The sequence below is a fragment of the Marmota flaviventris genome, chromosome 15 (genome assembly GCF_047511675.1).
Source record: "Marmota flaviventris isolate mMarFla1 chromosome 15, mMarFla1.hap1, whole genome shotgun sequence".
Classification (NCBI taxonomy): domain Eukaryota; kingdom Metazoa; phylum Chordata; class Mammalia; order Rodentia; family Sciuridae; genus Marmota; species Marmota flaviventris.
In genome coordinates this window covers 50,444,773-50,516,861 of record NC_092512.1, presented here as the reverse complement: position 1 = coordinate 50,516,861, position 72,089 = coordinate 50,444,773, and positions in this window count along the sequence as shown.

The window sequence follows — 72,089 nt, the reverse complement described above, 5'->3', positions numbered from 1 at the left end:
CTATATGCCTCCTACTATTTTAGATCCAATTATATTAAAAAATAACCCTTTTCAACATCTTGAGATTCTTGTTAAATGTCAACTATCTGCTGATTGAATTTTCTGTTACCTGGATGGAAGTGTGAGGGAACATTTTACCAGGAACTGCCTTACCACCACTCACAGTGGATATTCCTATGACAGAATCTATGCTTTTATTGCATTCCACTTGGATACATCGTGAACTATGAGCACTAGGAAAATAACAGCACTTGTGTCTTATGCAAATATGTACATTTTCTAAACTTGACCTGTTTGTTAGTTAGATTTTTCATCACTGTGACCAAAATACCTGACACAAATAACTTAAAGGGGTGTAGATTTATTTTGTCTCATGGCTTCAGAGGCTTCAGTCCAAGGTTGGCTGGTCCATTGTTTGGAGTCTTAAATGAGGCAGAACATCATGAAATATGGATATATTAGAGGAAATCTACTTATTTAGTACCAGCTAGGAATTGGGAAGAGAGAAAGAGAGGCAGGCAAAGACCAGGGACAGATATAGTCTTCCAAGACATGCCTCCAGTGACCATCTTCCTCTAACTAATCCCTACATCCTAAAATTTCCACTACCTTCCCATAATGCCCTCAATTTTTTAATGCATCTGTCAGAGTCCTCATGACCTAATCACTTCACAAAAGTTCTGCATCTAAATATTGCTGCATTGGAAAATAAGGCTTCATACAGGAATCTTTGATCCAAACCATAACAATCTAAAAAAGAAAACCTTAGAAAAAGACACTAGTAAAATTTTTAGCGAATGATAAGAACAAATAATTGACATGAAGGAAAATAACTTTAGTCATGAATATTGTCAATGATAAATGATTATTCTCATTCTGTGATTCATTAATTTATTCTGTATTGCCTAAGGTCTAGCCTGAAGCCTTATCTCACCAAATCTGTTTCTCAAAACCATATTGCATAACCTAAGGCTTAAATTATGTTTTCTTATAAAAAGCCCTTTATATAACAAAGAAAGAAGGGGTAATTTTCATATTGAGGGAATATGTATTTCTCAGAGTATTATTGTTTTATCTCTATTACTATTTTACTGAGAATAGTGTGGTAAACTGCCTTTTCCCTGCTTACCAACCTCTTACTATTCAGTCTTCTCTTCCTTCTGCTTATAGCTTATCCAAGTGTTTGAAATCATTACTGCATTTTTATAAAAAAGAGTTCCGAAGAACTCTAGTTCTTCCTATATGTGATTCAGCAACTTAAATCTCAGACCTGGGGTTTCTTACATTTTTTCCTTACATACCCCCAACATTGTATTTTGTGATTGATGTTTGTATTTTTTCCCTGAAGGGTCTCCTAACTCAGCTTTCTTATTCCCTTTGAATCCAGAGCTATGTTTCTGAGCTAGTTTCACAGATACATCTCCACACTTTGCATTAAATTTTCTTGATACCATTTTTTAGTAAACTGACAAAGCATACACCAAGAATATACTATGTAGCCCGATGATAGCAATAACATTCTCATGGTCATCATCTATTGTGTAGTTAAAATATAAGCAGATTGACCAAAATTATCAATGATAAGATGCAGATTAAATCCAAATTAGTGTGAAAGTGGAAAATAAGGAAATGATCAAGTTAATCTGAAGAAGGAGAGGGTGATTACACATTAGAAAGAAAAAAATTTAGAATAAATTAAAATATATATATATATGTATATATATATATATATATATATATATATATATATATATATATATATAATACTCTAATCATTATCTCTATATTCTAAAAGTCATTATACACAATAATTCTTGCACTTCATTGTTCAGGATTGAAATTTATGTTCTCACCTAACTGCGTCTAAAGTAGTTACAAATTTTGATAAATATATGTTATAAATAAAAAAGAAGTTTATGACAAACTTTATCAATGTATTTCTTAAAATGTTTTTGCAATCTCAATTCCATTTGATGCATTGACAATATCATCATATCCTCAAATTAATATTTTAGGTTTTTTAAACTTAAGTGTATAGTTAAGTTGTAGACAACATTTGTGCTACTCTTGAACCTCTGTAGATATTTCAGTTTTAGTTCCTCCTTGACGTGTATCTGCTTTGGTCTTTAGCAATATTGTCCAAGTAGATGATTTGGCCTTTCCTAAGTGGAAAAGAGTGACATTTTCCTTCCTAAGTGAGTCAAGTCTTCTTTCTCTGGTATGTAATTTTGTGAAAGTCCTGCAAATAGTTAGAGCTACAATGATTTCTCCACCAATGGTTTAACCCTTACATTCTTAATCAAGTCTCTAGATACCAAGAGGAAGCCTCACTTGCCACAGGCTTTAATCCTTAAAGGCAGGGGAAACTTCAAGGAATCTATTTTGCTTCTTCTCAGCTACCTATGATTCATGCAGATTCACTTAGGAGAGAAAATGTCTGTTTTTTTTTTTGTTTATTTTTTTTTTAGTGAAGCACAAGAACTTTTGAACCAAGCATTTCCCAGTCTCCTCAGTGTTCTTATGCTGCTTCAGATTATTATATAGTCCAGAGATTAAAAAAAAAGAAAAAGAAAATCTTATAGTCAGGACTTCACTAAGCCAATGGCCATATTTTCATACTTCAAATCCCAAAAGGCTGAGAGAACTATCAGCTATTCACTGGAGGGAGCAATATAGTTGGAGTTGAGAGTAGATACAAGTAAGGAGACATTACAGCCACCATCTTCTAAGAATTTTGAAGATAACTTCAAGTTATTTAATTGTTTTCATTAGTAGAATTCTCTCTTTAACTGGGCCTTAAATAGGATTCTACATTAGAGCTGTACTTTACAATGAAAATAAGGAACAAGACCTTAAATACAATACATCACTCTGCTCTTTGTGCTCCCCTTGTGTTCCACCATTGCTACCTAGCTCTTGACTGTTACCTATGCAGAAAGCATAGTTTTAAAGCAGTGACATAATCTGTGTGTGGTTGCATGTTCCAGTAATCCAGGTACTCTAAGGCCCAGGCAGAGCAATTACAAATATGAGGCCATGAGGAAAAAGCATAGAAGAAAATATTTTTAAAATTTACACTTTGGCTGAAAATGTATTTATAAATTTAGGGCCAAGGAAGACGTAATTGTTAAAATTATTATTGTCAGTCAGGAGAAGCTAAGTACTTTGCAAGAGTCAATAAGAAAGATGCCTTAATGGCATCTCAGGAATCAGCACGACACACTCATGGAAGGCTCAAGGGTGTAAAAGTAAAAACAAATACACTGTTTGCACTGAAATATCTAGAAAGTTGTTTCACCAGGATTCATTTCACTGTGCTCAGCCACCAGGCACTCAGCAGCCATTGGCTCCATGGTCCAAGGGGTCCTGGCTATGGCTCAAGCTGGCAGCAGACCTTGGTGTTGACCACCTGGTGTTGACTGTGTACAAATGCAGAATGTTGGAGTTAAGAGATCATGGAAGACTCCACTGAGAATTCCAAAGAAAGCCTGGGAGACCCCGCAAGTGTGGCGGGGTCATAATGCCTGAAAGCAGCCCTTGAAATGGCAATGTGTGAAGCTGTGAGAGTGAAGCTAAAGCTTGGTTTAAGACCCCAAGAATTAAGAGATGCCAGTAATGTGGAAAGTCTGCCAAGCTAGAAGTTTCTAACTGTGGAGAAGCCAGCCTAAGGGGGAGCCATTTGAGGGGCAACAAGCAAGGCCAAAAGGCTGGGGATCCCCAAGTCCTTTGGAGATCACTTCTTGTTACTGTGTACCCAGATGCTGCATGTGGATACAACATACAGGACTTATTTGCCCAGCCAGTATATAACCTGCTTCTGATTTTTACAAGGCTTCACAGCCAAGTTTGCCCTGCATCTCAGAAGAGACTTTAGATTTAAAGTTTTGAGCAATGCTGGAATTGTAAAACTTATGGTAATTCTGGAACATGAACTAAACAAATTTTGGAGTTTGAGGTAAACATGAACTTTTGATGGCCAAGGGTGGAATATTTTGATTTGGTTATGAGATAGTCATCCAAAAAAGTTCTTGCTAGAGGATGCAGTGATGTTCCAAGGTGAAATGAGTAGATCATGAGAGCTGCAACATCATTGGTGGATTCATTGATTTGATGGATTAATAATTTGAATGATAACTGGGCGGTAACTATAGGTAAGTGAGGCATCCCTGGAGGATGGAGGTCACTGAAGAAATTCCCTTGTGTGTTTGAGCTTGTTCTGCACACCCCCTACTCACCACCTGCTTCCTGGCTACCAAGACCTGGACAACTTTCCTCCACCAAGCCCTTCCATCATGATGTTCTGCTTCACCTCAGGAGCAGAGGGATGAAGTGGGTGAACCATGAAATAAAGCTCTGAAACCCGGAACCCCAAATAAACTTTTCTTCCTTTAAGTTACTCCTGTTGGATATCTTGGTCAAAGTGACAAAAAGCTAACTAATATATTCACATATATTAAAATATATTGATAACTCTTTTTCCAAGTAAATATTAATATTGAGTAGATACTTCTAATTCTTCTTGTACAGAGATGGAATACCATCTATTCTGGAATCAGTGTGTGTGTGCGTGCGTGCGTGTGTGTGTGTGTGTTATAAAAGGAGGAAGCAAAAAAACTCCCTTCTTCTATGATAAATATCAAAGAAAACAGGTTGCTCTATCTTTAATGGCATGAACAACAAAAAAAGATGCCCTTTTTAAAAAATTTTTATTTATATATGACAGCGGAATGCATTATAATTCTTATTACACATATAGAGCACAATTTTTCATATCCCTGGTTATATACACAGTATATTCATGTTAGAGTCTATAAACAAGTCAGGATGGTGCCTGGAAAATGTTAGAGAATGTAAATAAGTCTGGATGGCGCCTGGCAAAATACCAGAGGGAGTGGTTTGTGAAGTAACACCAGCGAGCCATTAAGTGTGGAGATTCCTTATTGGTTGACTGATGTATCTAGTTTATGCTAATTAAGATAAGCTGTGTGGAATGTATAAATATCACTCCTGTCCTGCAATAAACGGCTCCCATTCCTGCTGTATCAACGTACACAAGTTGTTTGTCACCCCCCGGTTATTTTGCCCAGCCAGCCGGACTCTGGCCGGACTCCGGCATATTCACATCAAATTGTGTCTTCATATCTGTACTTTGGATAATAATGATCATCACATTCCACCATCATTAATAACCCCATGCCCTCTCCTTTCCCCTCCAACCCCTCTGCCCTATCTAGAGTTCCTCTATTCCTCCCATACTCCCACTCCCTATCCCACTATGAATCAGCCTCCTTATATCAAAGAAAACATTCAGCATTTGGTTTTTTGGGATTGGCTAACTTCACTTAACATTACCTTCTCTAACTCTATTCATTTACCTGCAAATGCCATGATTTTATTCTCTTTTATTGCTGAGTAATATTCCATTATGTATATATGCCACATTTTTTTATCCATTCATCTATTGAAGGGCACCTAGTTTGGATTCAAGTTTAGCTATTGTGAATTGTTCTGCTATAAACATTAATGTAGGAAAATTGGAAATGGAACCACCATTTGACCCAGATTTCCCTCTCCTCGGTCTGTGACCAAAGGACTGAAAAAAGATTTTATTTTTAGTAATGATGGGCAATGCTTCTGAGACCAACATTACAAATGGGTAAAAATATTTCAAAATTGATCCCATAATATCCAACAACTGAGCCAATGCCAATTTTTGAGATATTAGTCACAAAGTGAGTTTGTGTCATCACTGTTTTAAAATTCTCCTTGTGAATAAAATCTATAATTGTTTAGTAATTTTGGTCTTATTTTCTCTTTAGAAATATTTGGATGCTGTTGTCTGCTTTTATATCCCATCTGATATTGTGTTAGCTGGGGGAGAATAAGCCAACATATACATTCTCTGAGCCTTAGTTTCTAGCTATGTAAAGTGTTCATTATAATGTTACTTGCCTCATAGAGATTGATGTTGTTAGTGAATTTATTCACATAAAGAACTCAGCATGACTTTTAAGCATTTGGTAAATGTTCCCTGTGTTTTTACTATTAATCCATTCTGGGATAACTCTTGTATTATAGATTTTTAAACACTAACTCAAATTGTTTCAGAATGGGACAGGGAATAAATACATATCAATGTCCATGCATGTTTGCATGCCAAGATGAATGAAATACTTTCTTTAAAATTTATACCATGTCAGAAACTCCCCAGGTTCCTGAGTCTATATTGTCCAGAATCTATAGAGATGGAGTCTATTTATCTAGAACTGAGACTCCATAGGTCTTAATCTCACTGTTTATGTAATTCTCACACATTACCTTTAATGTAGAAGAGGGGGGCAATTGTTTTCATGTTCTCTCTGCCAAACACTCTCAGAATTAATTAAAAGTAACTATTGTATAGCATATACAATAAACAATTTTTACATTAAATGGAAAAAGCATACAAATGGAACTAATAAGAAACCAAAAAATTACTTTCAAAAATTCTAGCTTATAGAGTCATCTTATTGTTTTTATTTAGCCCTTTTCAGTGGATTTTCTGACTTTAGAGCATGGTATTTATACGATAAAAATAAACTCAAACAAAAAAAACAGTATTGTAAATGTCTGCCTGCTTTTTTATTTGATACAATTGATTGCACGTGGTACTATTTAAGAACTCTAGAATAAGAAACACATGAAAACAAGAGAGCTCTGCTGTTAAACGGGTTGGCTTTGATTTAGTGTTACATTTCTACCTTGTTTTATGAGTTCTGTAATATCAGCCTATTTGGTTCATAATGAATAAGTGATGAATAATTCATGACATGTAAAAATTAATCAGGGAAGTCTGATTTTAGAAACCTTATTCTGAAAAAAAATGAAAGCCTCCCCATAGATCATAAGGTATATTTTATAAATAACACATATTTTTTATACTGTGATTAGTTTAAAATATAAAATATTCTATAAGATCAAAAGCAACCTCTTAAGTAAAAGCATTTATCTGAGTGGATATGTTATAAGTATGTGTAGATTTATGCATGGAATTTAATATAATCATGGACAGGCAAACAATCTTGCCCTGCTTCTTTTTCCATCTAATTTTAAATCACATTGAATAATAAATCAGTTGAGCTGATGTCTTGTATAAGGTACTGAGTTCTTTGGAGAAATAATACTATTTCTTATGAATTCCATAACCTTGGAAAAATGAATTGTGATTTGTAATGTGGGTAATGCTTTTTAGAGTTCTATGAAAGTACTTCAAGTTTCCAAATATGAAAGGTAGGGAAATATGCCTACTTCAAATGTTATCTAGTTCTAATATCCTTTCTAAGGTTTCATCCGCATAGGGGCCTGCAATTATTTGAATGTCCCCACCAAAATTCATCTTGAAATTTAACCCCATTATGAGGTACAAAGAGGGCAGAAACTTAATTTGACTATGGTATTACAATGTGAGACATCTGGAATATTAATCCAATGGGACTGTGGCTTTACCAGAAATGATGACCCCTGAACTAGGATACTGTCTCATCAGGGGATACCCTGCAACACTCTGGGACACTAGAAAGCCTCTACCAGCAAGAAGGACTTCAGTAGATGTGTCTACTTGAAGCTCTTTTCAGATTTTGGAATGTGAATGGGTAAACCTTCATGTTTAAAAAATTATTCTGTCTGTGGCATTCAGTTAGAACCACAGAAAACTAAACCTAACTTGATACCTGGAACGACAGTACTTTTGTTCCTGCTCCCTCTTTTCTCTTAACACTATTACACTCTAACCTCACTTAACAATGGCCTTCAAAGGCGCAGGTCCATTAATTAGATGTGAAAAAGGTTGAATTAGTGTTCTTATTCAGCAAAGGGATTTTTTAATGTGGTGTATGTAGATCTCTCATATTAATAGGGTTAATCTGCAAAGCTCTTCATTTATATCTTGAAATGCTCCTTTAGTGCTGGATATAAACAAATGCACTGCCTATGTCAATCTTTTCTCTGTCTTTGATGAGATAAGAAGGAAGAAGGAGTGACAAAGAAATACAGATATATAAACAGGTAATGAACCTGAAAGGGTGTGACAGGTGATGAACCTTGAAGGGTGTGACAGGTGATGAACCTGGAAGGAAATAACCAGACCTAGGAAACTGCCCAGGAAAATGACTCCTGAGTCCTTTTATTCTGCAAATGCAACATTTGATGAAGTGTCTTCTGTAGTTTTTTTTTTTTTCTTAGTTTAATAATGTTTTTCTCATTTGCATTCTCTGAGACTTCAGATAAGAATTGCTCTTTTTTTGTTGTTTCTTAAATACTATTGGAAAGGACTAAAATTCAGTATATTTCAAATAAATATACATCTTAACTGTTTTTAAATAATTGATATCCAAATCAAAACTTGTGTTATGCCAGAGTGATAGGAAAACTCAGCGTAGGTACTATGAGGACCTGGGCAAGCTCTCTACAGACCTGGAAAGATATTGGTTTACATTTCTCCTTGGAAAATGAAGGAGTGGTTTCCAAAATCTGACTTAATAGAGTCAATGGGAATTTTCTTTTGTCTAAGGACCCTTGATCTCTGGTCCTGTGGCTGTTGAATGTTCCTGAATCTTTAGTGGAAATCATAAACTATTAATAAAGATGAAGAACTGATACTTGAGGTCCAGCCTGCCTAGTATTACCACACAATTGTGTCTTCTGAGGTTTATCTTATTCAATTGGTTCAAGACAACATCCAACATCCCTCATGGGCCTAAGAGAGTCATGTATTAAGTTCACATTCAGGAAGATAAATTTCTTTCATCTTTCAGCCATTACAAACTTGGGCATTATTATCATTTTGACAATCAAAAATATGATTTGCCAAGCAAGGATAGTCAGAGCTGTCTCTGATTGCAACAAGTAGATGGAATCACTGATCTTCCAATTCTCTGATGAGACATCAGTTAACCAATAAAAGTCACATCCATACTAAGTGGCATAGACTCAAACTCAGTACAAATCTTGAGCCAATCATTGGTCTGTTACTCTAGTTTGTATATTTACAACATTAATAACCATGGAAATAATAGCCAAATTTTAATAACCTCTAATCTGAATACATTACCTAGAAATTAAATCTTTATATCAGAATAACACCACATAAATAAACTTTTATTTTTACAGTTGATCCAATAGGAAAAATTCACAGACTAAAATACAGTGGACGGAGGCCACATGGAGAACAGAGTGAGCAAGAAAGTCCAGGTCATTCAAGAAAAAGTCTTATGAATGATTGCATAAAGCAGTCTTTTGTTTTTCATTATATTTTTCCTGTGCAATTTGCTCTTTATAAGCCAAACATTAATATCTTAAGTGTTACCTAAAAATCATATAAGATATGGAGTTTGGTTCACCATGCCATGACAGCACAGTTAAGTCTTTTCTTTCCCTCATGCTACCCTATTTCCCAATTCAATTATTTACTATATTATATAGCCTTTATATTTCCAAGCTTTAATTATGTTTTATATCCTTTATATTTAGCACATTGGAGCTGTTATGACTAATTTATACCATACAGATGCCACCAAAAGAGATGAAATATTGTTTTCTTTGTCTTTTAGCAAGGTTTTCTTCTGTAGGTTAACACTTATGCTTAGTATAATAGAAAACCATTTACATTTACATTCATAAATAATTTTATATAGTGATCTTGCTTATAGTGAAATGTAGAGCACTAACTTAACATATTGATGATTGTTTTTTATCTATGGATTATCCATGAGCAGTTGTGAGGTAACCTAATTTTAAATACCAGTGGCTCTGTTGACAATTGACAAAAGGGGATAGATACCTCATTGAGAAAAAGTACTGAGTCAAAACTGACTTTCATTATTTTCTAAGTTTACTAAATGCTACATTAAGCATAGTGAATGCTGAATTAAGACTTTTAATTTTATTATTTATTTGTAATTTTATTATAAAATAAAATGGAGACCAGGCTTAATAATCCCCAGAGTAGACAAAGACAATTAGGATGCATAAGCACGACTTGGTTTAGGTTGCATTTTGTAAATGTCTTTGAATATCATAACTGAAATTTATGTCCCTTCCAGAAAATAAAATAAGATTATTATTTTGAAACAATTGCCCACATCCTGTAAACTGTCACTCTACTCACTCATCTTTGTAGAGGTTAAACAAGGTTATGGTTTGGATGTGAGGTGCTCCCCAAAAGCTCATGTGTGAGACCATGAAAGAAGGTGTAAAGGAGAAATGATTGGGTTATGAGAGCCTTAACTCAATCAGTGAATTCATCTCCTGATAGGAATTAACTGAGTGATAACTGAAGACAGATTGTCTGTAACTGGAGGAGGTAGGTCATTGAGAGCATGAGTTTGAGGTATATAGTTTGTATCTCTTTCTTTGCTTCCTGCTCATCATGTGAGCTGTTTCCCTCTGCCACTCTCACTCTCACTTTCTTCCACCATGATGTTCTGTCTCACTTTGAGCCCTAAGGAAAGAAGGCAGCCTTCTATATACTAAGATCTCAAAAACCATAAGCACCAAAGTAAAATTTTCCTTCTTAAAATTATTCTTCTCAGGTCACTTGGTCAAAGCAGCAAAAAAAAAAAAAAAAAAAAAAAAAAAAAAAGCCAACAAAAACAAATAGTTTCTTAATTTTTGCTCTATAAGCTAACCTAACACAAAGGACAATTACCCTATGTTCTCTTTCAGATGTAGAAGCTGAAAATGTGATTTCAAAGCAGAAGAGCCTGGGACAGTGATCACTATAGCCCAGGGCAAATGGAAGAAGCTAGATAATAGGGAACACATTGAAATGAGAATGAACTTCAGTATTCTACTGAGGACAGTTTACAACAACTCATTATTTGGTGAAGACCTAGAAGACAGGGGCAAAAGCTTCAAACATGAAGAAATGATAGGAGATGGGAATGCTAATTACCCCAATTTGATCAGTAAACATGTATCAAAATATCATACTGTTTCCCCAAAATATGTACTTATTATATGTTAATTTAAAAATATATTAGCAGTCTATGAAACCATGCCTATATGTTTCCTTTTATAATTTTATTTGAGGTCTTCTGCCTATGAATTCTTTTTTCTGCAAGATAAACTTGATCTTTCCTTTTAAATTGACATATAAACTTATATCTATTTATTCTGCACAAAATGATGCTTTGAAATATATGTAGATTGTAAGATGGTTAAATCAAGATAATTAACATATGCTGTAGAGAGCATACACCTAGCACGGAGCGGCCGAGTTCCGGCTCCCGGAACTGCTCTGGCCCTGGGCTAAGGAGCCCGCGGAAACTGCTTCTCGGTCCGGGTCCTGCTGAGGGCCGGTCAGGACTCACCCGTTGCTTTGGTTACCCGGCAAAGGGAACAAAATGCTGCCATTCGCATAGGATACCAACATGGCAGGCGGAGGAGAGAACTTCATCAATACCAGCGGCGACAGAAACAGTTGGTCTCCTGGTAGGGAGGGTGAGGCACAGACACCCGAGACTCTCTCGATTTGTCCTCAAGCCAGAGGGGAGGAGCCCGGCCGCCGCCCGCGCCCGGAGCAGGCCCAGCGGCTCGCAGGCGTGGTGATCGCATGACCCCAATTGGAGAGGGGGCGGAGCGGAGCCGCCACCCGCGCCCGCAAGGTGGGCAGACCCGCGACCCAGTGGTACACGAGCGTGGTAGGAGGGGCAGGGCAGAGCCGCCGCCCGCACCTGGGAGGTAAGCAGACCTCTGACAGACTGGCGGGTCAGGCCCAGTGGCCTGCCAGCGTGGTACACACGTCACCCCAATTGGAGTAGGGGCAGAGCAGAGCCTTCGCCCACGCCTGGATCAGGCCCCGCTGGTGTGGTGGTCACATGACCCCAATTGGAGTGGGGGCGGAGCGGAACTGCCACCCATGCCCGCAGGGTGAGCAGACCTGAGAACAACCTGCAGATCAGGCCCAGCGGTCCGCAGGCGTGGTAGGAGGGGCAGGGCAGAGCCGCCGCCCGCGCCTGCAAGGTAGGCAGACCAGCGATAGACCGGCGGATCAGGCCCAGGAGCCTGCCGGCGTGGTACACACGTCACCCCAATTGGAGTAGGGGCAGAGGAGAGTCGCCACCCGGGCCCGAAAGGTGGGCAGACCTGCGACCGACCAGCGGGACAGGCCCAGTGGCCTGCCGGCGTGGTACACACGTCACCCCATTTGGAGTAGGGGCAGAGCAGAGCCGCCGCCCACGCCTGCAGGGTAGGCAGACCTGCAACCGTCCGGCGGATCAGGCCCGGTGGCCTGCCGGCGTGGTACACTCGTCACCCCAATTGGAGTAGGGGCAGAACAGAGCCGCCGCCCGCGCCTGGAACAGGCCCAGTGACCTGCCGGCGTGGTAGTCACGACACCCCAATTGGAGTAAGGAGAGAGCAGAGCCGCCGCCCGCACCTGCAAGGTAGGCAGACCGCCGCCCGACCCTGCAAGGGAGACTTTTCAACTATACAAGAGCAATACAAATATATAGGAGAAAAAAACATTTGAAAAACACAACAGTTTCACCAAGCAGAAAGAAACGCAAGCAGTATGAAAAGACAAGGAAAGAAAGGACCACAAGCAATGCAGGTCAACTCAACTTTAGAAGAGGTAACAGCTGCAGCAGATGGAATGTTGGATAAAGAATTCAGGGTATACATGCTTCAGATGATCTGGAATATCAAGGAAGACATTAGACAGCAAAATCAGACAATGAAAGATCACTTCGACAATGAATTACACAAACAAATCCAGGAAGCAAAGGATCAACTATACAGGGAGATAGAGGTTATAAAAAACAAACAGAAATCCTATAAATGCAGGAAGCAATAAACCAACTTAGAAACTCAATGGAGAATACTACCAGCAGAGTAGAACACTTAGAAGATAGAACATCAGACAACGAAGACAAAGTATTTCAACTTGAAAAGAACATAGACAGCTCAGCAAGACTGTTAAGAAACCATGAGCAGAACATCCAAGAAATATGGGATAACATTAAGAGACCAAACTTAAGAGTCATTGGGATACAGGAAGGTACAGAACTCCAAACCAAAGGAATGAGCAATATATTCAATGAAATAATATGAGAAAACTTCCCAGACTTGAAAAATGAGACAGAATCCCAAATCCTAGAAGCCTACAGGACGCCTAATGTGCAAAATCATAAGAGATCCACACCTAGACACATTATAATGAAGATGCCCAACATACAGAATAAGGAGAGAATTTTAAAAGCTACAAGAGAAAGGAAGCAGATTACATTTAGGGGTAAGCCAATCAGAATAACAGCTGATCTTTCAACACAGACTCTGAAAGCTAGAAGATCCTGGAATAACATATTTCAAACACTGAAAGAAAATGGGTTCCAACCAAGAATTGTGTATCCAGCGAAATTAAGCTTCAGGATGGAAGATGAAATTAAAACCTTCCACAATAAACAAAAATTAAAAGAATGTGCAGCTAGAAAACCATCTCTTCAAAACATCCTCGGCAAAACATTACAGGAAGAGGAAATGGAAAATAACAATGAAAACCAACAGTGGGAGGTAGGATAGTAAAGGGGGGCGGGAAATAATCAAAGAGGCAAACAAACCATGTTTAGTAACAGAAATAAACAAATATGGCTGGAAGAACAACCCATATCTCAATAATAACCCTAAATGTTAATGGGTTAAACTCACCAATTAAGAGACACAGGCTAGTAGAATGGATCACAAAACAAGACCCAACAATATGCTGCCTACAGGAGACACATTTGATAGGAAAAGACATACATAGGCTGAAGGTGAAAGGTTGGGAAAAATCATATCACTCATATGGACTTCGGAAACAAGCAGGAGTGTCCATACTCATATCAAATAAAATAGATTTCAAGCCAAAGTTAATCAAAAGGGATAAAGAGGGACACTACATACTGCTTAAGGGAACCATACACCAACAAGACATAACAATCATAAATATATATGCCCCAAACAATGGTGCAGCTATGTTCATCAAACAAACTCTTCTCAAGTTCAAGAGTCTAATAGACCACCATACAATAATCATGGGAGACTTCAACACACCTCTCTCACCACTGGACAGATCTTCCAAACAAAAGTTGAATAAGGAAACTATAGAACTCAATAACACAATTAATAACCTAGACTTAATTGACATATATAGAATATATCACCCAACATCAAGCAGTTACACTTTTTTCTCAGCAGCACATGGATCCTTCTCAAAAATAGATCATATATTATGTCACAGGGCAACTCTTAGAAAATATAAAGGAGTAGAGATAATACCATGCATCCTATCTGATCATAATGGAATGAAACTGAAAATCAACGATAAAAGAAGGAAGGAAAAAGCATACATAACTTGGAGAATGAACAATAGGTTACTGAATGATCAATGGGTTATAGAAGACATCAAGGAGGAAATTAAAAAATTCTTAGAGATTAATGAAAACACAGACACAACATATCGGAATCTATGGGACACATTGAAAGCAGTTCTAAGAGGAAAATTCATTGCTTGGAGTTCATTCCTTAAAAAAAGAAAAAACCAACAAATAAATGATCTCATACTTCATCTCAAAATCCTTGAAAAAGAAGAGCAAAACAACAGCAAAAGAATTAGAAGGCAAGAAATTATTAAAATCAGAGCTGAAATTAATGAAATCGAAACAAAAGAAACAATTGAAAAAATTGACAAAACTAAAAGTTGGTTCTTTGAAAAAATAAACAAAATCGACAGACCCTTAGCCATGCTAGCGAAGAGAAGAAGAGAGAGAACTCAAATCACTAACATACGGGATGAAAGAGGCAATATCACAACAGACACTTCAGAAATACAGAAGATAATCAAAAATTATTTTGAATCCTTATACTCCAATAAATTAGAAGATAGTGAAGGCATAGATAAATTTCTTAAGTCATATGATCTGCCCAGATTGAGTCAGGAGGATATAGACAACCTAAACAGACCAATATCAATTGAGGAAATAGAAGAAACCATCAAAAGACTACCAACTAAGAAAAGCCCAGGACCGGATGGGTATACAGCAGAGTTTTACAAAACCTTTAAAGAGGAACTAATACCAATACTTTTCAAGCTACTTCGGGAAATAGAAAAAGAGGGAGAACTTCCAAATTCATTCTACGAGGCCAACATCACCCTGATACCTAAACCAGACAAAGACACTTCAAAGAAAGAAAACTACAGACCAATATCTCTAATGAACCTAGATGCAAAAATCCTCAATAAAATTCTGGCCACTCGGATACAAAGGCACATCAAAAAAATTGTGCACCATGATCAAGTAGGATTCATCCCTGGGATGCAAGGCTGGTTCAATATAAGGAAATCAATAAATGTTATTCACCACATCAATAGACTTAAAAATAAGAACCATATGATCATCTCGATAGATGCGGAAAAAGCATTCGACAAAGTACAGCATCCCTTTATGTTCAAAACTCTAGAAAAACTAGGGATAACAGGAACATACCTCAATATTGTAAAAGCAATCTATGCTAAGCCTCAGGCTAGCATTATTCTGAATGGAGAAAAACTGAAGGCATTCCCTCTAAAATCTGGAACAAGACAGGGATGCCCTCTCTCACCATTTCTGTTCAACATAGTTCTCGAAACACTGGCCAGAGCAATTAGACAGACAAAAGAAATTAAAGGCATAAAAATAGGAAAAGAAGAACTTAAATTATCACTATTTGCAGAAGACATGATTCTATACCTAGCAGACCCAAAAGGGTCTACAAAGAAACTATTAGAGCTAATAAATGAATTCAGCAAAGTGGCAGGATATAAAATCAACACGCATAAATCAAAGGCATTCCTGTATATCAGCGACAAATCCTCTGAAATGGAAATGAGGACAACCACTCCATCCACAATATCTTCAAAAAAAATAAAATACTTGGGAATCAACCTAACAAAAGAGGTGAAAGACTTATACAATGAAAACTACAGAACCCTAAAGAGAGAAATAGAAGAAGATCTTAGAAGATGGAAAAATATACCCTGTTCATGGATAGGCAGAACTAACATTATCAAAATGGCGATATTACCAAAAGTTCTCTATAGGTTTAATGCAATGCCAATCAAAATCCCAACGGCATTTCTTGTAGAAATAGAGAAAGCAATCATGAAATTCATATGGAAAAATAAAAGACCCAGAATAGCAAAAACAATGCTAAGCAGGAAATGTGAATCAGGCGGTATAGCGATACCAGACTTCAAACTATACTACAGAGCAATAGTAAGAAAAACAGCATGGTACTGGTACCAAAACAGGCGGGTGGACCAATGGTACAGAATAGAGGACACAGAAACCAATCCACAAAACTACAACTATCTTATATTTGATAAAGGGTCTAAAAGCATGCAATGGAGGAAGGATAGCATCTTCAACAAATGGTGCTGGGAAAACTGGAAATCCATATGCAACAAAATGAAACTGAATCCCTTTCTCTCGCCATGCACAAAAGTGAATTCAAAATGGATCAAGGAGCTTGATATCAAATCAGAGACACGCCGTCTGATAGAAGAAAAAGTTGGCTACAATCTACATTCGGTGGGGTCGGGCTCCAAATTCCTCAATAGGACACCCATAGCACAAAAGTTAATTACTAGAATCAACAAATGGGACTTACTCAAACTAAAAAGTTTTTTCTCAGCAAAAGAAACAATAAGAGAGGTAAATAGGGAGCCTACATCCTGGGAACAAATCTTTACTCCTCACACTTCACATAGAGCCCTAATATCCAGAGTATACAAAGAACTCAAAAAATTAGACAATAAGAGAACAAACAACCCAATCAACAAATGGGCCAAGGACCTGAACAGACACTTCTCACAGGAGGACATACAGTCAATCAACAAGTACATGAAAAAATGCTCACCATCTCTAGCTGTCAGAGAAATGCAAATCAAAACCACCCTAAGATACCATCTCACTCCAGTAAGATTGGCAGCCATTATGAAGTCAAACAACAACAAGTGCTGGCGAGGATGGGGGGAAAAGGGTACACTTGTACATTGCTGGTGGGACTGCAAATTGGTGCAGCCAATTTGGAAAGCAGTATGGAGATTTCTTGGAAAGCTGGGAATGGAGCCACCATTTGACCCAGCTATTCCCCTTCTCGGTCTATTCCCTAAAGACCTAAAAAGAGCATGCTACAGGGACACTGCTACATCGATGTTCATAGCAGCACAATTCACAATAGCAAGACTGTGGAACCAACCTAGATGCCCTTCAATAGACGAATGGATAAAAAAAATGTGGCATTTATACACAATGGAATATTTCTCTGCATTAAAAAATGACAAAATCATAGAATTTGCAGGGAAATGGATGGCATTAGAGCAGATTATGCTAAGTGAAGCTAGCCAAATCCCTAAAAAACAAATGCCAAATGTCTTCTTTGATATAAGGAGAGTAACTAAGAACAGAGTAGGGACGAAGAGCATGAGAAGAAGATTAACATTAAACAGGGATGAGAGGTGGGAGGGAAAGGGAGAGAGAAGGGAAATTGCATGGAAATGGAAGGAGACCCTCAGGGTTATACAAAAGTACATACAAGAGGAAGTGAGGGGAAATGGAAAAATAATACAAGGGGGAGAAATGAATGACAGTAGAGGGGGTAGAGAAAGAAGAGGGGAGGGGAGGGGAGGGGGGATAGTAGAGGATAGGAAAGGCAGCAGAACACAACAGACACTAGTATGGCAATATGTAAATCAATGGATGTGTAACTGATGTAATTCTGCAATCTGTATATGGGATAAAAATGGGAGTTCATAACCCACTTGAATCAAAGTGTGAAATATGGTATATCAAGAAATTTGTAATGTTTTGAACAACCAACAATAAAAATTTAAAAAAAAAAAAAACATATGCAGTACCTCACATCCTTGTCATTTTTGTGGTGAGAGTGATTAAAATCTATTCTCTTTCAATTTGTCAAGAATACAATATGTTGTTATTAACTATACTTACCATGATGTTCTTAAAAATTTTTTTAATTTGGTCTGATTTTATCTTTGAAAATGGTAATTAATCATAATAATTTAAGTAAAATTAAGGTACTATAATTATAAAAGAATTTTACAGTCTTAAAGTGAATAGATTTTTAAAAAGAGATGGAATAATAGATCCAATATATCTAAATTCAGAGGATAATTTATTGACTCCACTTAAGGTGGAAGTCAAACTGACATTATCCTTGAAAATGGTCTGTACAGATAAACTTCAATAAGTACATCTTTTTGAAGGGAAGACAATGAAATTTCTCAGAAACAGAGCTGATCCTTTAACCTATGAAGCAATTAGCATTTTTTGAATGGAAAATTACATTAGGGGAAAATGTAGGAAAGGAAAGTGTATCTAAATAGTTTTATAATTAACAACAAATACAATCTCATCTGACAACAAATACTGAAAAAAATAACAGACTTGTGAACTATTTTGTGATGGATAAGGACATGGTTCCAACACAAATTTCAAGATATTAAGAATGGAAAATATCTGCTCTTTCTTCAAGAAGTGGAACTAGGAAAGATGAATGTGGACCCAGATGATATGGGGTGATGTACAAAGAAGTTGGGGACCAGAAGAATACAAAACTTTTGACCTGTGAACAAGATAGAAACATGAGTATTATGAATGCAATAGGGACAAATGAGAATGATTCAGTCCAGGTACATCATCAACCCCTTATCATGGCCTGTCCTAATGTAAATTTCTGAATATTGGAAGCAAACCAAGAAAAAAAGAGGATGAGGGACATCCAGAACTGAAAGATATTTGCTATGATTGACTACAATACGTTGTACCTATGGATGGTGACAGAATGGAGACTAAGGATGGAAATCATACCTTAAAGTAAGGAATAAATCTTGCCCCAAGGAAAAAAATATATACTCAAATAATAGACAATAAACAATGAATCAACAGAAATTATCAAACATCTGCAGATAAAAATAAGATAAATTAAAAATTTCAATGTGAAACAGGAAATTATAAAAGAAATTCTAAGTACTATATCAAATAATATATGTCATATTTTCAAATGGTAATAATTCTAAGAAATAAAAAGTCACTAAAATAAAATGCAGAAATGTGTTTAAATGGTAAGAAAAATCATATAATTTGAGAAACATAATATGAAATATTTTAGAGCAATTAGAGTTCAATATTTGCAAAGGCAATCAAGATAATTAGATGAAATAAAAACAAAAGGCATGTGAGATGAGAATAAAAAACTCAATACATCATTGAAATAAAAGTAACTCACAGAATAGAAAATGTGGATGTCTAAATAATGTAGCCATTTGGATTATTGTTCACATTTTATCATTCACTCTAGGACATCACTATGTATTCAAACCTTTGCCATTGTGTACAGCAGCAATGCTACAGAAGTTTGAGTGTATATCTTCACCCCAATGATTGAACTGAGGCTATCGTGGAGGAAACATTAACTAAAGTATTATCAGCAGAGGCCAAATGTGCTGGCATGAGTTTGCTATGTTTCTTGAACTTCTGTCTTTTAATTACAAAAAGAATACGTTTCTACGAGTAATTGGTTCAAAGTACAGGAGGTGAAACAGAACCTATCGCACAGTCTGGAGCTACTTCCAGTTTATTCCAGCTTCAATGAGCATGGTTATAGCCTAGGCTTAGAACCACAGAGAAAAATGAATGCTTTTCCTTCTACTAAATTAGTGACTAGCCTTTTGTACAGCATTTCCAAAGAAATGGAAGAAAAGTTTGAATCTTCTCATCATTAGAAAAGATAAACTGAGATATTGGCCCAAGGAAACAATGAGGGAATGACTATGTTCACTATTTTGATCATTTTGATAGCTTTGTAGGTGTATAACCATGCCAAAATCTATCAGATTTTTAAATGTGGGCAGGGAGTTATATGAAAATTATTCCTAAATAAAGCCATGAAAAATAAAAATAAAGAAAATTATAAATGTTTGAGGTGAGGAATATCTAATTACTCAAATTTGAACATTCTACATTATGTGCATGTATCAAAATCCTACACTGTACCCCATAAAGATGTACAATTATCATTTATCACTTAAAAATATAAATTGAAAAGAGGAAAATTTTTAAATTTACTGTTTAACTATTATTAATAATAGTAGAAAATAATGACATGTTGTTGCAAAGACAGAGATTATCAGAACCAGAAACACAAGAAATATTAATTTTAAAAAATAATGTAAAATTATATTTTGATTCAGCAAGCTCACTAATAAGAACTTAAACTAAAGGACTAATTAGTATTAAAAATAAATAATTAGATAATAATGAATATTAAAATTATTAGACTAGCCAGCAATAGAAATATTCCATAAATACACATCTGTGAGTATATATTATTTAATCATTAAAGATCATGCTAATAATCAATATCTAGTGACTTGTTTGAAATATATTTTAAATTATTAGTATATGAATTTCATCCAGAATTTAAGTTTAAATAGTATATATAAAAAATAAACAACAGAAAAGATAGTTTAAATTACAATGGCTAATCTCTAAATGTTGTGATTGAAATATATATTTTTGCTCTTCTTAGTTTTTAAAAAGCACTTTATAAGGTAATTATTTAAAAATAATTGAAGCAAGCATTTTTAGAGTTGTATTAGGCACTAACTAGTTTTGGTAAATAGTAAGCACATGACAAAAATCTTTGCATAGGAAAGACTCATTAGATATAAGTTTTGTACCAAGTAGCAGAAAAAAAATAGTACTTGAAATACTGAAGAAATTGGAGGGACATGTAATACTTAAATTATAAATTACATAATAAAATGTAACAGAAGTTAGGGAGCAGATATATATTTAATATATATTGAACTTTGAATGGAGACTTCAAACTGGAAAATCATGAACAATACTCTCAGAGAATTTGTGAACAGGTTCATACATAGAGGCATCTATTAAGTTATCCCAGATTCTCATTAGAGTATGTTTGAATATTAATTACTCCACAAACTTAGGTCAGCCTGAAAATCATATCTTTGAATATCTTTAAATCTTTTCTTAAACTAATAAATATTTATCATGCCTATATGAACAAGATTATATAATTTTACTGAATATATTAATGTATACCTGAGCAAAAAGACATGCACTCTATTTATATACGAGATTTGTTTTGATAAAGATGTTAGTACACTCCTAAATAATAAATAGATATAAGGCAACCTCACCTAAAATAATAGTAAGATTTTATATAGAATTTGAATTCTTTGGCTTATCTCTTAAGGATCTTGCCCTACCAAGTATCAAGACAATCTAAAACACAATATTGGCAAAGGAAGAGACACATGGACCAATAAATCAAAGAAGGAAGTAAAAAAGAAGATTGTACATATGTGGAGGTTTTATATCTGAAACAACTTATGGAGGGAGGAGCTTAGTAAAGAATAGGAAAATTCATGAAGAATAAAAGCTTGTAAATAGATTTCTGTCTCACATTATATATAGAATAAAAACCAAGATAATTTAAGTATTTAAATATCTAATGGGAATGTCTAAACTATTTAGGAGAAAATTAAGGAGAATATCTTTTGGACCTTGGTATAAGATTTCCTAACAAGATTTAAAAACTCAACAATACCAGCAATAAAAAAAATAAAAAATTAAAAAAAAAACATGAGTCTTATTAAAAGATTGCCAAATTTAACTACATTATAATTACATTGTAATTAAGATCGATGGAAAACAATAAAGTACAATTGGGATAAATGTACACCATATACACATCAGATAAATGATTCATATGAAAAACATGTAAACTATAAATCAATAACAATAAAAAAGCATACAACCCTGTAGAAAATGGAGCAAAGATGTGAAAAATCTTAGGCTGATTTTCAGCCAGTACTGCATAGAAGAAGCTCAATCAATATCCTTCACCTCATCTTCTTTTCTTATTAGTCTGATGTCTTTCCTGTACCAGTTGCTAAATGTTTAAAATATCACCCCATAAACGGACCTTCCACAGAATAGAAGCTACATATGGGCAATAAACATAAAGAAAACAAGCAGTTAGGGAAACACAACTCATGGTCTTAATGAGGCTATTCACAACAATGTGTTCAAAATATTTGAATTTTGACAATAGCAAATGATAAAGAGAATCACAGTCCAAAGGATCTCTTTTGTAAGTGTCTTTTGTGAGTTTACATCTACAGAACATTAGGAAAACAGTTTGGGAGTTTCTTTAAAAGTTGGCATGTATGAATATGTAACAATGAAGTCCACTATTATGTACAATTATAATGCACCAAGAAAAAAATATAAAAAATTAAATTAAAAACTTGAATATTCTGCTGTTCCCCATAGCCCAATTATTCCACTACGAAATATATCCAAAAGAAATACTTGCATGTGTGCAGCAGAAATATAATCCGCGTTTCTTTAATATTTCCTGATCTCAGGGAGCTTTGTCTGAATCCTGTCTTTGTAAATTCTTGTCTCTTCAAATATAGTAATCCCTTTAAACTCAATACAACAATGAAAGATATGTGACAATAACTTTTCTATGTATGCTTGTAGCACAAGTACTTAAATATGTATGCAAGTAGGAGTAAGAAAAAGTGAGAAAAATAACAGAAGTTGATATATAAGTAATTTTTCCTGGTTTGTAGTGATGATACTACATTAGCCAGCATTTGTAGAGTGTTCACAATATGCCAGGAATTTTGTAAAACATTGTCTGTTTAATTTTGTTAATCTCCACAGCATTGTCCCATGAAAATTGATCTGTTATTATTCTTTTTGATAAATTTGGAAACTAGGGTACAAAAGGCTAATTATCCAAATTTCCTATAGCACAGAAACAACAGAGACAGGATTCCAGACGACAAGATCAGACTCTTAAGAATTATATCAGCCCTTTCTTTTTTTAAAATTAGTTCTTATCAATTACACATGATAGAAGAATATATTTTGACATATATGAAGCATAAATTACATTATCCCTTTCTTAAGGTATGTTTTCATCTCAATTTATGAATACTTTCATTCCTTGATAACCAAGCAAAACATGGCTGATTGTTTCAAAGTTAGGTAGATTATTAATGGATGTCAATCTGTGACCTTTCCTTAGGACTTGGGAATTTGAAATAAGTGACTGGATCTCAGCATGACAAGCTTGGGCGAGCAGAAGAAAAGAAAATGTTGAGTTTATTTTGTGACAAAATATAATGTCATACATATCTCTAGATCATCAATAAAGTATAGCTACTGAAAATAAGATCAGCTTTTTTGAAATAGATAACACTATTAGGGGATTGGGGACTTGATTTTTCAAATATACCACTTATCAATTAGTAATAAGAAATTAACTGTCAGAATCTGATAATATTTTAATTGTGACCGCAGCTTTCAAGAAACTGCTATTTCTATTAATTTAACCTGATTTTTAAAAAGAAAACAAGTAATAATCATTAAAAAAATAAAAATAAAAATTGAAATAACTATCCAAATCACTCTAATCATTACTTGTGAGGGAATTCCAATGCCACACCTTGAAATTACCACTTTAAATAGTATCTTATCATTTTTATATTTTCCTAAAATTAATTTTCTATCTAAATATGATGTATGTTATCTATTCCCACTCTTTCCTGTTCCCACCCATCTTTCACCTTGATTTGGTTGGTATAAGTGGTGGGTGATTGCATTTTATTTCTCCACATTAACTGTAGAAAATAAATTTGTTTTCATGGAATAATACAGAGTCTTAGCAAATTAAAACTCCTTAATACAGAATATGACCCCAGGTAGCCTCTTACTGAGATAATGTACAAGATAGCAGAGTCAAGCTTGATAGAGTTTATTCAGGAGGACCTCATTCAAGCACGGCTCAGAGGCACAATTCAGACTTCACAGCATGTTACAAATTCATTGCATCTCCATGGTGAAAGAGGTAGGATTAAAAAAAATAGAATTATTTGTTATTGTTGCTAGAGTTGCATGAAAATGCAGTCAACAGTAAAATGTAAGATGTCAAAAGATACAAAAGATTATATTATATTGTGTATTGGTTTATTCTGCCACAGTTTAATTTAGAAAATGTCATATGTAAATATAGCTCTAGAGCTTCTACAGAGTAACCTAAGTCTAAATTAAAAGAAATAAATTCAAATAAAATAAAGCCAAAATAGATCTAATACAATTTTGTTCAATAACTTAATCTTAAATGAATCAATACACTATTACATTAATTATTTTATTGCATTGAGCAAAAATGTCCATGAGTTAAACTGTTTTCATAGACTTGATTTTATGCTAGGTTTTTAAAATATTTTAGAATTACAATAAACATTTTACATATTTCATAAAATATTTTATTTTAAATTATACATTTCATAAAAGTTGTGTGGTGATCTGAAAGCCACATATTAAATATTCTTTGAAGTGATAATAACATTTATAAGTCCTCAATGTATGTACTAATTTCAGGACTCCGAGCCTCTACTATAGAAACACATTACTGATCATTTGTCTTTATAGAATGTATTTAAATACCATCCAATCATCTTAGATAGTAATTTAACAACTTTGTTCTCCTTTTACTACATATTGCTTATAGACAGAAAGAGAATAGTTAACAATACAATTGCAATTATTTTTCCATGAAGTGCTATTTAAAAAAGAACAAAGTTTTTGATAATTTGGATATGGAATACTATATTTCTCATCTTATGTGAAAGGATCTCACCTTAATAATACCCTTAACCTTCATGACACTTGCAGTAAGTCAAGAGAACAAATAGTGACCTTGTTGACAGCTAGCGGTTAGTTGTACTAAATGTGGTATAGCTAGTGTAGAATTTATGAGTTATTGGGGATATTGAATATAGGAGACTAGAGAAGGAGGTACAACAAAGGAAGCAAGGTCAGAGTAATGTCACCATGAAGGTGAGCTGTTAGAGTATCTAGGGAACCCAAGAGAAAAGATTCTCCCTCTTGAGCCTCAGGAAGAATCATAACCCAATGGCCATTTCAACTTTTGACCTTCAGACATACAAGAAAATGAATTTGTACAGTTTAAGCAATTACTAAATAGTTATGCCAGCAATGAGATGTCCATACATCAACTATTCAGTCATAACCCAAACTGGAGGCCATTGTACACTTTCTTATATTTCTTACCAGGCTCATCACGTAATAATTATGTGTTAATTGTTTACAAAACCTTTTTTTCCAAATAAATGGAATTGAAGTCTTTTATGATCAACTGAAAATATTAATGTAGAGCCAGGATAAAATGTAATGGATTTTTTTCATAAAGTTTGTGCTAAATTTAACAGGTCAAACATAACTTCATTGTTTTAATAAAAATCAGGTTTGAGTGGAAAATCTAATAATAATTTATTGATGTACTTTAAAAAGTAAAACTCAGATCTATCTCCACTAGAAAATTTTATTGACAGAATTATATTTACCTCAAAATATCTTCTGAATTGCTTCACTACAAGAAATATATTTAACCAATTTAAATATAATACAGAATAATGCTTTAGTGCAGACTTTTGGAGAGAAAATAATGGCCATATTCATAAGCTTCAGCAACCCGAGTGATGTGCCTTACACACTCAAGGTAGGACAAATGCCTAATAGAACTGCCTTCAATTCTCTGTGAAAACCAGTATATTCTGTATTCAATTACTAAAGTTTAGAGTTTGCCCAGATTGGTTTCTTCAGAAAAAAATACGTTGTAAAGTTTCTAGGGAATTACGGAATTAAAGACACTATCCAACTCAAAACTTTTAGACTGAAAACCACCTACCTGTGTATGAATTTATTTAACGTAAAAAGGTATGATAAGAAAATTTGGCTATTTACAAACAATAAGTCATGTCATAAAATATTTGCTTTAGATATATAATGAAAAATGTCAGAGGATTTGTTGAATCAGTATAGAAGTTAGAAGGTAAATGTGTATACATAGGATGCTGATAAAAAGACATATTATGAGCTAGGCATTTGGCTCAATGGTAGAATGCTTGCTTTGCACACATGAAGCCCAGTGTTTGATTCCCAGCACCATGAGGGAAACAAAAGACAAATTCTTCTTGGTAACAATAGATCACCTTTCAAAGTGACTGTTATGGCTAAAATCACCATCTTCGGATTTAATACCCAGTTTGTAGGCACAAAGAAAGGCATGGTATGTTATATTTTAAAAAGTACTCCATGAAATATATAATATGATTGGTGGCCATACTACAGAAACCTGTGATATCATCAAACAAATAATTCCCTTCTTTCAGTTAAAAATGTCATTTTGTCCCATCTACTTGATGGCAAATGTTCTCAACCTTCACTCGTCAAATTGGAGGTAATCATCTTCACCCTCTACGTAAAACCTGCATATGTTTCTCTTGACCTCATTCATTAACTTTTATTCCTAACCTTCATCAATCTTCTGAGATCTCCTTTTAATAATTCCCATTGAATAACTCAAGGATCCAGGAGGAAAGATGGCCAATCCTCCATTGCATACTGTGTAACATCCATAATGGATGTGAACTGATGGACAGCAATTAACACAGTCAAGAAAAGAGTGTACAGTTGTAATCTCTACTCCTCTGGGCAAAAGGGTCTGCAGACAGAATAACTCAACTCAGGAACTGAACTTGAACATAAGTAAGATAGTCACACTGGAAAATAAATGATTAGATGTATTGATAACTTTTATGGTTAACCATGGCAGTGTTGGCAGGCATTACTGTCCATGTTACTACAAAGGTATTTTTAGATAATATTAATTAAATTTAATCTATTTTATGTGGATGGAATGATTTAAACAATCAGTATGCTTTACGTAAAGCACCTTATATTCCATAATGGGGACTTCAGCTAGCTTCCACAAAGATGTAAGCAAATACCTTAGAATCACTCTTTTTCTTTGAATATACATAGAAAACAGACTATAGAAGACAACTAGATTGGATTGGTTAATTAATAGATGCTGGAGATCTATTGCTCATATCCTGTTCTCTTTTTCTGGAGAACCCTAAGACACTAGATATTCATGAAAATAAATACAGAGAGAGAAACTGACTAAAATGGATATAATTTCTCCTTTTCTTCTTCCACTTAAATAAAGAATTTTGAAAATTCACAGAATTTCTAGAAATTAGTGTTGCACTCATTTGTAGATCACATTATGGCTTATGAGAGCTGTTCACAGGAATCACCAAATCTTCTACTCTTTTCCATTATTAAAATTTTAAGTTCAAAAATCTGTACCTGACCTTTATAAAAAGCAGGATTTTATGTGACCTTCACCCCTGACATAAGGAAGTCTACGTCTCCCTGATGGAGCAATCACATGTTCCAGTTGTGCTAGAAAGGCCTATACTTTGGTTTGCTCTGTGAGACAGTAGTTGGTATGAGGTTTGTACATATGCAGACTATATTTCGTGTAGATGAAATAAAATTCCTATTGAAATATTTTATTGTTTTTTCTAAAAATGGTGACTAAAGTCTATAGCTGAGAACAAACATAAATACCTTATATTCTAGCTTCAGATAATCCCTCACCTTTTGTGGTATCGCCCCATAAGTACCCCTTTTCCCTTTCTGCCTCCCTCTCACTTCCATATAAATGACCAAGACCAATAATTTCATGAGAACTTATTCTTCATGTAGCTTTTTTCTACAGTAATGGGATGCAAAGACAACCTTGCAATTGGAAGGAAATGTTTTATCCAGAAAGATAGAAATGTACGTTGTATATGAATTTTACTATAAGGAGGGTATTATTTATGAGTTCAGGAAGTACACAGACAATACTGCAACTTCTGAGATAGTCAAAGACTGAGGAAAAACTTTGTTTCCTAGGTTTATTAAATTTTTAAGAAAAGCAGTAATTATAAGTATTTAATTCTGCTTATGTCAAGCAAAGATAATTGCTTCAATGCTTTTGACTGACATGAATGAATTCCCTGATTTTCAGCAAATTTTATGCCCATTGAAATGGTCACATGCCATCTACTCTGCTACAGCACTAGGATACAAAGTTCTCAAAGATGTCAACCAGGTTTTATTATCTTTCTATCTATAAGCAAAGCGCAATTTCTGAAATTTTACTATGTAACAAACCACTCCCTTTCTTTTACCAAAATTTCAATAAACATTCCACTGATTGCAAAACTTAAAAATAAAATCTTCTTTATAAGAAAAAAATAATAAGATGAACAGAGAAGGTAGTTATCTCCCTCTTTCCTCAAATAGAAAATTCCTCCAGTAAGGGTAAGCATTGCAATTTGGAGAAGGTCTCTTGTTTCTTTCCAGATCACTGGAGTTGGCAAAAATCTTTAACAGAAAAAAATGGGATGAATTTTCAGATTGTGGCATCAAGCATCCTCAGTGAATATTCAAAACACCATTATTTTTCCACAGAGGACTATAAGTGATGAGGAATCAAAATTTCAGAGTTCTTAGAAATTCGAAAGTTAGTTTTAATTCTCTAGTTATCTACTGTCCATTTTTTGTTCTTGATTTGCTTTCTGGTAATTAATGGACATAAAAAGACGATTAATTTTGAATTATTTTTACATATTATTGAATGTCTTGGATAGAATTTTCATTTTAAAATGTATCTTTACTTAATTTTTTTTTTGGTTTACCTGAAGATTTTCAATTCAACTGTGGTATAACATAAGGATTCATGCAAAAACAAATAATTAATATGAATTTAAAAATAAGTGGGGAGAATACAGAAAAAAATAATCAGAAATATGATTTTGGGAAGGGAGATACTGGTGATTGAACCCAGGAGTGTTTAACCACTGAGCCATATCCATAGACCGTTTTATATTTTATTTTGAAACAGAGTCTTGTGAAGTTGCACAGTACCTTGCTAAATTGCTGAGGCTGACTTTGACCTACTGATTCTCCTGCCTTAGACCCCCAAACTGGAATTACAGGTGTGCACCACCACATCCAGCAGAAATAGAAAATTTTTAAAAATGTAAATATTGCATGGAATATACTGTACATGTGTGTTCTTATTAAAAACAAATATAAGATTGCTACAACTGGAATTATACATGTAATTCTAAAGATATTAAAATATTAAACAAGATAAATATTTTTAAATATTATGCATTTGAGCTAACAAAGCTTAACAATATTAAAAATAAGATAAATGTTTACGATACTATGAATGAAACTTTAGTATTAAACAAATGAATTTTCTAGAAATTTTTCCCAAGTTTCATAATTCATAATTCATATTCCTCCTTCTCTGTTAATTTTTATTGTCTATGTAAAAGATATACATGTATATATGTATGTGTGTATATATAGTATTATATATTGTATTATATATATATAAGATTAAGACTGAGAATATGAATTAGAATTTCCAACAAGAATTTAATATAAATAGTTTCAAATGAATATTGATGATCAAAGCCACAAATAATTTATATGCACACATACATATATTTAACAAAAAAGCTTAAGATTGCTTAAAAAACCTTGACCATAAAATAGTTTTGAAGTTATACATCTCAGCTAGATTCAGTAACATTGATTCCATGGTAAGAACTATGGAAGGCTGATTGGTCATCTTGCTAAGTTTTACACTAATTTATTGTTATCATTCTGAAATAGTCATAGAATTTCTTTTTGTCTGGGTGTCCTCACCAAAACAATGAAAATATAAAAACAGTGCGAAAATTAGTATTAATATTAAGATTGAGAAAGTTACACATTGTTGAGGGTCCTTAATATCTCCAAGACAATACTAAGAAAACACATTATGCTAATGAACTATTAAATTGGAAATGAACTTAGGGAAAATAGGTCATATACATATATACCAGAGCATATATATCTTAATTATTAATATGTTATTAAAAGTCATTCATTAATTTATAATACAAACTGACAGTGTCCCAAAGCATTCTTTTTTTCTATTAATTATATGTATTTTTTTTCATTATATTCCTTGTTACACATGTAGAGCACTATTTTTCCTATCTCTGTACATACAGTATCTTCATGCCAACTTATGCCATTATACATGTACTCTTTTTTTTGCATTACAATTCTTAATACTCATATATACTAATGCAGTGCTTCATCAGTAATGGTACATCTTCATAAATTATTATTCTTACATGTAGTAATGAAATAGCAAACAAATATATTGGGATGCAAAAAGGTAGAAAACAGAAAGCTGGGAATGACAAGGACATTGAAAAAAGGAAATTAAAAAACACAAGAAAGACAATAGAATTAACTGTTTTGGTGTACATAACTGTAAATTTAGTTTTGGGTCTAATAGAAGGAAATTTTTATTTTTGAGGTGGAAAAGTATAGAAAATTTTATGGAAGAACAAGTTCTGTTATCTGGCTAATATACAATTCAAATAATATCGGGACCCAGTGAGAACACTTACATAGACACATCGAGAATATTTATCTGATCATAAACAATTATGCTATTCTCATAGCATGAAATTAATTCTTTATCAGAAGGAATGAAAATAATAAAATCTAAAAAGTAAACCACAGCATATTCAAACTATCCAAGTTTCTTTCAAAGTCTAATTAGATACTCACCAGGACTTCTGAAAATATCATACTTAGCAAAGAAAATGATCACCGTGAAGTTGAAGTTACATTTTCTTTTCGCTTATATCCTATGTTCTCTAATTAGTTTCAAAAGCATCTATTACAGTGCTGCTCTACACACAACACTCTGCCATACACTCACAAGTGACAGAGAGATGTCAGATCCCCATTGTGGCATAGACAAGCAGCACCTTTCTGAAAGAGGAATAGACAAGGAAACACTCATTCCTCATTCCATTCTCAGTGACGTTGGTGCAGTAACTCTGTGCTCAGGGTACAATCTTCACTGAAGAACAAATAAACTAAAACAAGAATATTGAAACTGAAAAAAGGTATAGCTCCAATAGCTGGCAAGATTTGGTAATCATGGGAACTCCATCTAAATGTTGAAGTAGAAAAGTTTATGGACTGATGAATGATTTAACCAACTTCTAGCTACTAATGACTGATTCCTCAAATTAGGTGTTTCCCTCTGGAAGTTCACATTACATCTCTGAACTTCAGTTTCTGTAAGTGAAAATGGGAATTCTAATTACATGACACATTTTAAGCAGCTAGCACAATGTCTAACAAATATTGAGAGCTCAATAACAAAGTGCTATTTCCTAACAGCAGAATAACTTCGAATTCCTTCACTGTACTTCAAATTCAATGACTCTCCAGAAATAAACCATTAGAGTTTCACCACTCTCTCACCCACCTTGCAGTTCCTCATCTCCCCTCAGCATCACAATTAGCAATGGCAGCATCCTTCTGTAGGCAAACTAATTTCCACCATGGATTAAACATAATTTCAAAATTCTTAGAGTCACAGCACTTAGGTTTAAACCAGGTTATAATATTTGTGGCTTTGTGTTCTTTCAATATTATGTCACTTGTACAGAATGTAACAGTTTTGTTGAGTCCATGTATAAGAGGGTCATGGCAATACATATTTCATCATTTGCTTTCTTGTATAATAAAATAAGTTGCTGAACGAGAAGGGTGTAGCAGAATACCTGGCATAATTTAAATACGCAGTAAATAATATTTGTATTTGTACAAATTAAACAACAGAAGTTGGAGTCATGGATTATATTTCACATTGCAGAGAGACAAGAAAGTTCACAAAGTAGGATGCTTTGGATTTAGTTGATAGTCCTCAAATACTTGAAATAGCATATTTACATGATTAGCCATAGATTTCTATAGCCTATGGATGGGAATTTCCATCTGTTGTTATGGATTTCTGGGAATTGTTTTTATTTTATCATATTGTATGCATATATTTTTGCATCAAAAAGTGTACAAATAATTTACAAAATTTTCCCTCAAATTTATCACATCAGATGCTTGTGAACCCCTCTCAGTCTTGTTATGGACAACGACATTGGCAAATTTATGGTTACAGTGGTCATTTCCAGAAAAACTGAAGTTGGCCACATGAAACCATATTAAATATGATTTTTATTATTTGTTCTACATTGTTATAATTATATTACTTGTACTTGTGCACATAAATATAGTTCAGATTTTATAAAATGTAAAAACATCAAAATTGTGTATAAATCATCAGAAATAAATGTCTACTTGAGGACAACATAGCTATCTACCATCACTCAGGATAACCAGAAGGTGGAAATAGTTGGATTCACAAATAACACTAAAACATTAAATAATATTAAATAATATACCTAATGTGAAATCATATACCTAAGAATACTCTAGATTTCAGTTTTCTATTTTATACATATTAAATAAAAATGACATCTTGTTCAAATATTCTTTTCTTGGTGCAGAAATCTAATTGAAATTTTGTTAACATGATTTATATCACCTAGATCAGCATGCCAGTTTCCGAAAAAAGTGGGCTATTACTAAGAGTATATGTTTGAGTTGAGGATTATAATTTATATTCAATAGAATAAGATAGGATTAGTAGAAAATATGAAATTATTGTTTGCTAGAAAGCTAAGTTTCTCTCTCCCAAAAAATTGTGCTCCATCTTCAAAATTTGCTTAAGAATCCTTTATATAAAAGTTCTACATAGCTCCTGGTGTTAATTTTTTCCCCAAGAGTCTTTTGTTTCAGATACCTATTTGTTGAATGATATATCAATATCTTTTGTCATTGATTCAAGTGTTTCTAGTTTTATTATAGTCTGTATTTTGGAAAAAAAAAATTGTCTCTCCAATAAATTGGTCAGCATCTTGGATGTCTCCTGCCTGAAAACAGAAGTATTGATATTAAAGAAGCTGATTGGAGGTGCCAGATGCCATAGGAGGCTACAAAGGGATCAGGGGACCCAAAACATTCAGACTGCAAAAATTATATACAAAGAGCAATTTGAATCCTCAATTTATAATTTTGGTACATATTCAGGTGTCTTATTCTTCTTCATCTTTTAGGAAACAATCTCTAGCACCAAGGTAATAAGCCATGGTGTGGGGTGGGGAAAAGTAAGTCTTGACATAGAAAAACCTTAAAATTAAATAAAATTTCTTTTCTCAACTATAAAACTCTGGTTTTCACTGCTGACATCCAGGACATCAACATCTAGATCCTAATCCACAGGCAAGTGACAGGATCATCTTCTATAAAGCAATGAACATCCCAGAGAAAGAGCTTACACATTCTGATATGTGAGGCTCTCCAGTGGAAAATCTGACACCAACACTATCAATCTCCATAAGCTCACTCAGACCAGACAGAGAGTTTTTCATAACTTCAACAATAAATAAGGGTATACAAAGATCTGATATTTAGGAAAGGGAACAGTCAACACCGGAGAGAAATGAAAAGGGAATCTCAAGGATTAAAAACTGTTGCATATTATAAATTTGTCAACACCAAAATTGAACCACTATATCAAATCCAAATCAAATGGAGTGGGGAGGCCAGGAAGGAGGGATCCTGACAAATATGTCCATAGTAAGAGCTGGTGCAAGGCCTCTCTGAGAACCACAAACATTTCAGATAAATTCATTTCCATGAAGATATCCCCCCAGCAACAATGTCCAGGATCACCAGTTCATATGGGCCAACCATGCAATAAGCTTTCATGGCCAGTGAGGTTCATTTCAAAACAACTTTTGTGAACTCTGTTTATACTCTTCAAAGAACTTTGCTTCCCCAGCTTCTTGGAATAACCCTATAGTCTGCCATAGCATGCATACTCCAGATTGCAAAACCTAATAAACTCTGTGTTTTGAAGAGTTTGTGTCTCTTTTGTTTATATTAGGTCAACAATATCTACAGAGTAATGTGAGAGTGTTCCAGAATTCCAGGAAAACCTGAGGGGAGAGGGGGAAGGCAAGTAATCGTTTGTTTGACCAATATGATCTTGTAGAAAATTACATTATCCAAACATCTTACTGCATCTGTCAATTGTGGATAACTGTGCCAAAGATTCCAAGAAATGTAATTTTTTAAAAAGCAAAAAACCTTAGGAAAATGCAAAATACTTATAAGGAAGAGAGTCTACTCATTGTAAGTCACTTAAAACAGCAATTATAATAATTTAAAACACACAAAGAAAACCAGAAGAATGAATATATACTTATTAAAATTTGAAATATAACAATTTTGCAAGTATGAACCAAATGTAGTCATGGAAAATACTGAGATTATATCCAAAATACTGAATCAAGAGAGAATAAAATGCTAATATCAGTAGAAATATGAAGAACAACATACTATATATAAGACCCTAAAGTAATTTTCTGTGGACTGAAAAATCAGTAAAACCTTGTGGCAGAGTGATGGCCAGGGACCTAGTAACCTCATACTTTTAAAAGCTTTTTATTATCATTTTTTCCCACTACATGTATATTTACTTACATACATTAATCTTAACCAAATGTTTATAAGTTGTTAGTAAAACAGGCTCTAATTTCAGTTTTTATTACCTGTATTTCCCTGTCAGATAAATATCTAATATTATTTGTTGTCATGTGTATGTCATGTCAAGGAAAGTAGACACAGAAAAAACAAGGAGAAGAGCTGATACACTATGAGATTGTTGTAGGATTGTGTTTTTAAATACTTGCTATGGATCAAAGGAAGAGTTTCAATTATTACAAAGCAGTTAGAAATATATTCACTTTCTCTTAGAAAAATCATAATTGAATTTTACTCTTGAGTCTATCAGAACCACTGAAGGATATCACCACTCCTGGGATTTTGACTAGCTTTGTTATCTTCTAATACTCCAGATTAATATCTGAGAGTATTAAGTATACTAGAAACACCCCTAGGTGAAGCACAAATTGCTGGTGGTGAGGAGACATGATAAGAGACAGAGAAAAATAAAACACAACAAAGGAACAAAGGCCAACATATTGGATTCCTTATTTTAAGTAAGGATACTGACTGTAGTCTGCAATGAACAATGGCACACATTTAGGAGCCTGAACATATTAATGGATTCTACAATATATAAAACAGATTATTCCCAAGAAGCACAGAAAATGAATTCCTGTAAACAAATTAAAGCAACACATTACAGTGTACCTTTTCTGTGGATCTGTCTATGTTCTTGTTTGTTGGTAGAAATAAACCTTTACTGAAGATGCTAAATATAGTTTTAGGAGATGAGGATATAGTAATAACCAAAATGGACAAAAATCCAAGCCTACAAGGAAAGTGCTTTGGAATGTTTTAGATGGAAAATAATCAATATTTATATGAAAAGTTAATAATATACTAGATGATCATAAACGCTAAGGGGATAATAAAAACAGAATAATAAGAAATGTTGGAGAGAGGTAGTTCTGAAACTTCAGAGAGAAAGGCCAAGGAACGACTGCACTGAGCAGCTGACTAGATTCAGTCTTCAAGAGTAAAACCTTCTGGGTAGAGAAAAACACCAAGTGCACAACTTTTCATAAAGAAAGTGTTCCCTGGCCTGTTTCAGTCCAGCAAAGAGATCTGGGTGATAGAGTGGGTGAAGTGAGTTGGAGAGGTACCCAGAAGGCAGATCACACTAGGCTTTGTGAGTCACAGTTAAGGCCTTAGTCTTTATTTTCAGTAAGATGGGCTTCTTGAGGAGCTTATCTCAGATTTATATTTTGTAATTTATTAACATTTACATTTTGTATTTTATCCCATCATCTCTGATTAGACTAGGAGGAAGGAGGAGAAACAAGGAAATCTATTTTGAAACTATTACTGAAAATATTGAGTACCTTGGTAAAATTAATGGCAATAAAATAGTAAAATTTTTCTACTTTGAGAAAGATACTCAGAATGCAGCTGAAAATAATTTTTGATGGATTATATATTAATTCATGGATAAAATATAGATTCAAAAGTCATGAGCTGAGCAGTTAGAAGAATGGAGTTACTGTTAAATTAGAAGTACAGAATTTGGGCAGGAGATGGTTTGGGGAAATATTAGTGGCTAAGATTGAGGGTTTTCAAAAACAGCATGGTACTGGTACCAAAACAGGCGGGTGGACCAATGGTACAGAATAGAGGACACAGAAACCAATCCACAAAACTACAACTATCTTATATTTGATAAAGGGTCTAAAGCATGCAATGGAGGAAGGATAGCATCTTCAACAAATGGTGCTGGGAAAACTGGAAATCCATATGCAACAAAATGAAACTGAATCCCTTTCTCTCGCCATGCACAAAAGTTAATTCAAAATGGATCAAGGAGCTTGATATCAAATCAGAGACGCGCCGTCTGATAGAAGAAAAAGTTGGCTACGATCTACAGTCGGTGGGGTCGGGCTCCAAATTCCTCAATAGGACACCCATAGCACAAAAGTTAATAACTAGAATCAACAAATGGGACTTACTCAAACTAAAAAGTTTTTTCTCAGCAAAAGATACAATAAGAGAGGTAAATAGAGAGCCTACAACCTGGGAACAAATCTTTACTCCTCACACTTCAGATAGAGCCCTAATATCCAGAGTATACAAAGAGCTCAAAAAATTAGACAATAAGAGAACAAACAACCCAATCAACAAATGGGCCAAGGACCTGAACAGACACTTCTCAGAGGAGGACATACAGTCAATCAACAAGTACATGAAAAAATGCTCACCATCTCTAGCAGTCAGAGAAATGCAAATCAAAACCACCCTAAGATACCATCTCACTCCAGTTAGATTGGCAGCCATTATGAAGTCAAACAACAACAAGTGCTGGCGAGGATGTGGGGAAAAGGGTACACTTGTACATTGCTGGTGGGACTGCAAATTGGTGCAGCCAATTTGGAAAGCAGTATGGAGATTTCTTGGAAAGCTGGGAATGGAGCCACCATTTGACCCAGCTATTCCCCTTCTCGGTCTATTCCCTAAAGACCTAAAAAGAGCATGCTACAGGGACACTGCTACATCGATGTTCATAGCAGCACAATTCACAATAGCTAGACTGTGGAACCAACCTAGATGCCCTTCAATGGATGAATGGATAAAAAAAAATGTGGCATTTATACACAATGGAGTATTACTCTGCATTAAAAAATGACAAAATCATAGAATTTACAGGGAAATGGATGGCATTAGAGCAGATTATGCTAAGTGAAGCTAGCCAATCCCTAAAAAACAAATGTCAAATGTCTTCTTTGATATAAGGAGAGTAGCTAAGAACAGAGTAGGGTCGAAGAGCATGAGAAGAAGATTAACATTAAACAGGGATGAGAGGTGGGAGGGAAAGGGAGAGAGAAGGGAAAATGCATGGAAATGGAAGGAGACCCTCAGAGGTATACAAAAGTACATACAAGAGGAAGTGAGGGGAAGGGGAAAAATAATACAAGGGGGACAAACGAATGTCAGTAAAGGGGGCAGAGAGAGAAGAGGGGAGGGGAGGGGAGGGGAGGGGGGATAGTAGAGGATAGGAAAGACAGCAGAATACAACAGACACTAGTATGGCAATATGTAAATCAATGGATGTGTAACTGATGTGATTCTGCAATCTGTATATGGGGTAAAAATGGGAGCTCATAACCCACTTGAATCAAATTGTGAAATATGATATATCAAGAACTATGTAATGTTTTGAACAGCCAACAATAAAAAAAAAAAAAAAAAGATTGAGGGTTTTCTAGTTTAAAATACCTATTAGAGACCCAAGTGGAGCTGTTAATACATGTTAAACATGAATTTGGAGTTTATGGGGAGGTTTATGGTTTGTTACTTAGTAAATGAAAATACTAAGATGTAAGAGTTCTCTGAAGCCAAATAAAATACATAGAAAAAATTTTCTGGCTAGCATTGCACTTAAATAATGATAACTAAAAAATAATCAATTAATAGTGAAAGTTATAATAGTTAACTTAATACACATCTGTATACACTTTTTCATGCCTTACATTGTAAAGAGTAATGAAAATAAGATTTTTAACATGAATAAAACAAATTTGTTCACAAAAAAAATAAAAAGTGATTGATAAAAGACTATAGAGAACCCAATTTTTAATGGGGTCAATATTTTTAAATGAACATTTTAAAAAAGAAAGATATTTGAAACAACAAACATGAAAATGTACACATAATTAGTTATCAAAATAGTAAAGCTACAATGTTTATATCGGTGACTTTCACCAAATGTCTAAAATAAAAAAAAAAAATAAAAAACCTTTGGTGAGAATGGTAGCCCTGAAACTATAATAGACTGATGATAGAAATAAAAACTGATGCAGCCACATCCAGCCATTCTAGAAAACCATTTGACAATTCACAACAGATTGAATATTTAATGGCCATTAATATGTGACAGTCATGTGACTCCTAAGCGTGTTTGTGTATGTGAATATGTGTGTTTTTGTGTGTGTATTTATTTATTTATAATAGATCCATGACAGTCAAAAATCCATCAAGAGTGTCTGCTCTGCAAACCTGAATATCAAAGGAGCTGACTATTTATATGGGCAAAAGATGGATATAAGAATCTTCATGTCAGTATTGTTTATATTAGTCTCAAACCATAAAGAAGGCAATTGTCTATTTATAGTAAACATGCAATTTTTATAAGATGGAAAACCATATACTACATAGTATGGCTATATATAACAAATAATACTGGTAAATCTCACAAAAATGATGATAAGTGAAATAATACAGGCACAAAAAGTCATAACATATAATTCCATTCATATGAGTCCCAACAACAGGGAAAATCGATAGCTTTTTATATCAGTACCAAGTTTTCTACTGGGGTCAATGAAGAGGTAGTTAGGAGTGGTCATGAAGGGGGTTGCTGGGTGCTGATGATGTCCTGTGTTTTGGCCAAAGTCACTGTCATGTGAGTATGTTCATGTCTCCAGAATTTGTTGAACTATGCTCTAGTCTATGCATTTTTCCTATGTATTATATTTCTCTAAAAATGTTTATTTGAAAACACATCAGGAACCGTTAAAGAGAAACCAAACTAGATAAAAGAAAAACTGTGATTCCTAAGTTTAGAAATTCTGAAAACTTCTTACATAGCTGGATAATCCTACCTAGAAAGATTCCTGGAACTTGAGAATATAGATAAAATGTTCCACATAGTCAAAGGGGACAAAATGTTTGATTAATGACACACATTCATTATAAATAAAAAAGATTAGCTTATTGTTGTAGGATTGCAGAAGGAGAAATTAGAGACTGAAAGAGAAAACCACAAAAGATAACAGTTGAGGGTTTCCAGAATGTATGAAAATATAATCCTTAGTACAATAAATTTCAAGTATGAAAAATAAAAAGAAATTCTTATCCCTGGATATCCTAGTCAAATTACAGAATACCAGAAACAGATCTTAAAAACATCCAGAAAGGAGAGACAAATTACCCACAAAACAGGGACATCAAATTGACAGAACAACAGGAGCAGAGATTGAATAATGTCTTCCAGAAAAGGAGAGAAAATACCTGTCTAATGAAAATTCTATACCAAATGAAAACTATCTTTCAAGAATGAGTTTAAGGAAAACACATGACTTTACAATGGAGTGAACAAGCTGACAGCACACTAATCAATGATCAATCTCAGCACAGTGCTGGTACAGCTACTAGATATTATACGTCTCCTGAAATGAAGAATGATAAACAATATAACTGGTGATGGATTCTGACTTGAATTTTTCAGGCCTTCACTATCTACCAACTTGTAGAAAATAAAGGGGAGTAAGGAATAGACCCTTAGTACTACAAGAGACAATCAGAAATACCCAGGACTAGAACAGCATCCTCAACAAAATATAACTGTTTTAAATAAGGAAACGCCTGATATACACAAAACTCCATGTGTTATGTTCCTATGTTTGTTCTGGTGTAGACAAATCAGCCATAAAAAGCATAAGTTGGACAACTACAAATACTTGAATACAAAATGGTGATTAGCTCTTGCTATTATTAATTATAAAAATGCCATTTGGCTATGTTATAAAAGTAAACTCATTTTATGAAAATTCATCTAAAAATCACATTCTTAAAATTATTTTTTAGTAAAACATTTATTTTTAGACAAATAATAACAGAATTTAACTCAAGATATTTTCATAGGAATACCTAAATAATGTTCCTTAGTATAATAGGAGGAATCCATTCTCTCACTTTGTTCTGGGTGGAAGGGGATTGTCTTTTGGTACACCTTGCAATGTGCTACATTCTTTAAGCTTCCTCATGGAGGTGGAGTGATACATCTGGAAATCAAGTAACAATAATAATTTGTATTTCTTTATTAGACAATGTCAATATATAGTGGGAAAGATGCAAGTTTTGGAAACTTTGATTTGTGCTCCTTCTTTTTATAATAGATACATGAGAGTCAGAAACCCATCAATAGAGTCTGTTCTGCAAACCTCAACATCAAGCAGATTAAGGTCAAGATTAAGGGTAGAAAATTAGCAAGCTAGATTTGTGTTTTATATGCAAAATTGTTTATCCAACCAAATTTATATTAGAAATATAGTTTGTCTCTATATAAACATGTGTATTTTGCTTTTCTGTCATTTTATTTCGGAATTTGAGAAGAGTGGTTGTTATTTTCCTGATACCACAAAATCATAAGAATCATATATTCTGTCAGAAAAATTTGAAAATAAAGAATAAAATTTTGTTAACTAAATAATTTACAATGGTGCTCACTTATTGCATAGCTAAATTGAGTTGCTGTTTTACACAATTTCCATTTTTTAGAAAGGTAGACTGTTAAATATGTGACTTAAATAATGTGTTGTCCTAAACAAAATTTGGTGCTGAGGGCAGTGCAGGCTATGTCATAGTTGGAGAGATAGAGAGAGGGCAATTTTTGTGTCTTGAGGGCCAACCCTGAGAAGTACATGGAAACATGTACCAACATAAGATGTGACCAAAAGGAGTGAGGCTAGGCAATCATAGATTGAACTTAAGTCTGGGAAATAACACTTTGTTAGGCTCTTCAAATGAATAAGATAAGTTGAGCATCATTTGGTTGAAGCAGATATATTTTCGGGTAGACCCAGAATTTCCTGATGTTATAGCTCAAACTGTGGAAGACTTTTCCAGTCACAATGTAGATTAGTATGTTAGAAAAACTAATATTTGGTCAAGAAGAGAAGGAAAACATAAAGAAAGGACTTAAATGTATTAAATAGAACTATTTCTCCTGCGGGGAAAAAAGAAGGATGACTAAAAAAAACTGTGTTAATTCTTGGATATGCAACTGAGCCCTCTTGAAGTGGCTTTTGGAACAACAGAGGTAAATAATATACCAGAGGCATCACTCACTCCAGCAGAAACATTGTGCACAGTGCCCTGTGGTGCAGGGATCAGTGCACATCAGACACCTCATTACAGCGGCTCTACATGGGGTGACTGCTTGGTGGGAACAAAGAGAGAATAAGAGACAAAGCTTCATTTGAGGAAAATTTTACAGGTACAGGAAATCCTATAGAAAGGACAGTAGAAACATCCTCTGAAAACAACTACTTACTGGAGATAGGGAAAGCTATGTCATCAGTCATGGTTCACCCTATACAACTGGAAGGCACCAGAAACATGGGGCACAGTGTGTACATTTGAATATCTAGAAGGGAGATAAAAGAACTTTATACTAGACTAGGGTTGACATCACAGAAAGTTTCTTAAAGGGGCAATGAAGCCTTTTCTGGGGGGATACTGGAGATTGAACTCAGGCACACTCAACACTGAGCCACATCTCCAGCCCTATTTTGTATTTTATATAGAGACAGATTCTCACTGAGTTGCTTAGCACCCTGCTTTTGCTGAGGCTGGCTTTGAACTCACAATCCTCCTGCCTCAGCCACCTGAGCCACTGGGATTACAGGCATGAGCCACCATGCCCAGCTGTAATGAAGCCTCTTTAAACCCCATATTGAAAATATCCTCTGTGACAGGAGAGAATGTAAATGAATATCAATGTTCCATATATTTGATAAATGTATATTATTAAAATAACTCTTTGGCTGAGTGATCTCCAAGTTTATTTTAATTTTCTAAATTGTAGATGCTACAGCCTACAGCTGGTTGGAATCTTAATTTTCTACCATTTTGAGATTTACTTGAGATCTTTCTAAAACCTTAGGATCTCAACTCCTTAAATTCCTCATCTCCAATAATTTGAACTCCATTGTATTTCATTCCTTTACTCCCATGGACCATATAATCACTAATAACTTCAACTCTTCTAGTTTCCAATTTTATTAAATTCCCTTCTCTACCACTATTTACTTTTTACTTTACTTGGCTTGATCCTAATGTCATATCTTCATAATTGTTCATACACAAAGAGATACAAAGCTATGTAACTGAAATAAAATGAGAATTTTATTAAAACAAGAATTGTACTGTAGTTAACAAAGATACTTATTAATTGTCCTTTTCAGGATGGTGGTTTTCACTCAAACATGGTATACCTTAAATGTCTTTTTGAGCATTGACCTTAAGAGGGAAGTAGATTTTATCCCAACATAAACATATACTTTGTTTGCCTAGTTACTCAAACAACATGCTATTGAGAGTACAGAATAAGAATTTCTTTCCCTACAGAAGAGTTATTGAGCATTTTTATATTATGTAACACTCAATCATTTGTTACAAACCCTTCTTTCCAGAAGGCTCTCTAATTGGAAGGGGGGATTTCGGATGTCATGTCCACTTACTTTAACTGGATAGTCACCAAAGTCTGCCAATGGCAATGACAATTACTGACAGTCTGCTTCACATAGAGGAACTATGGTAAGCTGGTAGGAATCAGATAACAGTTTTTGCAACATGAAATGCCATATTTCAGGCAGGCATCTTGACTGACGAATTTTATAGAGTTCTATTTGTTTACAATCTGAAAATTTATATAACAGGATTTATATCAAAGCATGAATTCAAATTAATAAGTTACAAAAATAAACAGTCTATGTCCTAATAGGTGAGATGTCATTAAAAGTCCAGTATGGACAAACAATAATACAATGATTATACGAGTTCTTTCATCAGACATGCCATTTTTCACTTGGTCATGCAGACACACATGCCTGCACATATACACGAAAGAGAGACAGAATTAATATTTGTCTATGTGCAATAAATAAGTTCTGCACAATCTTTTTTAGTTGCTCACTTTTCCTTCCCAGAATCTGTAAAACCCACTTTCTAGAGTGGAAAGAATTAGATTCCCACAGTCAGAATGAAAACAACTGGTGATCCTATCCCTTAGGACCAAATCTGCATGATCCCATTAAGAGTACAGTTCTCTCCCCCGCCTTAGTGAGAAGATAAATAAATTCAATTACAAATTGGTTGAGTTAAAATGGTTCCATTTCTGGAAGGAATCCCAAGACTATTTAACATTGCAGTTAGATAAAAATTTAGAATTGAAGAAAGGTCACCTTAAATTTATCAAAAAAGACTTTCATTAGAGGCTGGTTCTGTCCAACCATATAAAAAATAAAATCCAACTGAGATATTTAAACCCAAGAATTGATTTAGAAAAGTGATTTTGGTAAAAGGAAACCCTCAATGTGTTTACTGATTTAGCAACTTAGAGCTTTGAGACCTTCAGGAAAATCAATTATCCTATTTATACCTCAGTTAATATTCTAATTTGTAGAGTGAAGATATTGTTATAGCATAATATGTGAGGTAGAGATTAAAAATTGAATGTACATCAAATGGTGTGCTTTAGCCAATACAGAAAACTTTAGTCAACAGCATTATTGACTTCATCAACTTCATCTTCATCTCCATGGCCTCTTTCACCAACTTTAACCTTTTTTCACTTTTTAAAAATAGTCCTCATCATCATCATTACCATATTATCAAATGAAGACCATTATTCCTATTGGTTACCCTTTAAGGTAGTCAGTTATATTTAGATTATTTCAGTTGGTTTATGGAATTTTACCTGCTCATAATAGAATTGTCTCTTTTTCTTTTTCAGATGAAGTGTCATTTAGATGCATAAAATTTCCATATGTTTTAATGTCATTTAGCACATATGCTTATTCACCACGTATTGAGACCGACTAAATGCCAGCCTTTGAATACAATTTTGTGAATGCAGAGAGATCCATAAGCGAGATCTTGATCTTAAGAACTATGTTGTTGAAAATGATTTCAATTGCAAAATACCAACCAAAGTGCACTTAAATTAAAATACCACTAAATTATTTTATAAAACTACAGCAATAATTCCACCTACATCTCTACCTACATGTCCTCTTTTCTTGCCTGTTACTGTGAATAATGAATCATCATCATTTATGGTGCTTATTCTTCCATGAGGATATTGGATAGTGCTGTTTTTCAAAATAGGTCAATTTATAAATTGACCTATCTTCTTTATCTTTAATTATTCTCTCTAACTTTCAACAATGTTGAAGCACACTGTATTATTTACTATCTCAAACAAATACTTCCCATATACACCCTGTCAGAATCTGTTATGATGTCATAACAAAGTTATGTCATAATATATCTCTAATTTTTTATCCAGTTTCTCTTTGATTTATATCTGATGAACATACTCCAGTTAGGTTTTCTTTCCACCACTCAAAATAAACTTGCTTTGGAAAAAAAAAAGAAAAAAAAAAGTTTGTCACATTAGATTGGATAGAGAGAAATGATGGGAGGGGAGGGGAGGAGTAGGGGGGATAGGAAAGGCAGCAGAATAGAATAGACATTATGATTGCTGTATGTATATAGGTGACTCTATAACCAGTGTGATTCTACAATCTGTACAATCAGAAAAATGAGAAATTATACCCCAATGATTCAAATGTATGAATTGCCAAGATCATTGTAATGTCATGTGTAGCTAATAAAAAATAAATAAATAAACTACTTTGGTGAAAATAATTGCTCATGCATTTTTTCAGTGATCTTTTCCTCTTAGTTTTTGAGTGATAACTGTCTGTCTTTTGTGCTTCCTAGCTCACTGCCTAATTTTCTGATTCTTCTTCAGTTTACATAACATTGTAAGCAATACAGTCCCCTGGATAAGGCCTCAGCTTCTTTTTATTTCCTTCCTTTTTCCCCCTTTTTTCTATATTCACTCTTACAACACTATCACTCAACCACAGAACAACAAATATCACTTACACATTAGCCTCTCCCAAATATATATTTCTGACCCTAATGTTCTCTGTAATTTAAATTCAAATATGTATACTTCTACTTGAATCTCCACTGAGACTATTATTAAATTTCCAAATATTCGACAGACTAAATGGCCAAAGTCATTCTTCCCATAGCCTTTTCCATATCAGCAAACACCACTTTCAGTCTAAAGGCTTACAACAAGAATCTTTGTTTTTTGAAATCTGCAGGCAATCGATCAGTAAACCGCATTCATTTTTCATAAAAATCTATTCAGAAATTACACACACCTAGTTCTTCCAATGCTACCCATGACATATAAGCTACCATGAGCTCTCAAACTGCTGCAACAGCCTTCCAGCTAGTCTCCCTGGTTTCACGCGTGTTCTTTACAAGTTGTTCTTTCAATATTAGTCACATTTGACCCTAATGAACATGTTAGTCCCTGTAATTCCTCCTTTGTTATGAATGCCGTTTCTGTTTGCTTAATTTTACCTTATGTAAGTATTTTGATGTATACAAAGTTTGAATGAAGAGTCTCAGAACCTGAATGTATAAACCTGATATAGTCTTATTTTTCCCAAAAAGTGCTACCATATTGCTATATCCATCCATAGCTAAGTGGGCATCCTTTATTTATTTGGTCATACTTCATTTATATTATATTCTCATCTGACTTCTGTATGAGCAGTTGGGAGACAATGTTCTGCTCCGTAGGTAATTACTATTAGTATATTCAAAAGTTGTCAAAGATGACTTTTCTTATTTTCCCTGCGGTAAGGGACTTAAATGATGATTCTCAAAGGAGATATGTATTGGTTGTTCATGAGACTCTAAGGAGACCTTCCTATACCATCCCTAGACAAGGGAAATCCTCCTGCCTTGAGTAAAGCCAGCAACCATCTTTTAACTCTAATTTTTTGGCATATAAAGTGCATCATTGAAGCATACACATGATGTTTGAGGTCTTCAAAACCTCTTGTGTGTGTGTGTGTGTGTGTGTGTGTGTGTGTGTGTCATTTCAACCTGTGGGAATACATATCCATATCATATGAAATAATAGAAATATAAACTATCCGTGCTCTTTCTTCATATGTATCTCAACAGTGTAAATCACTATGCTGGCTCAGTGGTTCAGTAATTTTAAGCAACTAGATCATGAAACTGTGGATTTGAATTGGCAAAAGGGGGATAGTTCAATTCAATCCAGTCATACAACAATGGACAGGCTGGAGTTGGAGAGAAGATAGCATGAATAATGCTCCACCACAATGGATAGAGTAGAAAAACAACAATCCCCTACCACCTCTCCACTCCTCCTAGACATAAGTCTTTCCGTTCTTTTATATGTAATAATGGAAAATATTGCAAAACTGTTTCATTTTAAATTTTTTTTTCTTCAAGAGGTACAGGAATTTCAGGTTAATAATTGGGCAGTCTAAATTCAAATATGCTTTAAAGAATTTAGTAAATTTGCTGTAAAATTTCCTACCTTTACAATCATATATGTACCACGCAAAAACTTCACTGTATGGAAAGAGGTGTTTTTTTAAACTAATTTTCACATAATCTATGACTAACAACAGAAGAAAAACTAAATTTTAAAAATATATAACTTAGTTGAATTCCATGACTATAATACTTACTCTCTATAACTGTTATTAAAGAAATATCTGGGTAAAGCATATATCTCTATAACATTGAGTATCAATGAAATATTAGAAAATGCTTCAGGCTTCACTTTGTAGAGTGGAAATGATAATAAGGAATCATATTATATTCCAAATGTCTTCCGCATAATTCCTTGGATCTGCCTCATTAGGAAGATTAATATAATAAAGCAATTTACAACAAAAGACCCACCATCCTCTAGAATTGTTAATGGAAGGGTTATACTGTTATCAATCAGAGAAATCTATCAATTAAAATGTAACTTTAAGGAAGAAATCTGAGATTCTAAGAAATAAACTATTCAAAATTCAAACGACTCTTAGAAAATCAAGCATATATTTTACTTAATTTTTTTTCTTAAGAAGCATAGATTCGTGCACACTCAGATACTAAGTATTTATCTTTCAGTTATAACGAATTTGCACTCTATCCAGTACCTACAGTATATCTCCAGCACCATTTTGTCACAATATATCAAGGCTGATCCTCACCTCACCATTTGAGGTAGTATCTCAAAATTTCAACGAAAATGTAGTTCAATCATTTAATGTTTTTATCTGCCATTGTAATCCTTCTTCTCATCAAAATCGATACAAGATTTTTTCACCAACACTCACATCAAAGCAATCACTTCAAACATTAGACCCTGTCCCCAACTGCCTAAGGCAAATCGTCTATAATATTCATTAGTTATTTGTTGTCCTTCTGTCAGACACTAACATTTGTATTTCAAACCACCTTCTAGCAGAAAGACTGACCTATAAGTGATTAAAATGCAACAAATCACTGTCAGATATGTGGCCTTAAAAGGGCAGACATTGTTGGATAGAAACATTTATTTCTCTTTTAAATGCCTTCTCTTTTTAGCAGCCTATTACCAATTTATACAACTAGAAAACAAACAAGGACAAATGACCTGAACTAAAAATCTATATTGAAAGATGCTTCCCTTTACAGCTTACAACTCTAGAACAAAACATCATTAACAACAAGAACTCTTAGGGATGTCTTCTAGCTAGTGATTTGACCAGAACCAATTTAAACAGCCTGTTTTTGGAGCCAACAATGTTTTGTCACAGTAAGATACCTTAAACATCTTTGAAAAACTCATACATGACAATAAAAATGTAATATTTAAAAAAAACATAATATCAAAAAACAATAACAAGAAGACTATTAGAAATGTATTTTTCCACAACAATCTGAAAGTTTACTATGCAATTTCCATTTTTTCCCTCATTAAAAACACATATATATATATCTACTGATATATATCTTTATTTGTGTGTGGCCAGTGCAATGAACAACTCTAGACATCATATTGTTTTAAATATAAATTTAAATATTACCAAAGAAGAAAAATATCTCCATTATAGTATACAGTTAATAAAGGAAACTAATATATTTTGTCAGTATTTTGTTAGCATTCATTCTCTCATATAATAGAATCTATACTTCCAAGTTTAAGTAAAAGAACATGATAAGAACATATATAGTACTGTGACTTATAAATATCCAAGAGGGCCAAATAACTGGGCTTTAAGATCACAGAATCAGAAGTAGTACAAGAAAATACCTTACAGTGGCAAGCCAGGTTACTCCAGAAACCAATCCTAAGGTAGAACTCAGTGCACAGTAAATCAATTGGTGTTGCTCTTGGGATTAACATCTATGAGAAGTTAAAGAAGCATGATTTGAGCAGAGAGATTATGGTCATAATGCTTCCCCTCCATAACCTCTGCCATGTATGTCAGGAGCTGTGCAATCAAGATGGCCAATCCATTTTTCTGGAGTTGGAGGAAATAGGACAGAACGGTACTTGACAACCCTTCACTATTCACTTATTGAATGGATATCATCCTTGAAAAGGGCCATAAGTTTGGAGACGCCAATTACTATATAAATGCTGGAAGTCTCTCTTTAGCAGACAGATGACAATTCCTGGACAGCATTGGCTGTAAAGGGTGTTGGTCAGTAGTACCATCAAGACCTGGAAGATTTTGATTGCTAGGTGGCACTGCAAAGAATAAACTATAGCATATATTGCATTGGAATATCACCAGTTCCCTTCAGTGTACCACCCTATGACATTAGGAGTCAAATGCTAAGAACCCCAATACTGCTGTCTCAGGAGTTCTAAATGTCTCTGTCACTGTGTTGAAAGGAGTGCCAGTGACTCCCTCCACTACTTACCCTTCACATTTCTCTTTTTATTTCTAAGTTCTCAAGGAGCTATCTTATGAAAATCAAGTCATATGCAAGTCTTATAGTATAGTTGCCAGATTTCTAGAAGCTGGTAGAAAAAAATCAATCTAGAATGCCATTGAAATAAATATCAAATTTGTGTAGATACCTTTCTGGTTGTTTGACTATTAAAAGGCCATATGTATACCCATTTATATGTCCACATAATAGCTATACCCACTTAATCTTGCCTATAATGCTACTATTCCTCATATAAAAGAAAATTCAATTACATCATCCATCCAAACATACTCTGATATTATCACAAGTATTTTTGCTTGAGATATGATTTTATACAAAAAGGTATACAATTAACATACATATTTTGATGCGTTCAGAAACATGCATACTGTAATAAAAGTGCTAAACACATCATCTCCAAATATTTATTTTTGTATGTATGTGTGTTTTGTGTGTAACTGTGATAACATGAGACCTATTAACCTAATTTAAAATGCACAACATCATATTGTTAATGTTTCTGACCAACTTTTATTTCACTTCTAGTTTAGTTACAATCTTATTTAAAATTTCCAGAAACTTTTTTTTAGATTTTAAAGAACTATTTAATATAAACTCATCTTTAAAAATAGGAAATAAATTACAACTAGGATAAAACTGACTAAACTCTTCTACATACATATGTAAGTATACCACAGTAAATTTTACATTATACATTTTACATTTATAAAGCACCAATCTTACAAAACTCTACACAAATAGAAATAGAGCAGAGGAAAGGAAACAGGGAGAGGGAGATTGAGAGGGAAAGGAAAGTACTGGGGACTGATTTGGAAAAAAATTATATTCGATGCTTGTGATTATGTCAAAATGAATTTAATATATATAAAACTATAATGTACTAATGAAAAAAATTGTCAAAAGTTGAAAAATATAACACTGAGAATGGAGTTTTACTTAGTCATAATGAAGAATAAAATTATGGCGTTGGCTGGTATATGGATGAACTAGAGAACACCATGCTAAGTGAAATAAGCCAGGCTCAGAAAGTCAAAGATCAAATATTTTCTCTCGTATGCAGAAGCTCAACTAAAATTAGCAAAAATTTAAAAATAAAAATTACAGAGAAGGTGAGAGAATTTTATAAAAATATAACAGAATTTTTGGTGTAAAATCAATGATGCTGTATACTAGCAAATAAGCGCTGGTCTAATTTTTTGGAAAAATTGTATATAGAGATGTAGATAAAGATATAGATATAAATATAGCTAAAGATATAGATATATAGATAGATAGATAGATAGATAGATAGATAGATAGATAGATAGATAGAGATGTGTGTGTGTATGTGTGTGTGTTGTGTTATAAATGGGTACCAAGCAATGGAGATACCAAGCAGTGGAAGCAACAAGCAGGTCATATCCATGAGTAGCTATCTATGTTACTAAGTCTATACAACCTCTGATTACTTGATTATAATCATTTAGTTTATAAACATTATTGGAATTTTATTCATAGTCACAGAACATCTTATACTGTTTAGCCCTAAGTCCATGTGATAATGAAGTTCCACCCAGAACTCTCGGTTTTGTGGACTGGTAGCCAGGAAACTTTGAGTCATGTGGATGCTGAATTATCTAGAGCTTGGTTAGTGTTTCTGCAGGGGAAAAATAGCAAACTAGAAATTCCCTGTACGTAGCAAGATGGTTATTTGCTCAACACTATGTGACTTTGGTAAAACAAAATCAACTGCAACAGTAAAAGACTAATTTTTTTCATAATTAATCTACCTAAGCTTGATTCAAAATACATATGTCACAATTGGCATATCCACTAAGTTGTAATATTAGATCCTTGAGAAAAAGTACAGTCATGCTTATCCTCCAGACTTGGTCAGGCTGAAAGTATTACAGTTTACAAGAACAGTTCATGCAAGAAATGTAGCAGGCCAAGTTTTGCATATCTTGAGTCCAAAACTAAAAGTAAATCAACAGCATTAAGACACAGAACATCTCTTTTACCTTGGAGGACAATCAATTTTTTTTTTTTTTTTTTTTGCTATTTCCATCATTTCCTTTTTAAATTTTTTAATTTGTATTTTATTTTTTAAATTTATTTACCTGTTTTATTCTGTATGATTCTCTACATGTGTGTCTTTGCTGCAGTGGAAGTTTTAAGAATATATTTATTTTTTTCATGTAAGATGTTTTTAAATTTTAGTTGCTTTCTTTTTCATTGTGTATTATTTACCTTTGTTTTGATTTTGGTGGGGTAAAATTTTATGTGAGTTTGATCTGTTTTGATATTTTCTTTTGTTGTTTGTACCTGTGTTATTATTCCTTTACTATCCCTTCTTCACTCTCTTCTCCCACTAATAGCCAAATTCTCCTAATCCCTCTTCCTCTCTTAATTTTGTTATTTTTTAATTATTTTTTTCCTTCTTTAGAGCTGTCATTTATTATATCTTTGCTCCTTCTCCTCCATTCATTTTTTTAAATATTTCAAACTCTTTTTTGTTACCTACCCTATTTTCTCTTCACTTAGGAACTGTAATTTCACTATCTGAATTATATAGTTTATATAATTTCTATGTCATTCATATTGTTGTGATTATTAATACAGTGGACAACATAGTTGATTGAAACCTGCTGTGTAAAGTCTGAGCTATTTCATGGTTGTTTATTGTTGGAGCTGATGTTAAATGCTGATCCAATCATTCCTAAATAGGTAGTAATTAATGTTATAGAGGTCAGGGTGGACACAAAGCATCTATTTTAAGTTTGTAGGTTGGTCGCTTACATTATTGATATTACTTGCTGCATATGTCTCTAAGAGTGTTGGGAGATTTGGGGGACACTACAAGTCCACAGGGTAGGGATCCTGCTGCTGATTAACACTCAGAACTTTGCCAAATAATAGCAAGCCTCACTCCACACAAGTTCTAGGATAAGTAGAAATAATATTATAAAAATGGTCATACTACAAAAAGCATTATACAGATTCAATACAAATACAAATGATATTCTTCACTGAACTAGAAAGAAAATCTCTTAAAATTCACTTCAAATAATGTAAGTCCCAGAATCCAAAACAAGTCTATGCAAAAAGAGTGATGCTGGAGGGATCATAATACCCGATCTCAAATTTAAATACAGAGCCTATGGTTAAAAACAAACAAACAAACAACAACAACAAAATCAGCGTAGTATTGGCCTCAAAATAGACATAAAGACCAATGAAATAGAATAAACTTGAAAAAAATGCCAAAAACATGTGTTAGTTAAATGATAGTCTTTTAACAAGTGGTTCTGGGAAAGCTGGATATTCATACACAGAAAAATGAAACTAGATTTCCATTTCTCACCTTGCACAGAAATCTAATCAAAATGGATGAAAAACTTAGGAATGAAACATAAATTTCACAACTGCAAATAAAAAACTTAGGGTCAACACTCCAACATATTGGTGCAGGCACTGACTTCCTTAACAAGATCCCTAAAGCTCAAGAAATAAAAACCAAAAACTAATAAATAATGATGGTATCAAATTAGACAGTTTCTATATAGCAAAGGAAATGATTAAGTGCATGTTGAGTCAGCTAGAGAGTTAGAGAAAATCTTCCCAGCTACTTGTCTGAAAGGGGATTAATATAAAGAACATCTATAGCCCTTCTCGGTCTATTCCCTGAGGACCTTAAAAGAGCATACTATAGGGATACTGCCACATCAATGATCATGGCAGCACAATTCACAATAGCTAGACTTTGGAATCAACCCAGATGCCCTTCAATATATGAATGGATTAAAAACTGTGGCATTTATACACAATGGAGTATTACACAGCACTAAAAAATGACAAAATCATGGATTTTGCAGGGAAATGGATGGCATTAGAGCAGATTATGCTAAGTGAAGCTAGCCAATCCTTAAAAAACAAATGCCAAATGTCTTCTTTGATATAAAGAGAGCAACTAAGATCAGAACAGGGAAGAAGAGCATGAGGAAAAGATTAACATTAAACAGAGAGGAGTGGGGGGAGAGAAAGGGAGAAAGAAGGGAAACTATGGAAATGGAAGGAGAGACCCTCATTGTTACACAAAATTTCATATAACAGTTTGTGAGGGGAAAGGGGAAAAAAAAACAAGGGAGAGAATTAAACAACAGCAGATGGGGTAGAGAGGGAAGATGAGAGGGAAGGGGAGAGGGGATAGTAGGGGATAGGAAAGGTAGCAGAATACAACAGTCATTAATATGGTATTATGTAAAAATGTGGATGTGTAACCGATGTGATTCTGCAACTTGTATTTGGGGTAAAAAATGGGAGTTCATAACCCACTTGAATCAAAGGTATGGAAGATGATATGTCATGAGCTTTGTAATGTTTTGAACAACCAATTAAAAAAAAAAGAACATACAAAACACTTAAAAAATCTTAATACCAAACAACCCAATAAAGAAATGAGCAAGAGAAACTAAATAGATATTTCTCAAAAGAACAAATGTAAAAGTTCAATAAATGTATGAAAATGTTCAATATCACTAGCAATCATGGAAATGCAAATGAAAACTACATCAAGTGTCCATCTCTTCCCAGTTAGAATGTCAATCATTCAAGAAAACAAATAATAAATTACAGCACTGATGTGGGAGTAAAGGTACACCCATACATTGTTGGCGGGACTGCAAATTAGTGGGACCACTTTGAAAGGAGTAAGGATTCCTCAGAAGAATAGGAATAGAATCTCTACATGACCCCACTATCCTCCTTCTCCTTGGTATTTATCCAAAAATATTAGAATTAGCATACTATAGTGATACAGGCACATCATTGTTTATAGAAGCACAAAAGTCAAGTTATGAAACCAGTCCAGTTGCCTATCAACAAATGAATGGGTAAAGAAAATGTGGTATATATACAGAGTGGAATTTTACTCAGCCATAAAAATGAATAAAATTATGGCATTGCTTGTAAATGGATGGAACTAAAGGACATCCTGCTAAGTGAAATCAGTCAGACTCAGAAAATTGAGGGACAATTTTTTCCCCATATGTGGGAAGCTAGAGCCAAATAAGAAAAAAAAGGAGGGGTTGGAATTCATAGGAATAGAGGGGAGATCAGTGGAGTAGAAGGAGATTGAAGGGGAAAGAGAAAGGATAGGGAAGGGGAGGAAATGTGTAATTAATTTGACAAAAATTACAGTATGTATGTGTATAAATACACTACAGTGAATTCCACCTTTATGTGTATCTATAAAGCACCAATTAGAATATTATAAATGATAAATAGAAGGAAGACAAGTAGAGTATAGAAAGGGGAAAGGGGGGAAGGAAGAGGGGAGTGAAAGAGGAGGCACAGGGGATTGAAATAGAGCAAATTAAATTCCATGTGGGCAAATATGAATATGTCAAAATAAAACCAAGGATTTTGTATAATAATTATGCACTAATAAAAGCATCAAAAAAAGAAATGGAAGGAAATAAAGGTGGTAGACCAATTCCTTTGGAAAATGGTAACTGAGAACCCTAGGTAAGAATGAGAAGTAGGGAGGCACAGCCAGTTTTGAAAGTGGAGAGGTCATGACATATGTCTCAGGTAACAGCAATGTAGTAGAATAGGCTCTCTTGATAGTCCAACTGAGGTCAATGTGAATAAATTTAAAGTATACCAGTCATCATACTTCTTTTTGTTGTTTGCATTGACTTTAATAATTGTACAAATTAATGGGGTATAGTGTGATATTTTAACATACATATACATTGTGTACTGATCAAATCAGAGTAATTAGCAATTCTCTCTCTTGTCATTTCTTTAGGTTTGGAACCCCAAGCTCCACTCTCCAAGATCTTCATAAAATATATAAGAGATTATGATGAACTATATAGTCATTCCACAGTGCTAGAGAACAAGATTTATTCCTTTTATCTGTGTTTTGTTACATGTTATTCGACTTCTCTTTATTCTCATACCCCTATTCTTCCCAGCCTCTAGTAACCACCATTATACATTCAGACAAAAAATTTTAACTTGATGTATGAGAGATAACAGACAATCATTGTTTGTGTCTGACTTATTTCACTTCACAAAATGTCCTTTAGTTCCATTCATTTAACTACTAATGATAAGATTAAGATTTTATCTTCTTTATGGAAAAATAATATTCCATTGTATGAATATGCCATTTATAAATTTTCCATTCATCTATCAATGGTCACCTAGATTGACTCCATGCCTTAGCTATTGTGAGTAGTGTGGCAGCAAACATGGGCGTGCAGGATATCTCTTTGTTGTGCTAATTCCATTTCCTCTGGAGATATGTATCCACAAGTAGGATAGCTGAATCACATGGCAAATCAAAAATTTTTTTGAGGAATCTCCATATTGTTCTCTATAATACCTGTGCTAATTTATATTTCTACCAAGTATATCAAGTTCTTATTTCCCAACTCCTCCCTATTTGTTATTTTTGGTCCTTTTGATTATAGCCATTCTCATTGGAGTTGAGTGATATCTCATTATGGCTTTGATTTGCAATTTCCTTGTGGCTAATGATGTTGAGGATTTTTTCATTTATTTTTGGTCATTTGTATTTTTTCTTTTGAGATATGTCTATTCTGATCATTCACCCAGTTTTTAGTTGGAATACCTGTTTTGTTAAAGGATTTTGAGTTTTTTCTATGTTAAGGATATTAATCTTTTGGCAGATATATAACTGGCATGTCCTGTCTCTTCACTCTGATTTGCTTTGTAAAGTTGTCTAGTTTGAGGTAGTTCAATTTGTCTATTTTTGCTTTGGTTTCCTGTGTTTGGGGAGTTCTATTTAAAAAAAAAATCATTGCCTATAATAAGGTCTTAAAGTGTTTCTACTTTGTTTTCTTTTAGAAGAGTCACCGCTTCAGGTCTTTGGGGGTTTTATCCATTCTGAGTTGATTTGTGTACAGAGTGAGAGATAGAGACTAAGGTTCAATCTTCTGTTTCTGTATAGCAAGTTTTTCCAGGACCATTTATTGAAGAGGTTGGCTTTTCTGGAATGTATGTTTTCTGTGCCTTTGATGAGAATCAGTTTCTTTCTGAAATATCTATTCTGTTTCATTTTTTTCATTTGTCTATGCTTTTATGCCAGGTTGGTTTGTTATTGTTGGGTTTCATTTGTTTTATTCAAGGTTGCTTTAGCTATTCCAGTTTTGTATTTGGTTTGGTTTGGTTTGGTAATGGAGATTGAACCCAGGGGCACTCAACCAGTGAGCCACATCCTTTTTATTTTTTATTTTGAAATAGGGTTTCACTAAGCTACTTAAAGACTTGCTAAGTTATTAAGGCTGGCTTTGAACTTGCAATCCTTCTATCTCAGCCTCTGGAGCCACAGGAATGATAGGTGTGTGTCACTGTGCTGGCTGTTCCAGATCTTTTGTGCTTTTATATGAATATTAGTATTGTTTTTCTAGTTCTGTGAAAAATATCATTGGTATTTTGATAGGAAATTCATTGAGTCTAAATCACTTTAAGTACAGGGACACTTTAACAATATTAAATACTTCCAATCAGTGAAAGTTTTTCTGTTTTCTTGTGTTTTTAATTTAATCAATATTGTGTATTAATAATAGGACTCTTTTTTTTGGGTAATTTAATCCTATGTTTTTTAATATATTGATATTAAATCCTACAAATTTACTAAATTAAATTATTTTTAATAATTATTTTGTATATATATACATATATATGTATGTGCAAAATATAGTGAGTATATATATGTATATGTATGTGCAATATATATCAATATATATTGAGTATATATATATATATATATATATATATATATATATACTCAAATCATCTGCAAATAGGGATACTTTATCTTCCTCTTTTCCTATTTGCATGTTTTATTGTTTTTTCCATTGCATACTTTCTGCAGCTGAAAACCATGAAAGTAGATATCCTTGGTTTATTCTAGATCTTAGAGGAAAGGTTTTCAGCTTTTCCCATTCAGTATGCTGTCTACTATGGATTTGTGGTATGCAACCTATATTATGTTGATGTATGATCCTCCTATCCTTAATTTGTTCAGGGTTTTTAATCCTAAAGTTAAAATAAGTTTTATCAAGTGCTTTTTCTGCATTGGTTGACATGACCACGTTGCTTTTATCCTTCATTCTGCTGATGTGATATATTATATTGATTCATTTGTGTATGAATTCATCCGTGCAATCCTCAAATAAAACCCATTTGATAATTGTGAAAGATCTTTATTGATGTGCTATTGAATTGGATTTGCTAGTTTTTTGTTAAGAATCTTTGCATCTATGTTTATCTAAATATCTACATTATTTAAATAAATGACATCGATCTGCAGTTTCTTTCTTGTATTTTGTTTTGTCCTTGTCTAGTTTGGGTATTAGGGTAATTCTGGATTTATACAAAAATATGGAAGCATTCCCTCCCTTTCAATACTTTGTTATAGTTTGAGGGAAAAAAAGTGGCATTAGTTCTTTAAAACCTTGGTGAACTTCAGCAGCAAAGGCTTCCAATCATGAGCTTTTCTTTTGGGGAGAGACTTTTTATTGATGAATCAATCTTGTTGCTTTTTTTAGATCTGCTCATATTTTCTATGTCCTCCTGATTCAGTGTTGGTAAGTTACATGTGTCCAGAAATGTGTCTATTTCTTCTTAGTTCTTCAACTTGTTATCATATAATTCTTTTCGATAGCCTCTAATGACCTTTTTTTTTATTATTGTGGTATTTGTTGTAATGATTCACTTTTATTCTCTAATTTTATTTATTTTGGTCTCCTCTTTTATATAACTAAAGACTTACAAATTTGTTTATTTTTTCAAAGCAACAAATTTTCATTTCATTGATCTTTAAAGTTACTTTTAGTCTTTTTTTAACTTATTTATACTGTGAACTTTGTTATTTTTTCCTTTTCCTAATTTTTGGTTTTGACGTATTCTTGATTTCATGGGCCTCTGAGATGTACCACTAGGTTGTTTATTTGAAATCTATTTTTTTATATAAGCCCTTATTACTATAAATGTCTCTTTTCATAATGTGTGTTTTTATATCCCATGAGTTTTTGAATGTTTTTTTCTTTAATTGTGTTTTATTTCAAAGAACTAAAACTTCACTTTGTAACTTTGATTTCTTAAATGTTCATTCAATAGCATATTTATTGTTCTCCATATATTTTAATAATTTCTAAAGTTATCTTACTTCTAAATTCTAGTTTTATTCCATTATTATCATAAAAGATACCTGAAACAATTTTTATTTTTTCAAATTTTTTGAGACTTGTTTTGTGACCTAGTCAATATTTCAGCTGCTGATGAAAATAATGTGCTTTCTGCAGCTATTGTTTGGAATATTCTGTAAATTTCTATAAGGTTGATTTGTTCTATTGTATACTTTAACTTTCATATTTTGAGTTTTTTTGTTTGTTTGTTGTCTACATGATCTGCCCTTTGGGTGTTGGAATAGTGGGGCATTGAAATCCTCTACTGTTATTGCATTGGAGCCTGCCTTTCAGTTTATATCTAATAATGTTTGTTTTATGAAACTGAGAGTTCTGGCATGAGACAAATATTAAGTTATTCATGGTATCTTCTTATTGAACTGATAACATATTCATTACTGATCATCATTATATTGAATACCTTTGTCTTTTTATATAGTTTTTGTCTTTAAGTCTTACTTGGTTTGATAGAAATATAATTATTTCTCACTTTGGGTTGCTATATGTGTGGGATATTTTTCATTGCTTCATTTTTAGTCTGTATGTGCCTTTAATGGCAAAGTTAATTTATTGCACACAGCATGTTGCTGGGTCTTGTTCTTATATCCATTCAGCCTATCCATTCCTTTTAATTAGAGAATTTAGTCATTTACATTTGTAAATATTATTTGTAGTGAAGATTTACTCATATATTTTTTCATTTTTTGTTTGGAATATTCTTTTTTTTCGCTTCTATCTCGCTCGTCAGTCGTCTCTGTGGTTTGATAGTTTACTATATTAATAAGTTTTGATTCTTTTCTGTTTCTCTTTGGTGTTTATCTGCTCTTCTATTGTGTTTAAAACTTCACAGGTTTTTGAGGGTGATTGTCTGTCTTTTACTTCTTCTGCAAGTAAGACTTCCTGAAGTGTTCTCTGTGCAGCCAGTCTAATGGAGGCAAATTCCCGCAGACTTTGTTTGTCTTGGAAAGTCTTTATTTCTTCTTAATTCCTAAAAAGGATAACTTTGCAGAGTGTACTGTTCTTGATTGGCAGGTTAGAATAAGTTCTTCCATTTTCTCCCTTCCTTTTTTTGGATGTTTCTTTACAGAAATTTGCTGTTAGTCCTAATGGGGGATACTTAAATGAGACGTTGAACATTTCCCTTGCAGTTTTGAGAAATTTGTCTTTGTCTTTTGTATTTGATAATTTGACTATAATACATGGTGGTGAGGATATTTTCTGGTCATATGTGTCTTTGGGGTCCTATAAACCTCCTATACTTTGATGTCCATATCTTCCTCGAGATTGAGAATATTTTCAGATATTATTTCATGTATAGGTTTTCTACAGCATTCATATGTTCTTTGCCTCTTGGAATTCATAAAATTATTTATTTATTTTTTTACATATTACGGTTTTCTAAAAAGAATCAGAAGCTGTCTTCATTATTTCTGTTTGCATTTATGTTTTTATCGTCTAACATATTTCAAAAGACATGTCTTAAAATTCAGTATTTCTTTCTTCTGCTAAATGTACTATTGGTGATAATTACAACCATAAATTTGTTTGACTTATTGATTTTTTTACTTACAATATTATTGTTTGATTCTTTTACTTGATTTATTTTTGCTGATTTTTTTATGCATATCATGATTTGTTTTCCTTATTTCTTTGACTTGACACTGTATTCTCTTGAATCTCATCCACTTTCCTTATAAACATTTTTTCAAATTCTTCATCAGGCACTTCATTAATATTATTTTCTTCAGAGTTTCTGACAACATGCTACCTTTTCGTTTTCCTCACATTTTTTGTGACCCTACTTTGAGATTTGCACATCAATGAATCATTTGTGTCTCCTGCGTACTGTAATCATCATCTTCATAGGCCACAGAAGAATTTGAATATTCTTAAACCTGACTTCCTGGCAACATTTTCTTATAGGTGAGTCTCCCTAGAAACAAACAAATCAGTTTATATGGATGTAAATAATGGTGTTAGAAAAATGTTCTGGAAAGTTAACGAGATTATTTTTCCTACCCAGGTAACATTGCACATCCATGAAAGGAAATTTAACTTGTGAAAGGTAACATTGTCGCCTGCCTTCACACCTGAACATACTCATCTCAGCTTTGGTCCAGCACATACAGCTTAATACATGGTAATCATTCAGGAAATGCATGTTAAAAAAAATGAAAATTCTCTTATGATAACCATAGTAGCTAACTTTTATTACGCTTAATACTTTCCTACAATTCTTTAAGCGTTTCCCAGGTTAATTCCCTTAATAGTCACAAAAAGAATGTCAACAAGTGATTAACTGAAAAGTATACATATTCTATCCTTATTCTTGTTTTGAATTTAAGTTTGTGCTCCTTTAAGGCATATTGACCATTTTTTTGAGATCTAGAGAGTAGCAGATCCTATATCCTACTGGCAGGATGAAAATCCCAGGTACTGAATTCCCCAGCTTCCATTGACACTCGAATATTAACTGGTATTCTAAGTTGACTCATACCAGATATTGAATTGGAAGACAGTAACAAGAATAAGCAAGTGCTAAAAAGAATCATCCACTTTCATTAGTAGCTGCTATCAGCTTAATTTCCAAAGAGCATCACTATCTTGTTGTGAACAGAGGCAATTCCTGGTCATCTGCAGTGATAATATCCGTATTCTAAATTGGAACCTTGAGAACATTTTTCTTTCATTTCCCTTTGGTCTAACCCTGTTGTATGAACATGGTTCTCTAGGTTCCCAGTGGTTTCTCAACTATACAATACTCAATTAATTATTTTTAATTAATTATTTTAATTAATTATATTAATTACTCAGTTACAATAGATTTGTTTCTAGCAACTAATACCTTTGACTGATATACTGTTAAATTACTTTATATCAAAAAAGACATTTAAAATTAATTTCTCATTAATAAAATTAATTAAGCAATTTGATGATATATTGGTTTCATGTTGTACTGAGCCTTGTGGGAGTACCATAATGAATAATGAGTTCCTTGTGACCTTATTGCACAGTAAATGAGTCAAGCCATGTTAATAATCAACCAATATGCAATTAATAAGTGCTATAAAGTATCCAAATCATCTACTGGGGAGAGAGAACATTTTTACCTGGAATTTTCTGAGAAAATTCACTTGCAGTAGAAAATCATGATAACACCTTAAAGTTTAGGAATTTGAAGTGAGTCAGAAATACCCTGAGCAAAGCCAGATTGTTAAGACAGTTCAGGGCCCATATCTTAGTTTGGCAAGAGCATAATGAGAAAGGCCAATACTTATGGGATTATTTGTCCAGGAATACTGATTGAGAGTATAAATAAGCCCATGTACTTTATTCTCAGTGGTGCAGACTGTTGTGATAATGCTTTATCCTCTGAAGACATTTAGTTTTGTGTAACTCAGATAAAATGTCAATGAAAGAAAATAGAGTTGTAGCTTCTAGTTTTTGGCCTCTGCCCTGTGGTATCTGATCTTTTTATATACTCCTGAGAATAAGTTGAATTTTTCTTAGATGAGGAGTGACAGTTCAGGAAATCAAACAATGATGGTGGTTAAATAAATTTGGGAACAAATTATTTAAGTTTCTCTTTTTGAGAGACATTAAGTGTTATCTGTAGAAAAGGAATTTTTGTTAAGTTTGAACTCTACTGGGAGCTCTACCTTTTGACATCTCCATGCTTGCTCCTTTACATCAGTCACATTTCAATCATGTTTTAGATTATCTACATTTAATCCAGAAACACATGGCAAATATACCCCAAAATGTGTTTGTTCAAATATGATGTAACTTTATTTCTCATTATTTAACCCCTCTAGTGATGAGTATAATCTGTTCCGGGATACATTTTGGGAAACTTCACCAGGTAGGAAGCTCCATGATCTGCAACACAACTTCTCCTCTCACTCCAGTAATCATGTTTTCCAGTCAGCAGAAAGGAAAAATAAAGAGAAAAATAACTAAAGCAAAGTGTTTTTGTTTGTTTTCTACTTGCTTTTCTTCTTTTAAGAAAAGTGAAGTAGAAGTTTTACATGCAGCAAGGACATAAGCAACTAAGTAAGACCTTGTCTCAAAAAATAAAAATAAAAAAAAAACAGGCTGGGGATGTGACTCAATACTTAAGTGGCCCTGGATTTAATCTTAGTATGGTTTAAAAAAAAGAAAAAAGAAGTTATGCAGGCCCTCACTCTACATTCCACAAATGAGAATGTCATATGACCACACTGCCACAAGGAAGGCTGGGTAATGCTGCGTGTACAGGAAATGAAGTGTCCAGGAAGGAGAAAATGTAGGAGGAGTGATGAGTGCGAGCTGGCAACACACAGGTCTTCATCTTCTTCCCATTCATTTAATTTTCTTTTCTCTGTTATCCTTCCCATAAACGGAACTGTGACCTGTTAAATGCACTAAATTTCCATGAAATTTTTCCTCAAGAAAGCAGATAGGAATAAGATTCTGTGAAAATATAGAATGTCTCAGATTTTTGCATTACATTTTCAATTTCCTTTTGGATTTTTAGGTTGAGGTATGAAATTATGAATAATTGATATCTAACTTTTAAATCCACTGTTCTGAATCTCAATTTTTTCTAGCAATAGATCATTATATTTATTGATTCTTGAGTGTATCATATTATAAATATGCCATATGTCACAGAAACAGAGAGGGAAAAATAACTCTATATACATCTTTGTTTTAACATTCTACTATATGGATGATTAAACACCCCCCAAAGCCCACATGTTAAAGGTTTGGTCCCCATCTGATCCTCAGGTTAGCATCATTGGACAGTTGTCCTTAGGTAATTGAGGGTGTGACCTTAAAGGGGATTGTGGGCCCCCGGGCCTCTTTTCTACCTTCTTCTCTTTGCTTACTGGCTCATGATATAAATGGTTTGCTGTACCATGCACTTCTACTATAAGGTGTTGCCTCATTACAGGACCAAAGCAATGCGTCCACTCAGTCTTGAACTGGAAGCTCCAAAACCACAAGCCAAAGCAAGCCTTTACTTTTTGTAATTAAACTTGTCAGTTATTTTGTTATAATAACTGAAATTTGACCAATATGTCACCTTACATTTATTCATAGTTTCGACTAAGTAGGTAGTTGGTTGGTTGGTTAGTTGGTTAGTTGTTTGGTTAAAAGTATAAGGAATGAAAAATTTCAGTAGTAAAAAGCAAGTCACAATGCATTCTTTTCCTCAGATGAAATAGGATATCTTTTACTGCATTTTTATGTTAACCAAGAGCTTCCCTAGGAGCTCACAGATAACTCCTGCCTTCTGGTGTTTGTGTCCATCAGAGCCTCTCTCATGCTGAATAGGACTAATTTGTATAACATATATAATATAGGTGAAATGGGCATAACATATATAACATCAGAGAAATGGAGGAGTATGACATTTAAAGCTATGTTATAAAAGACATCTGGGTTTTTCCTTTCTGTCTCTTTTCGCTGAGAGTGAAGACAAGAGCATAGCACGAGATGCGTAGTGGGCATAACTATTCCCAACCAAGTGAGTAATTTCAGAGGCCAGTAAATACTCCAAAGTCAAGACTTCAAATAATCATAGTAATCCTTGCATCCTAACTGTATACCATGATATACCCAAGTCAGTACCACTCAGTTATGCTTCTCTTTGATTTCCAAACCACAGAAAATATAAGATAACAATTTGGTTATTTTATTTAATTTATTTGACAAGTAACACTTGCATATTTTTGTGGAGTCTCTATATATGTTTACAATGTGGACTAATTAAATTAACTCCATCATTTCACATATTTATAAATTTGTGTGTGCATGCATGTGTGGTAAAAACTGAAAATATCTGGATAGGAAAGGAGAGATGTTGATCAAAGGGTATAAATTTTTAGTTATGCTAGAAAATATTTATTTTCTTAAGTCTTTGGATATTTTGATAATTAATTACATAGCAATAGATAGCTACCATAATTTTCAACATATGAATAGCAATTTCTTTCTACACAGCTATGTGTATTTTATGTTCAATATAACATTAAAGTTCTCATAATTTTCCCATGGAAAGCTGTTATTCTTTTATATCCATTCTTCTGTGTAGGAAATAAATAGTAAGGCTTTCCTAGAGACTAGATTTAGGTCACATGTGATACACAATTGACTGGAGTTCATTATGTTCTTTCTGAGAAGGCTACTAAGAATAGCAAAGTGAACCAGCAGATTGCAGTCTGTGAAAGAAATCATAACCAATATGTGGGAGAATGGATGGATCATCCTTTGCAAAAGGACAACTGCCAGTGATGTATTGCCCCATATATGTGTAAATTATTCAAGGAATCTTTTAACACAATCTGGAGCAAACAACCAAACTAAGCACCTCCCCAGGTCTAAAAGTGATACCAACCTACAGTACTACCAATGATGAAGAAGCTTTTTTATTTATTTTTTTTTTTTAATCTTTCTCCTTCATTCTTGTACTTCAAACTTAGTAACAGGTATGGATCAGAAGCAAGGTGGTAAAGTAGAAGAAAATGCGAATTGTTTCTTCTCCTTCATTACAGACTTCTGCACTAAAATGTATTGAAACCGAGTAGTGGACGAACAGGGTACATACTTTGACCTTGAATCAAGTAGAAAGTACGGTGTTAATATGGCATCATGAATTCTAATAACTAAGTAAGTACAATTTGTATTACAAAAGTGTGAGAAGTCATAAGAAAAAAGGCCCTATGTTTTATCCAGTGGCAGTGGGAAAATTAGCTCCACTGTATCTATGTAAAGGAATAGTGTGAAAGCAAAATAAAATTGCTTTAGGATTAAAGCCCCCAAATCATATATTTCAGTATAATAGTTAGATGAAAACTATGCAGAATTACAAAGAACCAAAATAGACCCAAATTTGATTGATGTAACTCTTTCTCAAAAACATATAAGCTAAAATAATTTTACTTTAAATGTAACTAAATTAAAGTAAACATATTTTATGGGACTAAATAGCGGCATCTGTTTTCATGAGTTTTTTTTTTTTTTTTTGGTGGTGCTATACACAAGGTAAAAAGGAGGTGTTTTGCCTTCTCTTATGAATATAATTAGTTGGTGAAGTTTGATAACCAGATGTAAAAATTTTCCAGTTATATTCCCCTTTGCTGTATTTCTTCACAGCTTTCAGTCACATTCTGAGGAGCATAAATAGCTGCATTACCTTATTTACATAATGGAATTGTGGAGTCAGCATAGATATTGCCTAGGCTATCATGTCAGTGGGAGGGTTAGAGTCTCTGTTCAGGTTTAAGAAGAGTTTCTAATGTGTATTCAAATCAGTTGTGTTTGTGTGTGTGTGTGTGTGTGTGTGTGTGTGTATTAAAATTTCAAGCAAGAATCTAGAAATAGTTGAAATAAATTGAATTCTAGCCCAAGCAAATTTGTTTAAAATAACAGGAGAGCACAAAACATGGAGCATTCAAAACACTTGAAAGTTTTTGCTTTGTTTTAAAAGATATTTTGATGACTAAGATTTTGGTGATAATCTGAAGTGATACAAAATACCTCAATTAATTAAACATTTGCATTTTAATTTCTGTTATTACTAGAAAATGTTATAAATGCATAAGTAATTCATAAACAGTTTTAAATATATGAATTTTAATAACTTTTTTATATAGTCTCACATTAGAAAAAAAGATAATTTTATTAATAGCTCAAGCAGATTAGCATTATGGAATAGTATATTAATAACAAAAGTTAACATGCCCAACTTCCTAAAGTTAGCATAAAAATGAGGAAAACAAGCATTAGTAAATAGCTATGGTGTCATAGTTCTAAAGAAAAATAGTGTGTGTGTGTGTGTATTAGAAAAAGGAAAAGAAGGTTCATTGCTTTGCAGCAAAGAAGAAACACAGAGGACTTCTGTCCCAAAGGCTGTGATTCTGCCCATCCGCAGGAAGAGAGAGCTTTTATTCAAAGGCTACATTCCACATGTTCTCTGTTGTAGTTATAATTCACTTGTTAATTTGGGAGATGGTCATTTCTGAGAGCTTATGGTGCCATCTCCAAAGTCTGGATTACTTCATGCCTATGGTGATGTGTGCTTAAGGACAAATAACTCTGTCTAGGATGGGAAAGAAAGATAATCCTGTTTCCCTTGATGTTAGAGAAGGGCAGAGTGTAGGGAAGAACAAGGAGAGAGAATGAGAAAGAAACAAGTCAATTTTAAAAATAAGTTTCAGTGGCAGACCTGCAAGGGCTATCTATATTCAAAGCATAAAGTGGACCACTGTTCTATTCTAAATTACATTTCTATGGAAAATGGGAAACTCCAATCTCCAAGTTGCTTCTTGCTGAAAGAGGGCCAATTTGGGAGAAGTAACCAAGAGTCCTTGTTCTTTATCAGGTGGGGCATGGACAGTTAAGGGTATTCAGCATCCAAATAGTCCATAGGTCTACAGTGGCAAACAGCAGGTGACTGGACAAAACACATGTAGGGCAGGGATCAAGTTAAGACAATAATAAACAAGCTAGCAAAGTATTATAAAGAATAATTTTTATACTGCAAATGTAGTAAGGCTTATGCTTCTGAGTCATTTATGTAAGAGCCATTCTTCAAATGACAAAAAATCACAAACAGACTGAGAATCCTAAAATGAAAGTGGTAGAAGACTCTTTAAACCACATTAAACCCATTTGCTTAGAAGAAGGAAGGTAAGATCCAAAGCAGACCAATTTTTTTACTCAGGAAAATAACTGACTTGACTGGATTTGCAAGGTATTTATTGAACAATAATCAGAATCTGACAATTGTGAAAATAATTGTCTTTCCCTGCTGACAATTGTGCAGTCAGTATCTGGCTTAACTCATAAACTTGACTTTACTCTCTAGTTTGAGATGGTTTCATAATCTAGTGAGAGTAAAGATCCCCTGATTCTCCACTTCTAGCTTCTATAAATTTAGCATATTTTCTGAATGTCATACAAATCTTTAATTCTAAAGTTAATATTATTTTATGCAATATAAACATTGACCTGTACCATAAAATGAAAACAAACAAATGTGATAGTAAATTTGTTATGCTGAAATTTAAATATAATCTATTTAAATTCAACTTTGCAAAGTCATTATATTCTGTGTTTCAAAATGAAGCAGAGTTGAATGAATGCATATTCTAACCCATTGTTCTTAGGAATAACTGAAGACAAGGAAGTTTATTTAAACTGGAATGCAAAGCCTACTTCATCATCCACTTAGGCAACACAAACTCTTCAAATGTCAGTTAAAGTAGAGAGTATGAAGGTAGATAATTCTCACCTCATGAAGTTGATGGAAGGAAAACCAACTTACATAAATGTGTCTAGCAGAGTGATGATTGATTCGCATTGACTTAATAAAAATATTTCTTATTCTTCCTTCTTTAGTAAATGTATTTTTTCTCTTAGCAATTTTATTTCAACTTTCTAAGTTTATATGGATGTTTTACATGTATGTGTTTATGTCTATTTTTGAAAATGGTCTTGAAGGACCCTCTTTTCAATTGCTTTTCAAATTGATAATTTTCACAAAATAGAAATCATATTATGATTTCTCAAAATATGTTGTGCTATGAATAATAAAGTGACTTTAACAAATTATACATCTGCAAAATTTAAAAGTATAAATTTAAATTGATATAATTATGTTTATTAAATTCATAGTTGAATATGATCTAATGATTAAATAATAAAGCTAATTTTATTACATTAAGCCAGATTATCATGATTTTCTAAATATATTTTATACATTTTATTTTAATATTAATAGTATCACTGGAAATAATAAAGTTAAGAATATAAAATATATTACTATATTATTTTATGTACCTTTTCCATGATCTCATAGGTGCTATTTATTTTAAACTGTTGCAAATCTACAAAATGATTCTATTACATAGCAGTGTAGTAGGACCTATATTTTTTAAGACTTTAAAATTCACTGAAATAAAATGTGTGGGTTTTATGTATTTCTGACTTTTGTTTCAAAAACAGAGAGTAATTCCAAAAACAGAGTAGTTTTACTTGATAGATAAATGCTTTCAATGAAATTTGTTTTTCTTTCTGAGCTCAGAATCCTGAAGAGTGAACCAGTAAGTTCACCTGGGATAATTCTATCTTCTTAGAACACTGGATCACTAGTGATAGCTTTTCTTATACTTTAGCCCAAAGCATTACAGAATCTAGAAAAAAAATTGAGGGGGTATTGAACTCAGGGGCACTCAACCACTGAGCCACAACCTCAACCCTTATTTATTTATGTATGTATTTATTGAAAAAGGGTCTCACTGAGTTGCTTAGCACCTCTCTTTTGCTGAGGCTTGCCTTTGATCTCATGATCCTCTTGCCTCATCCTCCCAAGCCAATGGGATTAAGGGTGTGAGTCACCACACCCAGCTGAAACTGCTTCTTGATGTAAGGCATTCTCATTCCTCTTGCATAAGTTTCAACAGCTTCTTACTTATAAGTTGTAGAAATATAATACCTTGTCTATCAGTATAGTTTGTTTCATATTTCTAAATATTTTTAAACTCTTTTTTTAAATTTTTTAAAATATTTTTTTATTTTTATTTTTAAGGTGTAGATGGACACAACACAATGCCTTTATTTTTATGTGGTGCTGAGGATTAAATCCGGGTCCCACCCATGCTAGGCGAGTGCTCTACCACTGAGCCACACATTCCCAGTCCCATTTTTAAACTCTTAATGGTAAAATATATATTCCTGCCCTTCCATCTTGATCTGCTCATTTTTTAAAATCTTCTTTTACATATTTATTTTTATAAGCCATCAAACTTGCTATCCTAAGGTATATGATTTACTAAAGAATATTTTCTTCATTTAAAAGTGTATACCTATTCATAATATATAGATCATTAACACCAAAATTGAATAGAAAAAGCTTGAAAAGATGGCAGAGTTGATTCTGTAATTATAATGTATTCATAACATTTAGTTTTTGAAAGTCAAGAAGGATAAATATCAGACAAATCTTAAACAATTAAGGCATTTTCCTCCTTGTCCCCAAAATGACAAATGGCATCTCATGTAAAAACTTTGAATATAAAATCATTGAAAAAGATTTTCATTTGAGGTTTTTCTGTTTGATATTAAACAGATTAATGGTTTCTAAAATTTATTAAATGTTGGCTATGATTTGGCATACAATATGACATTATTTCAATAGTCATATATATAAATAGTATCAATAAAGTAAAAAAATACTATACTGCAACACTAAAGATTTAATTGATATAATTTTTATGAACTAGGTATGTAATATTATTAAAATAACTATATAGGTATGTAATATTGTTAAAATAACTATGCATAAAATGACCCATTAATTAAAATCAAGTTTGTAGATATTACCAAAAATATGTAAACACGATTATTGTCTGAAAACAGTGAATCTGGTATGTGTGTGTGTGTGTGTGTGTTAGTAACCTGTGTTTAGTAAATATTATGTAATAAGTATGTGCACCAATCAAAATAAAAAAAAAAACATTTTTCCCATTTAAATCCATACACTCCCACACTTCTATGATGGAGAAACAATAGATTCATAAGGTTGTTAATATAACAAACACACTTCATAATTTTGACAGTTCACGAAACACAAATATGCAAGCACTAACTTTATCACTCCAAACTAAATATGTAAAGATTTTCTGGTCGGACTACTTCCCTTCTAATTCCTTCTGGAATATTTGTTCAGATGTCCCCTCACCTGCCTCACTGTAGAGCACTTATTCTATGAAGCTCCACTAATTCCTATCCTCCTGGACACCTCAGGCAGTCTTTGCTATTCTTCTGCTAAGAGTTCGTTGGTCTATCAGGTATGTTTCAAAGTCTTCACTCACACTTTAAAAAGTGAGTCATTAATCTAAGGATTTACTGTCACCCCCAAACCAGTATGGACTTCCTGAGACACCAAAATGAAGAAGAAAAAGGAGGCAGAGCTACCCAAGCTAAAGACCAGAAACTCCTGCTTTCCCATTTCAGTTTTCTTTTAGCATTTTCCCCTAGTTTAGAAATTTTCCACATCAGAGGAAATCTTTCTGGTATCTTCTCACACTTCTCTATACCTAGTGCTTTAGGGTACAAAGACTGCTGAACTTTAATTTAGTAGTCAAGTCCAAAGTTATTAGAGTTAAATCTTTAAAAACTTCTTGCAAATGTATGGCTTCTGCCATCAAAATCCAAATGACATTTTAAGACATTTTCTGAACTCAAAGTCATTAATTCCATATAGTTTTCCAATTAGGTTCTTATGGAATGCTTCATTTCCTAGTGAAATAAGACTTCAATTCTGGTCAATTACTATTTTTTTATTGAGACTGTCTAGAATTCATACAAATCAGTGAGTTCCAAAGAATATTCTATATAATTTTTTATTAATGCCTTTTTATTTATATATGACAGTGGAATGCATTATAATTCTTATTACACATATAGAGCACACTTTTTCATATCTCTGGTTGTATACAAACTATATTCACACCAATTTATGTCTTCATACATGTACTTGGGATAATAATGATCATCACATTCCACCATCATTAATAACCCCATGCCCCCTCCCTTCCTCTCCACCCCCTCTGCCCTATCTAGAATTTGTCTATTCCTCCCATGCTCCTGCTCCCTATCGCACTATGAATCAACCTCCTTATATCAAATAACATATTCAGCATTTGTTTTTTGGGGATTGGCTAACTTCACTTAGCATTATCTTCTCTAACTGTACCCATTTACCTGCAAATGCCATGATTTTATTCTCTTTTATTGCTGATTAATATTCCATTAAGTATACATGCCACATTTTTTTTATCCATTCATCTATTGAAGGGCATTTAGGTTGGTTTCACAGTTTAGCTAATGTGACTGTATACCTGTAGTATGCTGTTTTTAAGTCCTTTGACTATAGACTAAGGAGAGGAATAACTGGGTGAAATGGTGGTTCCATTCCCAATTTTTCAAGAAATCTCCATACTGCTTTCCATATTGGTTGCACCAATTTGAAGTCCCACAAGCAGTGAATGTTTTGGGTGCCTTTGTCTAATATAAGTTAATTATAATTTTGTGGGTTAGTAGTCTCTGTATCCTCTATTCTCTACCATTGGTCTATCAGTCTATTTTGGTGCCAATACCATGCTATTTTTGTTACTATTACTCTGTAGTACAGTTTAAGGTCTAGTATAGTGATGCCATCCACCTACTTCATTCTTACTGCTAAGGATTGCTTTAGCCATTCTGGGTCTCTTATTTTTCCAGATGAATTTCATGACTGCTTTTTCTATTTCTATGAGGAATCCCATTGCGATTCAATCTGTACAGCACTTTTGGTAGAATGGACATTTTGATAATATTATTTCTGCCTATTCAAGATCAAAGTAGATATTTCCATCCTCTATGGTCTTCTTTGGTTTCTTTCTTTAGGGTTCGGTAGTTTTCATTGTATAGATCTGAAAGTGTTACTTTTGTCTTTCTCTACTGTATCTATTTGTTGGTATTTCAGGTCCTTTCTATGTTTTTAAACTGTAAAACTACTCATTTAATATTTAGTATAGGGGCTGTGTAAATGAAGAAAATGTTGCAATATATGCTTTATGCCATAGAGATGCCTAAATACATATATTTATGTTAATAACATGTTAACATCATAATAGCGAATTATGACACATTTTTGGATCTTTGTTATAATAGCACAGCTAAAAAATTCTTCTTCAAGGTCCACTTGCCTAATGTTCTTCTGATTTCTGCATAATTCCATGGGTGATTTTGTTATAAAGCAATTTCTGTATATGGAAATATGATTCTAGTAAACAGAACTCCAGTTATGCTT